This window comes from Ranitomeya variabilis, chromosome 1 (assembly GCF_051348905.1).
Source record: "Ranitomeya variabilis isolate aRanVar5 chromosome 1, aRanVar5.hap1, whole genome shotgun sequence".
In the NCBI taxonomy this organism is placed as follows: Eukaryota; Metazoa; Chordata; class Amphibia; order Anura; family Dendrobatidae; genus Ranitomeya; species Ranitomeya variabilis.
This window is the reverse complement of record NC_135232.1, coordinates 464951981-465024069: the sequence shown is the minus strand read 5'-3', so window position 1 is coordinate 465024069 and position 72089 is coordinate 464951981.

The following is a 72089-nucleotide window of genomic DNA, read 5'->3' as shown; positions in this document are numbered from 1 at the left end:
CCTTTGCCATTGTTATCTGATCTGTTTGCTCGCATTAGGGGGTCTAGTTGGTTCACCAAGATAGATCTTCGTGGTGCGTATAACCTTGTGCGTATTAAGCAGGGTGATGAATGGGAAACTGCATTTAATATGCCCGAAGGCCATTTCGAGTACTTGGTGATGCCTTTTGGACTTTCTAACGCTCCTTCTGTCTTTCAGTCCTTCATGCACGACATCTTCCGCGAGTATCTGGATAGATTTATGATAGTGTATCTGGATGATATTCTGGTTTTTTCTGATGATTGGGAGTCCCATGTTAAGCAGGTCAGGATGGTGTTTCAGGTCCTGCGTGCCAATGCTTTATTTGTGAAGGGCTCAAAATGTCTTTTTGGAGTCCAGAAGGTTTCTTTTTTGGGTTTCATTTTTTCCCCTTCTACCATTGAGATGGACCCAGTCAAGGTTCAGGCTATTCATGACTGGACTCAGCCTACATCTGTTAAGAGTCTTCAGAAGTTCTTGGGTTTTGCTAATTTTTACCGTCGCTTCATCGCTAATTTTTCTGGTGTTGTTAAGCCTTTGACGGATTTGACCAAGAAGGGTTCTGATGTTACTAATTGGTCTCCTGTGGCTGTGGAGGCCTTTCGGGAGCTGAAGCGCCGGTTTTCCTCGGCTCCGGTCTTATGTCAGCCAGATGTCTCTCTTCCTTTCCAGGTCGAGGTTGATGCTTCTGAGATTGGAGCGGGGGCTGTTTTGTCGCAGAGAAGCTCTGATGGCTCTGTGATGAAGCCATGTGCTTTCTTTTCAAGAAAGTTTTCGCCTGCCGAGCGGAATTATGATGTCGGCAATCGGGAGTTGTTGGCTATGAAGTGGGCATTTGAGGAGTGGCGACATTGGCTCGAGGGAGCTAAGCATCGTGTGGTGGTCTTGACTGATCACAAAAATCTGATTTATCTTGAGTCGGCCAAGCGGCTGAATCCTAGACAGGCTCGTTGGTCGTTGTTTTTCTCTCGTTTTGATTTCGTGGTCTCGTACCTGCCTGGTTCGAAGAATGTGAAGGCTGATGCTCTTTCTAGGAGTTTTGTGCCTGACTCTCCTGGAGATTCTGAGCCGGCTGGTATCCTCAGAGAAGGGGTGATTTTGTCTGCCATCTCCCCAGATTTGCGACGAGTGCTGCAGGAGTTTCAGGCGGATAGACCTGACCGTTGTCCACCGGAGAGACTGTCCCAGATAGATGGACCAACAGAGTTATTTCTGAGGTTCATTCTTCGGTGTTGGCAGGCCATCCTGGAATATTTGGTACCAGAGATTTGGTGGCCAGGTCCTTTTGGTGGCCTTCCTTGTCGCGGGATGTGCGTTCCTTTGTGCAGTCTTGTGGAATTTGTGCTCGGGCTAAGCCTTGCTGTTCTTGTGCCAGTGGTTTGCTGTTACCTTTGCCTGTCCCGAAGAGGCCTTGGACGCACATTTCCATGGATTTTATTTCAGATCTCCCTGTCTCTCAGAGAATGTCTGTCATCTGGGTGGTGTGTGATCATTTTTCTAAGATGGTCCATTTGGTGCCCTTGCCTAAGTTGCCTTCCTCCTCCGAGTTGGTTCCGCTGTTTTTTCAAAATGTGGTTCGTTTGCACGGGATCCCTGAGAATATTGTTTCCGACAGAGGATCCCAGTTTGTGTCTAGATTTTGGTGGACCTTTTGTGCTAAGATGGGCATTGATTTGTCTTTTTCGTCGGCCTTCCATCCTCAGACGAATGGCCAGACCGAGCGAACTAATCAGACCTTGGAAACCTATTTAAGATGTTTTGTTTCTGCTGATCAGGATGACTGGGTGGCTTTTTTGCCATTTTGCCGAATTTGCCCTTAATAATCGGGCTAGTACTTTGGTTTCGCCTTTTTTTTGTAATTCGGGGTTTCATCCTCGTTTTTCCTCGGGTCAGGTGGAGCCTTCGGACTGTCCTGGAGTGGATCTTGTGGTGGATAGGTTGCATCAGATTTGGGATCATGTGGTGGACAATTTTAAGCTGTCACAAGAGAAGGCTCAGCGCTTTGCCAACCGCCGTCGCTGTGTGGGTCCCCGACTTCGCGTTGGGGACTTGGTGTGGTTGTCTTCTCGCTTTGTTCCTATGAAGGTCTCCTCTCCCAAGTTCAAGCCTCGGTTTATCGGTCCTTATAAGATTTTGGAAGTCCTTAACCCTGTGTCATTTCGTTTGGACCTCCCAGCATCGTTTGCTATTCATAATGTGTTCCATCGGTCGTTGTTGCGGAGGTATGTGGTGCCTGTGGTTCCTTCGGTTGAGCCTCCTGCCCCTGTGCTGGTTGAGGGAGAATTGGAATACGTGGTGGAGAAGATCTTGGATTCTCATATTTCTAGACGGAGGCTTCAGTATTTGGTTCAGTGGAAGGGCTATGGTCAGGAGGATAATTCCTGGGTTGTCGCCTCTGATGTTCATGCGGCTGATTTGGTTCGTGCCTTCCATGTGGCTCACCCTGATCACCCTGGGGGTTTTTGATGAGGGTTCGGTGACCCCTCCTCAAGGGGGGGGTACTGTTGTGAACTCTGTTTTCGGGCTCCCTCTTGTGGTCACAGGTGGTATTGTGTGAGTTTTGTTTTTGGGCTCCCCCTGGTGGCTTTGTTTGTTATCCTGCGGATCTGTGGCTGAATCAGCTGCCTCGTTATGCACTAGGGAGTTTCCTATTTAGCTCTGCTTCACCTCCACTTGTTGCCGGCTGTCGATGTATTCAGTGCTATTCTGATCTCCCCTGATTATCTTCGTTTTCAGTCTCTTCTGGAGAAGCTAAGTTTCTGTTTGATTATTTTTTGCTCATCAGTCTGCAATATGATTTCAGTGTATGATGAGTTTAGTCCAGCTTGCTAATATGTGAGTTCTTGCAGCTGGTAAGCTCTGGGGTACGGAGTTGCTTCCCCTGCACCGTTAGTTGGTGCGGGGGCTCGAGCAATCTCTGCGTGGATATTTTGCTTAGGGTTTTCTATTGACCGCACAGCTCCCTTCCTATTTTCTGCTATCTAGTGTTATCGGGCCTCATTTGCTAAATCTATTTCATCTCTGCATTTGTGCTTTCCCCTTAACTCACCGTTAATATTTGTGGGGGGCTTTTCTATATCTTTGGGGTCATTTCTCTGAGGCAAGTAAGGACTTTACTTTCCCTCTAGGAATAGGTAGTTTCTCAGGCCGTGAAGAGACGTCTAGGATTTTCAGGTAACGTTCCACGGCTGCCTATAGTTGTTTGCGGATAGGATCAGGTTGCGGTAAATCCAGATACCACTTCCCCAGTGCTGGTCGTCGGTTTAGTTACTTAGCTAGTCAAACTTGCGATCCTTGCCACTAGGATCATAACAAGGGTCCCAGGGTCCCAGGTTCGCTGGAGGAGGCAAGAGTGGCATGTTGCTGCAGGCCGCAAGCTGTGATGAGGGGGTGTTTGGCGGTGCGACACTGTGGGTGTCCGCCAACATTTTGTGAAAGCCTGGGACCCCCCACACTTCCATGGTTTACATTGCGGCAGACTTCGGTAAAATAGCTGCCGGGGCAGGGCATGCACAGATGGAGATCTCGGCACCAAGATCTCGGGAGATGAGATCTCAGCACCAAGATCTCCATCTGCGCATGCGCCGCCATCAGTAGCCAATTTCCTGGAGTCCACCACAAAGTTATCCATGGAAGTACAGGGGCTCCAGGCCCCCACACCACTGAACACCCACAGTGTCGCACATCCGCACACCCCTTTCTCCCAGTCTGGGGTCCGCAGCATCACCTCACTCCTGCCTCAGCCAGCAGCGACCCTGGGACCCCGCTTCACCGTGGTCACCACCCCCGGTAAGCAATAAGACATATGACACATGGATTGCAAGAAGCACCACCATTTTATTAAAAATGTTTTTTTCCTATTTTTCTCCTCAAAATTTTGGGTGCATCTTATAATCGGGTGCATCTTATAAACCGCAAGATACTGTAAGTACCGATTTGCTCTAGCTAATTAGAAAGCCCAACCATTTCCCAAATGTTTTTATTATGTCCATTACTGGTCCTATAGAAGTGCCTAGTTCCCCCCATAAAGAAGCATATCATCTGCGTATAGAGAGATTTTCATCTTTATTGACCCACACCGAAAGCCAGAGATTGCAGGATTATTTCATATCACAGGCAAGTGGCTCTATGGCTATTGCAAAAAAACGGGTGACAGGGGACAACCCTGCCGTGTTCCCCTTCCCAGATCAAACGATTATGAAATATGACCATTAGTCAAGAGTTTTGCCATAAGAGAACTATTTAATAACTGAATCATTGAAATAAATTTATCCCCAAATCTCATGCCCTTTAACCCCTTCATGACCCTGCCTATTTTGACCTTAATGACCTGGCCATTTTTTGCAATTCTGACCAGTGTCCATTTATGAGGTAGTAACTCAGGAACGCTTCAACAGATCCTAGTGATTCTGAGAATGTTTTTTATAGACATATTGGGCTTCATGATAGTGGCAAATTTAGGTTGATAATTTTTGCGTTTATTTGTAAAAAAAATTGAAAATATGGTGAAAATTTAGAACATTTTGCAATTTTCAAATTTTGAATTTTCATTCTATTAAACCAGAGAGTTATGTGACACAAAATAGTTAATAAATAACATTTCCCGCATGTATACTTTACATCAGCACAATTTTGGAAACAATTTTTTTTTTGTTAGGAAGTTATAAGGGTTTAAATTTGACCAGCGATTTCTCATTTTTACAACAAAATTTACAAAACCATTTTTTTAGGGACCACTTCACATTTGAAGTCCGTTTGAGGGGTCTATATGGCTGAAAATACCCAAAAGTGACACCATTCTAAAAACTGCACCCCTCAAGGTGCTCAAAACCACATTCAAGAAGTTTATTAACCCTTCAGGTGTTTCACAGCAGCAGAAGCAGCATGGAAGGAAAAAATGAACATTTAACTTTTTAGTCACAAAAATGATCTTTTAGCAACAATTTTTTTTATTTTCTCAAGGGTAAAAGAAGATAGTGGACCCCAAAAGTTGTTGTACAATTTGTCCTGAGTACGCTGAAACCCCACATGTGGGGAGAACCGCTGTTTGGGCTTACGGCAGGGCTCGGAAGGGAAGGAGCGCCATTTGACTTTTTGAATGAAAAATTAGCTCCAATCGCTTGTGGACACCATGTCCTGTTTGGAGAGCCCATGTGTGCCTAAACATTGGAGCTCCCCCACAAGTGACCCCATTTTGGAAACTAGACTCCCTAAGGAACTTATATAGATGCATAGTGCGCACTTTGAACCCGCAGGTTCTTCACAAATTGATCCGTAAAAATGAAAAAGTACTTTTTTTCACAAAAATTTTCTTTTAGCCTCAATTTTTTTCATTTTCACATAGGCAACAGGATAAAATGGATCTTAACATTTGTTGAACAATTTCTTCCGAGTACACTGATACCTCAAATATGGTCATAATCCACTGTTTGTGTGCATGGCAGGGCTCAGAAGTGAAGGAGCGACATTTGACTTTTTGAATGAAATATTAGCTCCAATCGTTAGCGGACACCATGTTGCATTAGGAGAGCCCCTGTGTGCGTAAACATTGGAGTTCCCCCACAAGTGACCCTATTTTGGAAACTATACCCCCCAAGGAACTTATCTAGATCAATGGTGAGCACTTTTTACCCCCAAGTGCTTCATAGAAGTTTATAACGCAGAGCCGTGAAAATAAAAAATCATTTTTTTCACACAAAAATGATTTTTTAGCTTGCAATTTTTAATTTTCTCAAGGGTAACAGGAGAAATTGGGCCCCCAAAGTTGTTGTCCAGTTTGTCCTGAGTACGATGCTACCCCATATGTGGGGGGAACTACTGTTTGGGCACACGTCGGGGTTCTGAAGGGAAATAGTGATGTTTTGAAATTCAGACTTTGATGGAATGGTCTGCAGGCGTAATGTTACATTTGCAGAGCCCCTGATGTGCCTAAACAGTAGAGACCCCCACAAGTGACTCCATTTTGGAAACTAGACCCCTAAGGAACTTATCTAGATGTGTTGTGAGCACTTTTTACCCCAAGTGCTTCACATAAGTTCATAACGCAGAGCCATAAAAATAAAAATCATTTTTTTCCTTAAAAAATATTTTTTTTAGCCGCAATTTTTTATTTTCCCAAGGGTAACAGGAAAAATTAGACCCCAAAAGTTGTTGTCCAGTTTGTCCTGAGTACACTGGTACCCCATGTGTGGGGAAACCACTGTTTGGGCACACATCGGGGCTCGGAAGGGAAGTAGTGACGTTTTGGAATGCAGACTTTAATGGAATGGTCCAAGGGCGTCATGTTAAATTTGCAGAGCCCCTGATGTGCCTAAACAGTAGAATGCCCCCACAAGTGACCCCATATTGGAAACTAGACCCCTCAAGGATGGCCCGTTGAACCAGAAGACTCACTCCTCTTGAGTGCATTCTGTAGACCAAATAATATTCAAATGACATCCATGACCTATGCAATAGATGGGTCTTTTCCTTCATCATATGTTTCCATTAAGCATATTATTGCCAATTGGTAAGTATGGAACCACGAAAATATCGTGCATCTCTTGGATGGGTCACCCACTCCTCTGATATTACACGCTATAAAATTTACATTTTTGGAAATTTTGCACAAAAAGAAAAGTATCCAGCATATGATATCCTTGTTGTTTCCACTCGCAGAGAGAGAGCACACAGGCAGGTAGCTGGTCATGCATACAGTAGTTCCCTAATCCAACTACATATAAAAAATTAATAACTATATAAACAACTTAATAGACATACCTCTTATGATAAGAGGATTGAGGCTTTTTATGGTCCTGGAGTCATGTGATGAGCTGCCTCTATTGTTGTTATAAAGCACACCGTCCATTGGAATTCCAGCCACTCCACTTATCTAAACAAGTAAAGTCGCTACCTTCCATATAACAAACTGACATAAATTGAAAAATATTATATGCAGGGAAGGGGTAAAAAAGAATCCACAACCGTCCTCTTGTGTCAGGATCACACACCTCTCAGGGGCGCCTATTCCGTAGGTCTTTTTAGTTATTGTCCAGCCACACCAAAGTATTGTTTAGGCTCTCAAAGATATGTATCTCTCCTTTTGCAGCTACTTGGAGCTTAGCAGGATAAAGCATTGAGTAGGGCACTTGACTATCTCTCTTTTTTTTTTTTTTTTATATCAAACAATTTTGCTCGCCTTTTTTGTATTTCTGCAGAAAAGTCCGGGTAAATGGAAGTTTTTTTTATCCATTAATAGAGAGATCTTTAAGTTACCTGGTTTATTTTAGAATATCGTCTCTGTCACGGTAGTGCAGCATGCGGATAATGACTGGACGTGGGGAGCACCAGGCTGGAGGGGTCTGCTGGACACCATATTTTCTCGTTCAATTACAAAAACTGATGAGAGCACCTCCTTTTCTCCTTTTCTATGGTGTTATATAGCCACTTTAAAAAAAAAAACACATGATCCTTTTCTTCCACTCTTTAGGGACTCCCACAAGCCTCATATTATTTATGCTCATCCTGTTTTTTAAATTGTCTGTTTTATCCAACAGTAGGGAAATGCTGCACAGTTTTCTTAACATCTCTAATGTTTTGAGGCATTTTATCCTCAATACATCCAACCCTCTCATCCAGCTCCTTCACTCTTTCATTTACTGTATGAAGGTCATGTATAATACAGTGAATATCCTCCTTCATGCTGCCCATTTGTTACTAATTGTTACTAGTGTAGTATTAGACAAGAAGACTGCTGCAAATACATCTCTTATAGTTGGTTCAGGGACATCATCCTGTGAGGAAGCACATAACACAGACTTGCTCCCTTTGGTTTGCAAGGGTAGATCTTTCCTTACATGATGTGAGTGTCTGCATCATGTTCCTATCTTGTGACTCTTTTTCCATCCCCAGTTGCTACTCAGTGCTATTGTGATCATCGCCCAAACCTGATTGTGCCTCCAGCTGCAGGGGAATCACAGAGACTCTTGCAAAACATTCTTGTCTTGCAGCAGTATCCACTGCTCTGTCTCTGGCTGGAGTACCTTGTGTGGAACCATGTTTAAAGATTCATCTTCCCTCGGCCAGATCTCCTCTCCCACTTTCCTGCTGAGTGTCACGATTTATCTCCCCAGGGTTGTCCCTGGAGTACAGATTGCAGTTAGGGGAAACACACTGATCAGTTTTGGGCTGCAGGAGTGAGTCTAAAGCCAGATAACCAAGGATCTTTCAAGATGGAAAGCAGAATCAGTGTAAAACACTTCTTCACATGCTGTTCAATCCACACCCGTTCAACTGCAGACTTTTCATTTTAGACAGGACCCCTTTAAGAGTTCAAACAGGACTAAACTATTGATGACCTAAATATAGGATCCTACGCAGGTTATACTGACCAATCAGCTATCAGTTATCTACTCCACAACCACTTAGACAACCCAAGTTAGGATTCTCCATATCGGTCAATCCCCAACTAACCCATTGAGATGTCAGTCGTCCCATTTGGACCTACCACTAGGAAGTTATTTCCCATCATAGATATTAGGAATTATTGCAGCTAAGAGGCCAGCGGAGGAGATTTCAGTTCGGCCCAGAGGGGCGGTGGGAAATATGGGAGGGGGGAGCTAAGGGTTAAAAGCTAGCCACACATCTTCAGCCAGTGTTATTGTTCTGCCATAGAAGCTGCGTCACATCACACATGGATGCGGACCAAAAACTAAGAAAGTACTTTTGGCTAGAGAGCTTCCCTAGATCTACATGATATGGACCAGTGTCACGCCCACGCCCTGACTGGTAGGCGTGAGCTCGGAGGGTTTGTAGCCCCACTGTGCCACAAACCAGACTACCCTGGAAGGGGCATGACTATGACAGCTGCCTGGGTTTTCACTGGAGCCTCTGATGGTGAGGTCAGGCTTGCATAGCAGGCAGCTGCCAGGTGCTACTCCAGGGTGATGTCTGGCTGTGTCTGCTGATCCCACTTGGGAGACAGGAACACCAGGATTGGTGTGGGCATCAGGCAGGACTGGCAGAAGAGCATGGCTGAAACTCAGACTAGTAGGCTGGCACGGCTGAGACACAGGGCTGGCAGAGAACACAGGGCTGGTTGATGTGGTGTGTGAAGGAAAAGGTAGGGACCTGTGCACACTGGAGGTGCAGGTACGGATATGTAGTATGGAGGAACAGGTAGGGACCTGTTCACACAGGAGGTGCAGGAAGGGATATGAAGTATGGAGGAACAGGTAGGGACCTGTTCACACAGGAGGTGCAGGAAAGGAAACAAGCAGAAAGGAATGAGAAAGAAGGAACAGGTTGGGACCTGTTCAGACTGGAAGAGAACCACAAGGCTGCGGATAGGAGCAGTAAAGCTGCAAGAGATAGCGCAGCAATAAAAGCTAAGCAGAGCAGAGCCACAAGGAATGTGGAGAGGAGCAGCAGCAAGAGATTACAACAGCTACAGAAGCTAAGCAGAGCAGAACCGCAAGGAATGCGGAGAGGAGCTTCAGCAAGAGATTACTGCAGCAGCAGAAGATAAGCAGAGTAGAAAGGAGCAGAACCGCAGGAGTGCGGAGAGGAGCTGCAGCAAGAGATTACTGCAGCAGCAGAAGATAAGCAGAGTAGAAAGGAGCAGAACCGCAGAAGTGCGGAGCAGTGGTAAAGCCACAAAGGTTCAGGGCAGGCAGAGCCGCAAGAGTGCGGAGTGTAAGAAGACTGAGAACATGAGGAAAGACAGCAGGGAAGGAAGCCACAGACAAGGAGACCGAGATAAGCCTAAGTTCAGACAAGGAAATGGAACAAGACAAGAAACAAGGACAAAGACACAGGGACCAGGATATACTGCCTCCTGGAGGGCGAACAACAAGATCAAGGCAATAAGACAGTGAAAAGCCTCCAGAGAGGGAGTATCTCAGAGCAAGGCCTGGCAAACACAGAAGCAAAACACAAACTGAGCTATCACATTGCACAGGCCCAGTCCACTTGGTGGAGCTGCACTAAATACTGGAGGCCTCCTGGCAATTGGTCAGGAACAGATTAGACAGATGCACCTGATTCCTATAAGAACCAGAGAGTTCAGGCACCACCCCCTATGCACACAGCCAGGAAGCATGCAGAGAGCAGAGACACAGAATATGGAGCTGGCGAGCAACAGAAAACGCAACATGACCTGGAGCAGTGGGTAAGATAGTGTGAGAGATGAGAGGCCATGCCGTGATGCCAGCAGAGTTGTTACAACCAGTAAGGTGACAAATACAGCTAAATGCAATCACTTACCTGAACCCTAACTTTATATGTACTTATGGCTGTAATATCTGTATATTACTCTGTATATATTTGTATTTTCTAGTGCACCTTTTGGCAATTAAAATATCAATTTATTTTGGCCTGCTCTTTTACCTCCAATCCCAGTTTCCCGCATCCGTGAGTCTGACAACTACTTATATGCTACCTGGGGTTGGTTTCTGACCCTATATAAGCTTGTTAATGGACCGGGCTTATATCTAACGAGGAACTGAACTGATAGAAGCATAGCATTCTGGGCTTACTGGGGGATCCTGGCAGTGACGGACTCCAGGTTTATATATATATTCCTGGCCTGGGACTGGTGATATATATACCGCCCTCACTGCAGAGAGCATCGATAAAAGTATGTAACAGGGCAGCCTCTTTGCTTATCCTAGGTGCAGTTCCTTGACTGATTTGAGGGTAAGGGGAGCACCAGAGAGCTGCAACTACGTAAGCACTGTCACAGATTGGTGATTGTGGTGGGATATCTGTATCCACCTGTCTCTAGTTCACGACACCAGGCGTTTTGCCCACCTACTGGGGTGCTTGGCTGCTTTTCCATGCTGGTTGTGCTGAGGTTGGCAGTGTTCTTGCCTCTCTTTAGCTTGGTTTGGCAAATGATGCAAATTCCAGTTGTTTTTTCTGAAGGAATTTCAGAAAAAACTGCAATAAAGAGGAACAATGCACCCTTGACCTGTTATCTAACTGAGTGTGGGGAGCTCTGTGGAATGTAAGCTCGCAAGGGTAGGGTGCTCTCCCCTCTGTATCAGTCTGTCATTGTTAGTTTGTTATTGTAAGTGATATCTGTAATTTTTATGTAACCCCTTCTCATGTACAGCACCATGGAATCAATGGTGCTATATAAATAAATAATAATAATAATAACAGTTGGCAGAGTTCTCCCTCTGGTCAAACCACTACCTCTTCTTGCCTATTTTTGTGGTACAGACCAATCCCTGTTTGCAATGCTGTAGCTGCTAGGCGTGCCTCTATGCCAGGTTTGATCAGTGGCCTCATCATCGACCACGTCAACTTCCAATTCCTCAATCTGATCCTCCTTCTGAGTTGCGATTTTAGGCTGACTTGATGGCAACTGTGCATCATGATTATCCTCCGCCTCTTCAGACATGAATTGACCTTCCCCAATGTGGCTTTCTCCTGGCCATGGGTGCTCAAATGTATGGGAATCACTGCACTCCACCTCCTCATAATCATCTTTAATGGTGCACATTGAGAGGCCTGACAAATTGCAAGGGAACGTAAACTGTTCCTCAGAGTGGCCAGCATTGGGGTCACTTGTCTTCTCTGACTATTGACGATTGAAGGAAGGAGGACCAGGTTGAGTATTCAAAGGTCCAGCCTCTTGGCTACTGAGACTGGACCATGTGGAAGACTTTGTGGTGCTGCATGTCAACACACTGGAGCCTTTGCCATCCAATCCACAACATCTTGGCAATTGTCTGGGTTCATCAGTGGTGTACCGCGCTGACAACATTTTGACAGGAAGCGAGAACGAGATCCAGTCACCTTCTGATCTGTAACAAGGCATTGGCGGGCACCACCACATCCACATCCCTTAATATTACCCTTTTTCATATTGAATGCTTTATGCTTATAAAAAAAATCCTTCCTTTATTTTTGACAAGTATGTACATATTCAATATAGCTAGCAATGTGTGCCAATTTTTTTTTAATATATCAACTTTATTGCACACGGCAACAGCAGACGCACAAAAATTAGAGATTGTCATGTTTGTATATCTCTGCAGTCTTTACTTTAGTCGCACAACTGATAGATAAAGATACACTGTTTATTAATCCAATAGAAAAAACTTGTGCAGATTGGTCCATGGCACTCCTGTATCTTTCCATTCAGGAGGCTGCTTCCAAGTAAAATGAGGCTTGTACATGTTCATGACATGGGTTTCAGGCCTGACAGACTGAGCACGATACAGGCCTGCATACACTGTATTCAGAATTTAATTGTAATGCTTTTTTTGTCTGGTAGAATCCAATTTCCTGACATTGATCATGCAGCTCCCCCAACTCCTGTATTATATTCACCTTACAGCAGCTTCACCGGCTATGACAGTAGTTCCTTTGGAATCCGGTGGCAAAAATGATATGTGGACCTTACATAACACAGGTTTACAGCAACTGCTGGCCCTATGCTAATTGTCAGCTAGGGACACATAATGAAATGGAGGTGGACGTGAAAGTTCTCCCAAATGTATGATACAGAGCCACCTGAGTGTCCTTGCCAAACTCAGGATTCACAACACCTGCTGGCCCTCTGCTAATTGCCCTGATACTTCAGGAAGACATTACGGCACAATTATAAGTTTTAGCAATTTAAGAAAAAAAAATGCTTAAAAACGATAGATGCCATAGTTAAATCGGTTAGTAAAATAACTTAAGTGTATTAAAATAGAGGATTTAACCAGTGAAGAAGTGCAACTATATATCTATTTGCAAGCTCCACTATTTTACTGACATGTCTTAAACTGAGAATGCCTTTCTAGCTTAGTACAAAGCTAATGCTCAATTGAGCACAATAGAAGTTTTGCCTGAGATGGGTATTAGCTAGTCAAGCACCCTTTCAACTCTAATTCGACTACACTACCACTGAAGCATATAGTACTAATACTGGAGAATAGCTGAGATAGGAAAATAAATCTGATTTTTTGAGATTCTAGTAAAGGTAAATTGACCATAAACAATATATACTAATTAATCAACTTCCCATTTTCATTTATCTTTTGTTTATACATTTAGAAGGGAAAATTGCAAACAAATCTGAAGATTTTAAGTTTGCTTTATTTGGATGCATAACTCTCAAATTAAACTGAAACAATAATATACTTATTATACATTTATATATAAATTAACTTACTGTTTAAAACAATTTGAGCTGTTACTAAAATGTTGATGCAAAAAATTAATTACATTCATTACAGGAAACTATTAAAGATAGACTATATAATGTTTGCGCAAGGCATCACCCAAAGATTGAAAATGTTAAACAAAGGTGTAAATCATGCACATTAGATATTTAAATACTTTTCCTGGATGACTCTGTGTGAAATAATTCAGGTCACTATGCTATTGCATTAATTAAAAAAAGTGTTAAAATACAAACTGTACCTTGCTGACCTATGCCAAAATACAACTCTTTCTGCACCCATTGATTATATACTTAGGGCTTTATTGACCCAATGAAAAGTGATATTTTTTTTATACTTTACAATGCATATTAAAACACTATTTTTAAAAGATGTTTCAACAATGTGTCTTTACATGCATTTTGGTAGTGTCTTTTGTTTTGCGATATGGTGTACATGCATTTTATTTATTTTTCATGTTTTAAAGGAAAGCTAATAGAGGAAAACATGAGAACAAACCGTGTTATCTAGATCATGCCTCATTTTAATGTCGCTGACCACAAAAACACTGCAAAAAATGCTTTACTTGCATGTTATAAAGAAAAAAAGACTTTATTATAAACTTGAAAGTGGCATCTGCCAGGCTTTATTTAATAGAAATGAACTCTTCCCATACTTAATTAAATAAAACAAAAAAGGAAACAAAATCATTACTGAAACTATACTTAGAAAACTGAAAAATATGTGCAATGATTTGGCACTATGATATCCTGCCTAAAGCCTTGAATATTTATACTAAAGCATTAAGTTAATCATTGAGCTGTAGAATTTCACATTTACCTCCAGCTATGTATACTCGTTAATCTTACATTCATTAATTAAATCATTCATGCCACCTACTAAAATGCTATGCAAGAAAGGCAATGCATTTTATCTGCAAGACCAAAATGGTGCAGCATGTTAGCTCAATTTAGTTAAATATTTACTCTAAACTCTCTTATTATAGATTATTTCATACTCTTTATTTTATAATCCAACCCTTGAATACATTGATTTAAAGGGAATCTGTCACCCCAAAATTCGAGTATGAGCTGCAGCCACCAGCATCAGGGCTTATCTACAGCATTCTTTTTTATAGAATCATTCACTTTTCCCATCTTTTCCATCTGGCCCAGACCGACATGACAAATTCTCCAGCCAGATCTTGCCTGCAGAGATTAAAACAAAGACACATTTCTTGTCTCATATTTTCAGCACAGTCCCATCTATTCCCAACCTGCACAAACTCCTTATCCTGCTGATACCCAAATGCTGAGCCGCTGCTGTCATATGTGACCCTTTTACAGCACCTTCTGTGTGGTTCTCTGTGCCCTCAAAATTCTAAAGCAACCCTCTAAAATAAAGTAATGCCCTAGTAATGCCCTTTCCCCTAGAAAGTAATAATGCCCCCTGTGTGCTCCTTTGACAGGTACAGTAAGCTTAGTTCCCCTATAACATTAATCATCCACTTTACATTTAGTAATGTCCCAAGTCTCACCTCTATACAGCTCCCCTACACTCAGTATGACACTCTCTTATACACAGTATAATGCCCCCTCACTGTATATATACTGCCCTCTTAGTATCCTAAAACTGTGTGATAGCTCCAACAAGGTATGATGGCCCTGTCACTGTAATCTCCACACTGTGATGGCCCCCTAGATAGCCTCCATATAGTATAATGCACCAAATAGTCCTTAATATAGGATAATGCACTCTCCATATGCCTCCACATACTGTAATGCACTCCCCATAGGCCTCCATATTGTATAGGCCAGCTTTAGAGTATAATGGACTCCCCATAGGCAGACTCAATAGTACAGGGTGGGTCATTTATATGGAAAAACCTAAATAAAATGAGAATGGTTGGTGATATCCAGTTCCTGTTTGTGGCACATTAGTATATAAGAGAGGGCGGAAAGTTTTCAAGATGGGTGGTGATTATGGCGGCCATTTTAAAGTCAGCCATTTTGGATCCAACTTTATTTTTTCCAATGGGAAGAGGGTCATGTGACACATGAAACTTATTGAGAATTTCACAAGAAAAACAATGATGTGCTTGGTTTTAACATAACTTTATTCTTTCATGAGTTATTTACAAGTTCATGACCACTTATAAAATGTGTTCAAAGTGTAGCGCATTGTGTTGGATTGTCAATGCAACCCATTTAAATGGATACACCTGGGTGGGCCATTTATAAAGTTGCATTCAAAAATGCCAACTTCAAAATGGCCGCCATGGTCACCACCCATCTTGAAAAGTTTTCCCCCTCCCATATACTAATCTGCCACAAACAGGAAGTTGATATCTCCAACCATTCCCATTTTATTTAGGTATATCTATATACATGGCCCACCCAGGTGTATCCATTTAAATGGCCCACCCTGTATAATGCAGCCCCCATAGGCAGACTCTAATAAAATGCAGCCCCACATAGGCAGACTGTAATATAATGCAGCCCCCCATAGGCAAACTCTATAGTATCACAACCAAGAAGAAATTAACTGCACAAGAGAGAGACTTTCTCAACTAATTGTTCAAGAATGGTCCGCTATTTTAACTGAATGACTTTACAGCATGTTTAATAAATCTGTGGTGCACAGCAATAGAAAAGACATGTCCATTCAAATTAATTTAGATTAGATTTAGAGAAATATGCAGCACTCACCACATCGAAGTAAATCTTTTGGCTTACCTTTATGGTACAGGCATTGAAAGTGGATATGAAGGCTGGGGAGGAATGCAGGGAGTGCAGGAGTGGTCGACGGCGGCTTTGCTTACAGCTTCAACGGGTCCAAGTGAGTGAACAAGTGATCTCCTTTTTAAGGCATCAGTCAAAATATCACATGTGAAAAATAAAAACATGCAGAACAAATATTCACTAGTAACACCAAATCACAAACTGGCAACCAAATAATGTTATTTCACAAGAAGACAGATTAATCTATTCAATCATTTAACCCCAGTGGTCCCTAAGCATTTGTTTTAAGGAGCCACTGGGATCCATGCTTTAGCGGTATTTTATTATAATTACCTCCTTGTGCTGGATACTGCACAACTTCCAAACCAGCAAATTTTAATAATTCTGGATTTGCATTATGCTTCTCTCATATGTTGAATAAGTTGTAGTGAGCCTTTTCCTGATATGATGGATCGGTAATGCTCTCGAAATCTTATTGTAAGTGGTCTTATCATTTTACCTATGTAGAAAAATGAACATGGGCAATAAATGATATATGCTACATATTGGGTTTTACAAGATATAAAATCTGTAACATTATGTATGAATGGCCCAATCCAAAGTTGGTTAGAGACAATATGCAGATGGCAGCTAGCCCAATTTATGCGCTTGAAATTCCCTTTAGAAATGTTTCTTTTTAACCAATTTTGTTATCCATAGGTATTAAGCTGTTATGCATGAGGATGTCATCAATAGTATAATGCAGCCCCCCCATAGGCAGACTCTAATATAATGCATCCTCTTATAGGCAGACTCTAATATAATGCAGCCCCCATAGGCAGACTCTAATGTAATGCACCCCCTTAGGCCTCTATAGAATAATGCACATCAATAAAAAATAAATACAATACTCACCTTTCTTCCTCTTGATTCCTCCTCTGCTCCGAGCTCCCGCACATCTCCAGACAGCAGGGGCCAAGTAGTGATGTCATCGCGCCCGCTGTCAGTATCTGCGTCAGGGATGTCAGATGCTGAGATGTTGATGCGGTTAGCTGCATCAACAGCTAGCCAATACAGTTGAACCTGCGATGATTGATGGGGGGACCCACTGTTAGCATCGATACAGTTACAGTAAAGTAGCTCCGGGTGGGCTCCTTCACAGTGAGGGGCCTAGGGCGACCAACTCCTCTGCCCCCTCGGTAGCTACGCTACTGGCCTCACTTAATTTACAGTAAACAGTAGAGTTATGTGCTTTACCAAATAAACCTCTTTTTTTTCTCTCATTTGTCCACAAGACACCTGCTGGCCCTCTAACAATAGAAGGTCCTTATGGCCCTCTGCAAATAGAGATGGCTGGCTGAAAAAAAAAAAGAATTGTGACTTTCAATGTGTCTGATCACGTCTCACACACCTTGTGGCCACATAATGTAAAGTAGCACCTACCAATCTTCAAAAGCGCTATGGATTTTTTTTAATTTACCTTTTATTATTATGAATTAAAAAATCCTTCTTATGTGCATAAGCCATGTTTGGTTTTGCTTCAGTTTCAATACATTTGAATATGTGGCTGTCTCTTTTGTCTTTGGATTATTAAGAATCCAGCTTTCCACAGGTGGATGTAAAATGGTCAGGCCCAGGATCAGCTCTGCCATCTATTTTGATGCCTGCTGGCACATACTGAGGTGCATCACTAAAGTAGGGACCATCCAGATTGGGCACACCTTGTCACAGTTGAATGTCATATATGCTTTTTTCCTCCAAAAAGTGTTAAGTACCCTGTGTTTTTTACATGCATTACTACTATTTGTTTACTGTAAAAAAAAAAAGGGAAATCCACCGGCACGTCCAACAGGAGAATAAAATGTACTACTTACTAGAAAAAACTTTAAAACATGACAAAAAATGAAACCTCAGAAACCTGACACATTTCTGGTGTATGCAACACCCTTATTCATAGGACAACTGAGATAACGTAACAAAATAAATTTTATACTCAGCTTGCAGTGAATGAGCAAAAAACAATAGGTGGAGCTCAAATCAATGCTGCAGAGGAAGTTGTAAACAATACAGGTGTCAACCATAAGACAATGAATGTGGTGCAATAGTTAACACATAAACATGCAAAAAAAAAATTAAACTTTTTTCAAAAATGTTTTTTTTCTTCCTTTTCCTTCTCTTCTTAAATCTTTCCTTCAGAAACAATTCAAATAATACCACCATTTGACTACAACCAAATAATCCTTGAAACAAATAAAACTACAATGATACTTCACAAAGTACCAACCCCTGCACATATCACAATATTCTTTTTGAAACATAATTACTAATAGATGAAAAATAAATCATTTTTAAAATTCATACCTCGGGGATATTTGGTATCCAAGGTCAATATCCAGTGGGCTTCCCTTATAGCTAATTGTTTTTGCCAATTACCCCCCTGAATGGAATGGTCAACTTTTTCAATCCCAAAAAAAGACAAACAAGGCAAATCTCCTCTATGCAATGTGCTGAAATGTTTAGCTGCCCCAGAGTAACCAGAATTGTCACTGCTAATATTACCAATATGTTCAGCTATTCTTTTTCTGTGTTTACGTGTAGTATAACTTACATATTGTAGATTGCAGGTTTTGCAATATATGCAGTAAATCATGTGACTGGTCTCACAATTTATAATGTTTTAATGGGATATGACACGGCCTCAGAAGAACCGAAAGAGCATTTCTTATTATCCGCATACTGGCATATATTGCATCTGCCTAAAGCCTGTGACTGAAAGCCAAGATGAAGGAGATTCTGTGTTATGTATCAAACTAGGCAATAGCATATCGCCAAATGATCTACCTCTTTTAGCTACTACCTGGCAACCACCATCTAAAATCATACGAAGGCGATCATCTTGATTTACCACTGGTAGATATTTCTGAATAATGCCCTTCATGATATGAAACTGATTGCTAAAGGCAGTGGAAAAATAATATTAGAGGGAGAAAACTGACTTTGGTGTTTTCTCTATGCCATACAAAAAATTATCACGTGGAGTATTGTGCACTTTCTCAAATGCTCGGTTGAGCCTGGATCTATTATATCCTCTGTCTTTCAATCTATTTTTGATAACGTTACTTTCCCTGACAAAAAAATCCTCATTAGAACAAATCCTTCTGGCTCTGAAAAATTTCCCTTTGGGGATAGCATTAGTCACGTGTCTAGGGTGTGAACTAGAGGCAAGAAAGATAGTATTACCAGCAGTGTCTTTCCTATATAGGGATGACTCCACCCTATTGGTAATAGAGTTACCATTAGTGTTGAGCGATACCGTCCGATACTTGAAAGTATCGGTATCGGATAGTATCAGCCGATACCCGAAAAGTATCGGATATCGCCGATACCGATACCCGATACCAATACAAGTCAATGGGACACCAAGTATGGGAAGGTATCCTGATGGTTCCCAGGGTCTGAAGGAGAGGAAACTCTCCTTCAGGCCCTGGGATCCATATTACTGTGTAAAATAAAGAATTAAAATAAAAAATATTGATATACTCACCTCTCCGGAGGCCCCTGGACATCACCGCTGGTAACCGGCAGCCTTCTTTGCTTAAAATGAGCGCGTTTAGGGCCTTCCATGACGTCACGGCTTCTGATTGGTCGCGTGCCGCTCATGTGACCGCCACACGACCAATCACAAGCCGCGACGTTATTCTCAGGTCCTAAATTCCTAGAATGAGGAGTTTAGGGCCTGAGAATGACGTCACGGCTTGTGATTGGTCGCGTGGCGGTCACATGAGTGGCACACGACCAATCAGAAGCCGTGATGTCATGGAAGGCCCTAAACGCGCTCATTTTAAGCAAAGAAGGCTGCCGGTTACCAGCGGTGATATCCAGGGGCCTCCGGAGAGGTGAGTATATCAATATTTTTTATTTTAATTCTTTATTTTACACAGTAATATGGATCCGATACCGATTCCCGATACCACAAAAGTATCGGATCTCGGTATCGGAATTCCGATACCGCAAGTATCGGCCGATACCCGATACTTGCGGTATCGGAATGCTCAACACTAGTTACCATGTAACACAATGTCCAAAAAAGGAATATCAATAGTTAAATTGCTGCATGTGAACCGAACATTGCAATTGTTGGTATTCAAATACAAAACAAAATCCGAATATGTGGATGCACTCCCTTTCCAAACTAGGAGTACATCATCCACATATCTACCAAACCATACTAAATATGAAATAAACGGATTATCAGTAGAGAAAATATAAATTTCCTCCTACCAAGCCATAAAAAGGATAGCAAGTGATGGTGAGAATTTTGAACCCATTGGGGCTCCCAACTTCTGAAGGAAAAATTTGGACTGAAACATAAAAAAATTCTGTCGAAGTAAATAATCCAATGACAGTAAAATAAATTGTTTAAGAGATGATGAATAAGCACTGTACTGATCCAAATGATATTTCACAGCTACCATGGCTGTGGTGTGAGGAATAGAAGAGTACAAATGAATTACATCACATGCTGCAAAAAAATAATCTGAATGCCAAGTAAAAGTATCAAAAACCTTCAAAACCATGGAGGTGTCCTTCAAATAACCTGGGGTTCTAGCTATATGGGGCTGAAGGTAACCATCAATCCATTCACTGAGATTATCATTCAATGAACCTATAGCCGCTATTATGGGTCTCAAGGGAGGTGGAAAAACTTCTTTATGAATCTTGGGCAAAGCATGAAAAGTTGGAATAATAGGAAATTCAGGATACAAAAACTTATATAGCTTAGAATCGAGAACACCAAGCCTGGTGCCCTCGCTTAAAGACTCAGACAATGCAGATTTAAATGCAATCCTAGGATCAAACCTCAACCTCAAGTTAGCATTGGTATCATTCAGAATAGAAAAAAATTGTGCAATACAAATCCGTGTCAAGCACAACACATCCTCCTTTGTCAGATTGACTTATAGTCAAGTGTGGATTGCGTTGTAGGTTTTTGACAGACTCAGACTGAAATTTATCAAAATTGCTATAAACGGGGCTATCACATGTATCAGCATGTAACCTCCTAAGATCTCTCTCAACCAAAGATTGAAAAAGATCCAAGGAGGGAACCCTCGATTGTACAGGATAATATGATGGATTAGAAGAAGTAACACGAATATCTTCATCTACTGGTTTATCAGAAGGCTGCTCAATGTCCTGTAATGAAGACAAGGTTAATAAAGCAACTTGTTCAGAAACTGTAAAAGATGCATCATGAGTTTGTTCATGAACAGTATCAGTCTTACTAGAAGGTGAAAAATAATGTTGCTCATCAAAAAATTGTCTTCAAAAGCTCTATGGATTTTTTTTTAATTTACCTTTTATTATTACACTGGTCAACAGCATTTTTGGTGCCAAAGATATTTCATCAAATTTAGGGTATTTTTGGGGTGCTGATTCTGAATATGTCATCAGTTTTGCCAGATTGGCTCAAGTTTTTGAGATTTTTGGTATCTTATTTATAGCACTTGTTGGTAAATGCGACGCATCATCTCATTAATTTCTTTGGATTAGTACTTGAACTGAGCAGTTCTCAATAGGGTTGAGCGACTTTCATTTTTTTAAGATCGAGTAGGATTTTGGGAAACCCGATTTTGTCCAGAGTCGAGTCGAGTGCAGTCGGCCGATTATCGCTAAAAGTCGGGGATCGACCGAAACACGAAACCCAATGCAAGTCAATGGGGAAGCATAGTCGGCAGTGAGTGGAGGCCAGGAAAACACCTACAGTGCCCATTTTAATGCCAAAAACATCCATTCTTGTTTCTGAAGCTTGCCAATCTTAATTAACTGTATAATAATAGTTGGGCATAGGGAATTGGGGGAAAGTTGTGGGGGGAGTAGGGCTGGCTCAAGTTTTTCGTGGGCCCAGGAAATGCGGACTACGTCACGGCGGTGTTGCAGGGAAAGGTAAGTATTTAAAAGTTGCAAGTGCTGTGATCCTGAGCAAGCAGGGGGGGGGCCCACTCGTTCGCATTGCCACTGGCACAGGGCCCCTCAAAGTACGGCGGTGTGTTTGCATGGCGGGGGCGCCTCCCACCAGCAGCGACACTTTTGCGTACTCTGAGGGGCCCTGTGCCAGTGACGTCGCCAACGAGTATGCCCCCCCACCTGATGAAGGAACCTGCACTTTCATCTGCACCTTCCTCTTTGTCCCTGTGTAAGGTGGTATAACATGCGGGAAGGGGAACCTTACTTTCAGCAGGGACAGATTCTGGCTGTGTAGAGTACAAGGGGAATGTAGTGGTCTAGGTCAATGTACCAGCAGACTCATTTAGCAGTGGCTGGGCAATGGGCAGGATGAGGAGGAAACAGATATAGGGCCAAAGAATAAAGTAGGCTACATGCAGTTCAAAATTGGTAACAGGACTAAACAGGCGGCATTGCTTTGTTCAGTGGAGTAGCAAACCCAAGAGCAGCAGACACTGTTTCAAGGGCCTAACCACACTAGTAGGCCAAATGCAGTTTAATATCTGATAGTATAGGGCGAAAGCCAGAATGTGGAAGCTCAGCTTTGTTCAGTTGAGGACAACACCAGGGAGGGGCAGACACCTTTAGTAGGCCGGAAAAGCCTATTGCATTTTTTAAAATGGTAATTTGGAGCAGAAGGTTGAAGCTCAGCTTTATTTAGTTGAGGGCAACACCAGGCAGGGGCACACAGACAGACACCTTTAGTAGGCCGGAAAAGCCTATTGCATTTTTCAAAATGGTAATTTGGAGCAGAAGGTTGAAGCTCAGCTTTATTTAGTTGAGGGCAACACCAGGGAGGGGCAGAAGCCGTTAGTAGGCCCTAACCACCATTTTTTTTTTTAAAACCACTTAATGAGAGCCGGAAGGTTGAAGCTCAGCTTTATTTAGTTGAGGACAACACCAGGGAGGGGCAGAAGCCGTTAGTAGGCCCTAACCACCATTTTTTTTTTTAAAACCACTTAATGAGAGCCGGAAGGTTGAAGCTCAGCTTTATTTAGTTGAGGACAACACCAGGGAGGGGCAGAAGCCGTTAGTAGGCCCTAACCACCATTTTTTTTTTTTAAAACCACTTAATGAGAGCCGGAAGGTTGAAGCTCAGCTTTATTTAGTTGAGGACAACACCAGGGAGGGGCAGAAGCCGTTAGTAGGCCCTAACCACCATTTTTTTTTTTAAAACCACTTAATGAGAGCCGGAAGGTTGAAGCTCAGCTTTATTTAGTTGAGGACAACACCAGGCAGGGGCACACAGACAGACACCTTTAGTAGGCCTGAAAAGCCTATTGCATTTTTCAAAATGGTAATTTGGAGCAGAAGGTTGAAGCTCAGCTTTATTTAGTTGAGGGCAACACCAGGGAGGGGCAGAAGCCGTTAGTAGGCCCTAACCACCATTTTTTTTTTTAAAACCACTTAATGAGAGCCGGAAGGTTGAAGCTCAGCTTTATTTAGTTGAGGACAACACCAGGGAGGGGCAGAAGCTATTAGTAGGCCCTAACCACCATTTTTTTTTTTTAAAACCACTTAATGAGAGCCGGAAGGTTGAAGCTCAGCTTTATTTAGTTGAGGACAACACCAGGGAGGGGCAGAAGCCGTTAGTAGGCCCTAACCACCATTTTTTTTTTTAAAACCACTTAATGAGAGCCGGAAGGTTGAAGCTCAGCTTTATTTAGTTGAGGACAACACCAGGGAGGGGCAGAAGCCGTTAGTAGGCCCTAACCACCATTTTTTTTTTTAAAACCACATAATGAGAGCCGGAAGGTTGAAGCTCAGCTTTATTTAGTTGAGGACAACACCAGGGAGGGGCAGAAGCCGTTAGTAGGCCCTAACCACCATTTTTTTTTTTTAAAACCACTTAATGAGAGCCGGAAGGTTGAAGCTCAGCTTTATTTAGTTGAGGACAACACCAGGGAGGGGCAGAAGCCGTTAGTAGGCCCTAACCACCATTTTTTTTTTTAAAACCACATAATGAGAGCCGGAAGGTTGAAGCTCAGCTTTATTTAGTTGAGGACAACACCAGGGAGGGGCACACAGACAGACACCTTTAGTAGGCCGGAAAAGCCTATTGCATTTTTCAAAATGGTAATTTGGAGCAGAAGGTTGAAGCTCAGCTTTATTTAGTTGAGGGCAACACCAGGGAGGGGCAGAAGCCGTTAGTAGGCCCTAACCACCATTTTTTTTTTTTAAAACCACTTAATGAGAGCCGGAAGGTTGAAGCTCAGCTTTATTTAGTTGAGGACAACACCAGGCAGGGGCACACAGACAGACACCTTTAGTAGGCCGGAAAAGCCTATTGCATTTTTCAAAATGGTAATTTGGAGCAGAAGGTTGAAGCTCAGCTTTATTTAGTTGAGGGCAACACCAGGGAGGGGCAGAAGCCGTTAGTAGGCCCTAACCACCATTTTTTTTTTTTAAAACCACTTAATGAGAGCCGGAAGGTTGAAGCTCAGCTTTATTTAGTTGAGGACAACACCAGGCAGGGGCACACAGACAGACACCTTTAGTAGGCCGGAAAAGCCTATTGCATTTTTCAAAATGGTAATTTGGAGCAGAAGGTTGAAGCTCAGCTTTATTTAGTTGAGGGCAACACCAGGGAGGGGCAGAAGCCGTTAGTAGGCCCTAACCACCATTTTTTTTTTAAAAACCACTTAATGAGAGCCGGAAGGTTGAAGCTCAGCTTTATTTAGTTGAGGACAACACCAGGGAGGGGCAGAAGCCGTTAGTAGGCCCTAACCACCATTTTTTTTTTTAAAACCACTTAATGAGAGCCGGAAGGTTGAAGCTCAGCTTTATTTAGTTGAGGACAACACCAGGGAGGGGCAGAAGCCGTTAGTAGGCCCTAACCACCATTTTTTTTTTTTAAACCACTTAATGAGAGCCGGAAGGTTGAAGCTCAGCTTTATTTAGTTGAGGACAACACCAGGGAGGGGCAGAAGCCGTTAGTAGGCCCTAACCACCATTTTTTTTTTTAAAACCACATAATGAGAGCCGGAAGGTTGAAGCTCAGCTTTATTTAGTTGAGGACAACACCAGGGAGGGGCAGAAGCCGTTAGTAGGCCCTAACCACCATTTTTTTTTTTTAAACCACATAATGAGAGCCGGAAGGTTGAAGCTCAGCTTTATTTAGTTGAGGACAACACCAGGGAGGGGCACACAGACAGACACCTTTAGTAGGCCGGAAAAGCCTATTGCATTTTTCAAAATGGTAATTTGGAGCAGAAGGTTGAAGCTCAGCTTTATTTAGTTGAGGGCAACACCAGGGAGGGGCAGAAGCCGTTAGTAGGCCCTAACCACCATTTTTTTTTTTTAAAACCACTTAATGAGAGCCGGAAGGTTGAAGCTCAGCTTTATTTAGTTGAGGACAACACCAGGCAGGGGCACACAGACAGACACCTTTAGTAGGCCGGAAAAGCCTATTGCATTTTTCAAAATGGTAATTTGGAGCAGAAGGTTGAAGCTCAGCTTTATTTAGTTGAGGGCAACACCAGGGAGGGGCAGAAGCCGTTAGTAGGCCCTAACCACCATTTTTTTTTTTTAAAACCACTTAATGAGAGCCGGAAGGTTGAAGCTCAGCTTTATTTAGTTGAGGACAACACCAGGCAGGGGCACACAGACAGACACCTTTAGTAGGCCGGAAAAGCCTATTGCATTTTTCAAAATGGTAATTTGGAGCAGAAGGTTGAAGCTCAGCTTTATTTAGTTGAGGGCAACACCAGGGAGGGGCAGAAGCCGTTAGTAGGCCCTAACCACCATTTTTTTTTTAAAAACCACTTAATGAGAGCCGGAAGGTTGAAGCTCAGCTTTATTTAGTTGAGGACAACACCAGGGAGGGGCAGAAGCCGTTAGTAGGCCCTAACCACCATTTTTTTTTTTAAAACCACTTAATGAGAGCCGGAAGGTTGAAGCTCAGCTTTATTTAGTTGAGGACAACACCAGGGAGGGGCAGAAGCCGTTAGTAGGCCCTAACCACCATTTTTTTTTTTAAAACCACTTAATGAGAGCCGGAAGGTTGAAGCTCAGCTTTATTTAGTTGAGGACAACACCAGGGAGGGGCAGAAGCCGTTAGTAGGCCCTAACCACCATTTTTTTTTTTAAAACCACATAATGAGAGCCGGAAGGTTGAAGCTCAGCTTTATTTAGTTGAGGACAACACCAGGGAGGGGCACACAGACAGACACCTTTAGTAGGCCGGAAAAGCCTATTGCATTTTTCAAAATGGTAATTTGGAGCAGAAGGTTGAAGCTCAGCTTTATTTAGTTGAGGGCAACACCAGGGAGGGGCAGAAGCCGTTAGTAGGCCCTAACCACCATTTTTTTTTTTTAAAACCACTTAATGAGAGCCGGAAGGTTGAAGCTCAGCTTTATTTAGTTGAGGACAACACCAGGCAGGGGCACACAGACAGACACCTTTAGTAGGCCGGAAAAGCCTATTGCATTTTTCAAAATGGTAATTTGGAGCAGAAGGTTGAAGCTCAGCTTTATTTAGTTGAGGGCAACACCAGGGAGGGGCAGAAGCCGTTAGTAGGCCCTAACCACCATTTTTTTTTTTTAAAACCACTTAATGAGAGCCGGAAGGTTGAAGCTCAGCTTTATTTAGTTGAGGACAACACCAGGCAGGGGCACACAGACAGACACCTTTAGTAGGCCTGAAAAGCCTATTGCATTTTTCAAAATGGTAATTTGGAGCAGAAGGTTGAAGCTCAGCTTTATTTAGTTGAGGGCAACACCAGGGAGGGGCAGAAGCCGTTAGTAGGCCCTAACCAAAGTTGAAGGCCAAATGCAGTTTAATTTCTGATACTATAGGCCGAAAGCCAGAAGGTGGAAGTTCCGATTTAGACAGTGGAGGACAATTTGAATTAGGGACTGCAGACAGACTTAGTAGGCTGTCCCCTGTGGACCATGCATCCACCACATTAACCCATTGCGCCGTAATGGACACGTAATATTCCGTGGCCATGCCTACAGGTCCATGCGTCTGTTGTCAGGTGCACCTTTGTACTCACAGATTGCCAGAGTGCATGGACAATGCGGTCTTCTACATGCTGGTGGAGGGTTGGGATGGCTTTTCTCGCAAAAGAAGTGTCGACTGGTTAGCTTGTAGCGTGGTACAGCGTAGTCCATCATGGCCTTATTAATAGTAAATAAAATATATAACTAGGCTCTATGAACTTTTAAATAGGTTCCAGGGGTACACGGGCAGCATTGGTGTGGTCAGTGGAGGAGTATTGCAAGTAGGGGCTGCAGACAGGCTATCAAAGGCCTAAAATAACAAACAGTAGGCAGTCATGGCAGTTTTACATCGGTTACATGGATACACAGGCAGGCACTCCAGGCAGCATTGTGGTCAGTGGAGGAGTATTGCAAGTAGGGGCCGCAGACAGGCTATCAAAGGCCTAAAATAACAAACAATAGGCTCATGGCAGTTTTACAGCGGTTACATGGATACACGGGCAGGCAACTTGGTGGTGGTGAGTGGAGGAGTATTTAAAGTAGGGACCGCAGACAGGCTATCAAAGGCCTAAAATAACAAACAATAGGCTTATGGCAGTTTTACAGCGGTTACATGGATACACGGGCAGGCAGCTTGGTGGTCAGTGGAGGAGTATTTAAAGTAGGGACCGCAGACAGGCTATCAAAGGCCTAACATAACAAACAATAGGCTCATGGCAGTTTCACAGCGGTTACATGGATACACGGGCAGGCAGCTTGGTGGTGGTGAGTGGAGGAGTATTTAAAGTAGGGACCGCAGACAGGCTATCAAAGGCCTAACATAAGAAAATGGGCTGGCTGTAGGCACTTTATAATTGGTTCCAGGGGTACACGGGCAGCAGTGGTCTGGTCAGTGGAGGAGTATTTAAAGTAGGGACCGCAGACAGGCTATCAAAGGCCTAAAATAACAAACAATAGGCTCATGGCAGCTTTACAGCGGTTACATGGATACACAGGCAGCTTGGTGGTGAGTGGAGGAGTATTTAAAGTAGGGACCGCAGACAGGCTATCAAAGGCCTAAAATAACAAACAGTAGGCAGTCATGGCAGTTTTACATCGGTTACATGGATACACAGGCAGGCACTCCAGGCAGCATTGTGGTCAGTGGAGGAGTATTGCAAGTAGGGGCCGCAGACAGGCTATCAAAGGCCTAAAATAACAAACAATAGGCTCATGGCAGCTTTACAGCGGTTACATGGATACACAGGCAGCTTGGTGGTGAGTGGAGGAGTAGTGCAAGGAGTGTCTGTCCCAGTACTCCCAAAATATAAATAGATGTTAATGTCTCGCAAAACAACCAAAACAAAAAAAAAGGTGGCATACTTAGGTACAGGGGTGGGCTCATCTACTGAGTTTCTGACATAGTAATTTGGCAGTAACTATTTAATGGTGCCAATATAGGACACAGACACAGACTACTTTAAGTTGCATCATAGATGTCTACAAATTTGTATTGTCAGTGCCAGACATTGAATGATGTCAGCGAATAGACTAAAGATTGGTGGAGCTGTGCGACATAATTTTGCACGTGGTAGAGCACATTTTGAGCTGGGGTAGGGGGGAACTCTCTTGAGGCCGGCGGGACCGCCCCAGGGCCCCTCATGTTACAACGGTGTGTCTGACGTTGGGTGCGCACCACCACCGCCAGAGACACTACATTGTACTATGAGGGACCCAGTAGCAATGCCGTCAACCAAAAGCGAGCACACCCACCTCTTCAGACAAACAGCAGTCTCACGGGTGCTTGCACCAAGTCGCGATACCACGGCCCCGTGTGGGGAGTTTTGCCATTTAGGGAGGTGTAAACATGTCGTATGCTGTACAATCAGCTGCAGCAAATTAGACATTAGAAAAGTAATTCACAGGCAAGAGCTTTTCATAGGAAAGCTAGGTGTCGGCCGGGCAAGGTGGGGCAAAAGATTTCGAAATCCAGTTGTGGTTCATTTTAATGAATGTTAGATCGTCAACATTTTGGGTAGCCAGACGAGTCCTTTTTTCGGTTAATATTGAACCTGCAGCACTGAATACTCTTTCTGATAGGACACTTGCTGCCGGGCAAGCAAGCTCCTGCAATGCATATTCTGCCAATTCTGGCCAGGTGTCTAATTTGGAGGCCCAGTAATCAAATGGGAATGACGGTTGAGGGAGAACATCGATAAGGGATGAAAAATAGTTAGTAACCATACTGGACAAATGTTGTCTCCTGTCACTTTCAATTGATGCAGCAGTACCTGTCCTGTCTGCGGTCATAGCAAAATCACTCCACAACCTGGTCAGAAAACCCCTCTGTCCAACGCCACTTCTGATGTGTGCACCCCTAACACTCCTAGTCTGCTGCCCCCTGGAGCTCGTGTGAGAACGATCACGTGCGCTGTGTGCTGGGAATGCCTGAAGCAAACGGTCAACAAGAGTTGATTGTTTGGTTGCTAATATTAGTTCCAAGTTCTCATGTGGCATAATATTTTGCAATTTGCCTTTATAGCGTGGATCAAGGAGGCAGGCCAACCAGTAATCGTCATCGTTCATCATTTTCGTAATGCGTGTGTCCCTTTTTAGGATACGTAAGGCATAATCCGCCATGTGGGCCAAAGTTCCAGTTGTCAAATCTCCGGTTGTGATTGGTTGAGGGGCAGTTGCAGGCAAATCTACGTCACTTGTGTCCCTCAAAAAAGTGGTTGGAGTGGTTGGCAGACTGCGTTCTGTGGAAGAGCTGTAGCTTCTGCAGGAGGACGAGGAGGAGGAGGAGGAGGGGGTGCGAACGCCTACAGCCAACTGTTTCCTAGACCGTGGGCTAGGCACAACTGTCCCTAAATTGATGTCGCCTGTGGACCCTGCATCCACCACATTCACCCAGTGTGCCGTGATGGACACATAACGTCCCTGGCCATGCCTACTGGTCCATGCATCTGTAGTCAGGTGCACCTTTGTACTCACAGATTGCCTGAGTGCATGGACGATGCGCTGTTTAACATGCTGGTGCAGGGCTGGGATGGCTTTTCTGGAAAAAAAGTGTCGACTGGGTAGCTCGTATCGTGGTTCAGCGTACTCCATCAGGGCTTTGAAAGCTTCGCTTTCAACTAACCGGTAGGGCATCATCTCTAACGAGATTAGTCTAGCTATGTGGGCGTTAAAACCCTGTGTACGCGGATGCAAGGATAAGTACTTCCTTTTTCTAACCAGAGTCTCATGTAGGGTGAGCTGGACTGGAGAGCTGGAGATCGTGGAACTTTCGGGTGTGCCGGTGTACATGGCAGACTGAGAGACGGTTGGAGACGGTATTGTTTCCACCGGTGCCCTAGATGCAATATTTCCTCCTACAAAACTGGTGATTCCCTGACCCTGACTGCTTTTGGCTGGCAAAGAAACCTGCACAGATACTGCCGGTGGTGCGGAAAATGGTGGCCTTACAGTGACGGAAGGGATGTTGCGTTGCTGACTAGCTTCATTGGCCGAGGGTGCTACAACCTTGAGGGACGTTTGGTAGTTAGTCCAGGCTTGAAAATGCATGGTGGTTAAGTGTCTATGCATGCAACTAGTATTTAGACTTTTCAGATTCTGACCTCTGCTTAAGCTAGTTGAACATTTTTGACAGATGACTTTGCGCTGATCAGTTGGATGTTGTTTAAAAAAATGCCAGACTGCACTCTTCCTAGACTCGGATCCCTTTTCAGGGATTGCAGACTGAGCTTTAACCGGATGGCAACGCTGTGCTCCAACAGGTTTTGGCTTTGACACGCGTTTTGGGCCAGATACGGGCCTGGCAGATGGAACCTGTTGCGATGTTGATGCCTGCTGCGGCCCCTCCTCCACCTCCGCTTCTGAACTACTGCCGCCTGCACCCTGTTCCCCCAATGGCTGCCAGTCGGGGTCAATAACTGGGTCATCTATTACCTCCTCTTCGAGCTCGTGTGCAACTTCGTCTGTGTCACTGTGTCGGTCGGTGGTATAGCGTTCGTGGCGGGGCAACATAGTCTCATCAGGGTCTGATTGTGGATCTGTACCCTGAGAGGGCAATGTGGTGGTCTGAGTCAAAGGAGCAGCATAGTACTCTGGCTGTGGCTGTGCATCAGTGCACTCCATGTCAGAATATACTTGTAATGGGCATGGCCTGTTAAATGTTTCACTTTCTAAGCCAGGGACGGTATGTGTAAAGAGCTCCATGGAGTGACCCGTTGTGTCGCCTGCTGCATCCTTCTCTCTTGTTGTAGTTTTTGCTGAGGAGGACAAGGAAGCGACTTGTCCCTGACCGTGAACATCCACAAGCGACGCGCTGCTTTTACATTTACCAGTTTCGGAAGAGGAGGCAAAAGAGCTAGAGGCTGAGTCTGCAATGTAAGCCAAAACTTGCTGTTGCTGCTCCGCCTTTAAAAGCGGTTTTCCTACTCCCAGAAAAGAGAGCGTTCGAGGCCTTGTGTAGCCTGACGACGAAACTGGCTCCACAGCTCCAGACTTAGGTGGAATATTTTTATCCCCACGACCACCTGATGCTCCACTACCACTACCATCATTACCAGCTGACAATGAACGCCCACGACGACCTCTTGCACCAGACTTCCTCATTGTTTTAAAATCTTAACCAAAGTAACTTTATTTGTTGCTGTCAAACAACTTACACGGTGAGCTATAACTTCAGTATGATTTCAATATCCCTTAACAGGTTGGTGAGACCACAAGGAAAATCAGGCACAATGTTACACACTCTGTTTTCTGTGGCACAAAATCACAGAGATGACACACACGCAGGACTGTCACTCAAGCACTAATGTCAATATTAATCTCCCACCTAATTTATGTTTTTTTTTTTTTCAGGGAGACTTTAGAAACCAAATAATATTAAAAAAAAAAAAAAAAAAAAAAAAAAAAGGCTTTCTATGGCCCACAATTAGAGAGAGAGAGGTGGCACACCCAGGAGTCAAGACTGGCACACAAGCTGAAAGGGCAATATTACTCTCCCACTGTTTTTTTATGTATTTTTTGTTTTTTCAGGGAGACTTCAGAAACCCAATAATATTTAAAAAAATAAATAAATAGGCTTTCTATGGCCCACTGAATGAGAGGGAGAGAGGTGGCACACCCAGGAGTCAAGACTGGCACACAAGCTGAAAGGGCAATATTACTCTCCCACTGTTTTTTTAGGTTTTTTTTTTTTTTCAGGGAGACTTTAGAAACCAAATAATATTAAAAAAAAAAAAAAAAAATAGGCTTGCTATAGCCCACTGAATGAGAGATAGCACACACAGCAGTGGCACACAAGCCCTGACTGAGGCCAATATTTTTCTCCCACTGATTGATGTAGTGTTTTTGTGTTGAGGTAGAATTTAGAACACAAATCACGGAAAAAATAAATAGGCTTTCTATGGCCCACTGAATGAAAGGGAGAGAGGTGGCACACCCAGGAGTCAAGACTGGCACACAAGCTGAAAGGGCAATATTACTCTCCCACTGTTTTTTTATGTATTTTTTGTTTTTTCAGGGAGACTTTAGAAACCCAATAATATTTTTAAAAAAAAATAAATAGGCTTTCTATGGCCCACTGAATGAGAGGGAGAGAGGTGGCACACCCAGGAGTCAAGACTGGCACACAAGCTGAAAGGGCAATATTACTCTCCCACTGTTTTTTTAGTTTTTTTTTTTTTTTCAGGGAGACTTTAGAAACCAAATAATATTAAAAAAAAAAATAAAAAAATAGGCTTGCTATAGCCCACTGAATGAGAGATAGCACACACAGCAGTGGCACACAAGCCCTGACTGAGGCCAATATTTTTCTCCCACTGATTGATGTAGTGTTTTTGTGTTGAGGTAGATTTTAGAACACAAATCACGGAAAAAATAAATAGGCTTTCTATGGCCCACTCAGTGAGAGATGGCACACACAGGGATGGCACTGTAGCAGAAATGCCAATCTTAATCTCCCACAAAAAAAAACAAAAAAAAAAAAAAAACTGTCCTACAATTACTATCTCCCTGCAGTAATGTAAGCCAGGTATGGCAGGCAGCAATAGGAGTGGACTGATGCACAAATTAAATAAAAAGTGTGGACAAACAAAAAAGATAGCTGTGCAGAAAGGAAGGAACAAGAGGATATGTGCTTTGAAAAAAGCAGTTGGTTTCCACAGTGGCGTACACACAGCAATACAGCTATCACGGAGCCTTCTAGGGCAGCCCAATGAGCTACAGCGCTGAGGGGAAAAAAAAAAAAAAATAGCTTCCACAGTCCCTGCACACCGAAGGTGGTGTTGGACAGTGGAAATCGCTGCAGCACAAGCGGTTTGGTGGTTAGTGGACCCTGCCTAACGCTCTCCCTGCTTCTGACGAAGCGGCAGCAACCTGTCCCTAAGCTCAGATCAGCAGCAGTAAGATGGCGGTCGGCGGGAATGCCCCTTTATAGCCCCTGTGACGCCGCAGACAGCAAGCCAATCACTGCAATGCCCTTCTCTAAGATGGTGGGGACCAGGATCTATGTCATCACGCTGCCCACACTCTGCGTTCACCTTCATTGGCTGAGAAATGGCGCTTTTCGCGTCATTGAAACGCGACTTTGGCGCGAAAGTCGCGTACCGCATGGCCGACAAGCACAGGGGTCGGATCGGGTTTCATGAGACGCCGACTTAGCCAAAAGTCGGCGACTTTTGAAAATGATCGACCCGTTTCGCTCAACCCTAGTTCTCAATATAGTTTTGTGTTAATTAGTGTTCTAAAAGTTTGTTCATAGCTTGATTTTTGCACTAACTTTATGTTGTTGTCTGTTTTCCAGTGAAAAGCATGAACTCACCAAGAAGAAGTTGTCTTAACGATCCAGACTCATTCTGTTACATTTGTGGTGAATACACACTGCCAAAACATAGAAGAAACATAACAGACTTCGTAAAAAAAGTGTATTTTGCCTATTTTGGGGTTATGCTTGGGGACCAAGACAAGTTTTGGGCACCACACATAGTGTGCAAAGCATGTATCGAATTATTACGAAAATGGAGCAAAGGACAAAGAAAAAGCTTCAAATTTGGTGTTCCAATGGTGTGGAGAGAGCCAAAAAATCATCATGATGACTGTTATTTATGGTAAACACAGGTACAGGCACATCTTCACAATGAGGGACAGGCCTTCTTGCAGATTCCATGTTACTCCCATTTTCGTTTCTTATGCTTATTGAATCCTTGCACTTGCACTGCACAGAAATAACAGTCATCATGATGATTTTTAAAAGTTTAACCAATTTGATTTTCCTTTTTTTCTTTGACCTTATTACAGCCATGAGGGTTTCACTTTTTCAACTGTTCCTCAAAGTCTTTTACAAAAAATCACAGGCCTTTCACCCACAAAAAGGGCACCAACGGTCCTTCCAACAAAGCAAAGCCTTCCAACAAAGCTTCTTAAGACCCATCTGTCTTTAATTATAAAGTTTAATTGACATTGACAACCAGCCAAAGCAGAAAACAAAATAGGCTTTTGCCTCAAATGATGGGCTTATTCAAGGCTTCCAAGAGGGCTTTTTAATGGCCTTCATAAACTCTTCCCAGGTGATTGGGGAGGGTGTAATCTTCCACTTCTAGGTTGGTCTTAGTACTTTACAGGATGTGGATCCACTGGCTCTGGTGAAGACCCACCACATCTCATCTGTGGCAGGCCATAGCTGGTGACCATAAATCAGGGATGGGAATCTTTTTTTCTATTAAGGGCCATTTGGATATTTATACCATCCTTCGGGGGCCATACAAACTCCTTCTATAAAGTACATCCTGACACTGGCACTGGTGTCAGGGCATAATCTTTTAGTGCATGCCCTTCAGTGTTCAGTAGTGAACACTGTGTGTTTGTGTGCTAACAGAGCAAGAAGAAATTAATGAGTTGGTGGCAATCAAAATACAGCTCCCTGCCCAAGAATGTGGTCCCTGAGAATCTGCCCGGGGGCCTGATAAAAGGTCATCAAGCACCGTAAATGGCCCTGGGGCCTGAGGTTCCCCACCTCTGCCTTAAATTGACGTTGGACTGGGCCAGTTGGTGTCCCATTCTCCTCAGCTCATCTATCAGTCACAGTCTGTCTGGTTGCCCCTTGCATCCTTCCTTCACTACTGGTCCTTGCGTTGCCAGGATGGCTCCCTCTCGAGTGACTTCCTTTGACTTGAAACCCATCGGAGCTTGCTTAGCCTACTCTGCTATGCTTTTTTCTGGTAATTTCCTTGTCCCATCCCTCTAGTTCACTGGCAGTGAAGAGTCGGACCAGCGCTGCTGCATAGCAACCCTTGTGGCACTATCAATTATAAACTCTACCACTTTTTGGGATACAGCCTATGCAGCCATAGGGAAAGTTACTTTGTATTTACAGAGCTCCGATTGATGTACACCTGGTTCTTGATCCCTTCCTCTTCCAGGAACCAGAACCCACTCTTCATATCATACTCTAAGATACGTTCCTTTGTCTGTGCATCTTCCGTGGTTAAATGGCAATGTCGGAGCCTTACAGCCAGCCTCTTACATTAGCCCAATTTCTCTCTTCCACTACTTCATCCAACTTGGCTGGTCGCTTCTCCCACAGACTTCACGGAGGAAGACTAGAGAGACCATCCACGGGAGTTGAGTCAAAGCGTATCCTCCTCTAATTTTTCTTTCTACCTCCAGTGCTTTTGCTCCCTCCTTCACTATTCCAGGATCTCCCACCTCTTCCAGAACTGTTGCTTCCATGACAAGGCACTACTCCATTGCCACTAAGGGCTGTATGGTCTCTTCAAGAGCTGGCACTATGAGAGCAGTTGTCTAAGGGTATGTGCACACGTCAGGATTTCTTGCAGAAATTTCCTGAAGAAAACCGGAAATTTTCTGCAAGAAATCCGCATTTTTTTTTTGCGTTTTTTTCGTGTCTTTTTTAGCATTTTGCAAGCGTAATTATCTTGCAGAATGCTAAAGTTTTCCAAGCGATCTGTAGCATCGCTTGGAAAACTGACTGACAGGTTGGTCACACTTGTCAAACATAGTGTTTGACAAGTGTGACCAACTTTTTACTATAGATGCTGCCTATGCAGCATCTATAGTAAAAGATAGAATGTTTAAAAATAATAAAAAAATAAAAAAATGGTTATACTCACCCTCTGCAGACAGCCGATATCCTCAGCGGTGTCCGTTCCTATAGATGGTGTGGTTCAGGACCTTCGATGACGTCGCGGTCACGTGAGCGGTCACATGACCGGCCTCGCGACCAATCACAAGACAGCTACGTCATCACAGGTCCTGAACCACACCATCTATAGGAACCAAAGCAGCAGCATGCAGCGGTGAGAGGCGGGAACACTCCGGGGGCCATCGAAGGTGAGTATATGACTATTTTTTATTTTAATTCTTTTTTTTTACCAATTATATGGTGCCCAGTCCATGGAGGAGAGTCTCCTCTCCTCCACCCTGGGTACCAACCGCACATAATCTGCTTACTTCCCGCATGGTGTGCACAGCCCCGTGCGGGAAGTAAGCAGATCAATGCACTCCTAGGTGTGCGGAATCCCCGCAATTCCGCATTTTTAATTAACATGTTGCTTTTTTTTCCGCGATGCAATTTTTTCGCGGAAAAAAATGCGGAATACACTGTAAATAATAGGAGGCATATGTTAGCGTTTTTTTCGCATTTTTATCACATTTTTATAGCGAAAAAACGAGAAACTCCAGAATCACACCTGTAGCTCATGCAATAGGAGTCCTACCACAAGCAGCGGGATGGCCGACCATTGCATCCCCATTTGGGGTGGGGATGTCTGTTCATGAGCGGTATCGCTGAGCCATAGTTTCCCGTCGCAGCAGGACAATCTGTGGTATCTCCTTGGGATTATCCTAATCCCTGCTTACGTCCATCTGCCAAATAATTTTCATACTCTTTTCATGGCTCATCATCTTTGCTTGAGCTTTTTCTCTTAACTCCTCACACCTCATACCTCACATACTGCAGAAAAAAAGGCTCTGGTCTCTCACTTACTGCGCGCTTCCTGTTAGTCAGTTCTGCTTTTTCTGAGGCCAGTCTTCTACTGAATCCATTGCATCATTTGTTACTCTCCACGACTCCACCTTTTGAGAGCTTTAAATTGGAAAAATATAGAATGGGAAATATACGGAAAGAAAAAAGTGTGTAGCTAATGATTTCTGTTGAGATCCCTGCTATTAGAAGTGGAAATAAAGAACAAGGAAAACAAGTTCTGAATGAAAATAGAGAAGCGAGAAAAAGCAAAAACAAACTAAAATGTAACAATTATAGTGGAACACTCCGGAACCTCTTATCTTGAGACAAATGAACAACTGAGCAAGGGTACAGTGACAAGTCTGTATTACACAAATAAGCGTAGATGCAGCAAGTGAGCAACAGTCCTAGAACAATGCAGTACTGCTTCAAGTAAAGTCTATTGGAAGACACACAAACTGGGAATGTTTATAATAAGACACAGTTAACAACAGGGTAGGCAGTCTCTGAACAAGAGTCCTGAAAACAGTGCAGTTCTGAGAGTCTCTTAGAAAGTCCAGAACAGTCAAATCTACTGCCACTGCACACAATCAAAATTAGCTGAAGCAGTACGAGCTTTCGTGTCCTAGGCAGGCAGACTGAGGAGGATGCAGAGAAAACCCACCCAAACCTCTTGTTGCAGGTGCACCCCTGAGAGCTGGAGAGGTTTGCTGGAAGGGATGAACTGTGTTGTGAACTCTATTTCTGGGCTCCCTCTAGTGGTCACAAGCGGTACTGTGTAGTGTTGTTTTTCTGCAGGTTGGCTTCATCAGCTGGTTCGTTATCCTTGGTTGGTTTTCTATTTAGCTCACCTGGATACTCAGTTCCTTGCCTGCTAGCAATGTATTCAGTGCTCTTCAGATTCCGTGTGTCTACCTTGCTCCCAGTCTCTCCAAGACAAGCTAAGTTTTTGTTTGATCATTTTTTGATTATCAGTGTTCATTATGTTTTTAGTCCAGCTCGCTAAAATTTGATTTCTTCGCTTGCTGGTTGCTCTAGGGGACTGAGTTTCTCCCCCCACACCGTTAGTTGGTGTGGGGGTTCTTGAAATCTCAGAGTGGATATTTTGTAAGGGTTTTTTACTGACCGCATAGATTCCCTTTTCTATTTTCTGCTATCTAGTATTAGTGGGCCTCATTTGCTGAATCTGCTTTCACCCCTGTGTATGTGCCTTACTCTTACCTCACCGTTATTATTTGTTGGGGGCTTCTATATTTTTGGGGATTATTTCTCTGGAGGCAAAAGAGGTCTTTCTTTCTCTCTAGGGGTAGTTAGTTCCTTAGGCTGGCTCGAGACGTCTAGGAATTCAGGCACGTTCACCGGCTACTTCTAGTGTGTTTGGTTAGGTTCACATTTGCGGTCAGTCCAGCTTGCCACCTCCCTAGAGCTTGTCCTATGTTTGTTACTTAGCTGGAGTAATTTGTGATCCTCAACCACTAAGGATCATAACAGTATAGCAGGCCAGAAAAGTGTTTAATGCATCGCAGATGTGGGATAAAAAGAAGACCTGAATACATTTTTTTTTTTCCTCCTCCCGCTTTTCCTTTGCTGCAGTCTGTTTAGCTTCTTTCATCCCCTTGAACTCTGGGTGGTTTTGAGCTCAGCTGCAGACATGGATGTTCAGACTCTGACTTCTAGTGTGGATCATCTTGCTGCACGGGTGCAAAGTATTCAGGATTTTGTTAATCATAGCACTATGTCAGAACCAAAGATACCCATTCCTGAGTTGTTTTCTGGAGATAGATCTAGGTTTCAGAATTTTAAGAATAATTTTAAGTTATTTCTATCTCTGAGACCTCGTTCCTCTGGTGATTCCGCTCGGCAAGTAAAGATTGTTATCTCCTTGTTACGTGGCGACCCTCAGGATTGGGCCTTCTCTCTGGCGCCAGGAGATCCTGCATTGCTTAATGTGGATGCATTTTTTCTGGCTCTTGGACTGCTTTATGAGGAGCCTAATCTTGAGAATCAGGCAGAAAAAGCGTTGCTGGCCCTTTCTCAAGGGCAGGATGAAGCAGAGGTGTATTGTCAAAAATTTCGGAAATGGTCAGTGCTTACTCAATGGAATGAGTGTGCCCTGGCTGCAAATTTCAGAGAAGGTCTTTCTGAAGCCATTAAGGATGTTATGGTGGGGTTCCCCACCCCTACAAGTCTGAGTGATTCTATGGCTTTAGCCATTCAGGTTGATCGGCGTTTGCGGGAGCGCAGACCTGCTCATCCTTTGGCGGTATTTTCTGAACAGAGACCTGAGTCTATGCAATGTGATCGAACTTTGACCAGAATTAAGCGACAAAGTCATAGACGTCAAAATGGGTTGTGCTTTTACTGTGGTGATTCTGCTCATGTTATCTCAGCATGCTCTAAACGCTTACAAAAGGTCGCTAAACCTGTCACCATTGGTACTATACAGCCTAAGTTTATTTTGTCTGTTACTTTGATTTGTTCTTTGTCGTCCTACCCGGTTATGGCTTTTGTGGATTCCGGTGCTGCCCTGAACCTGATGGATTTGTCGTTTGCCAGGCGCTGTGGTTTTGTCCTGGAGCCTTTGGAATTTCCTATTCCTCTGAGGGGAATTGATGCTACGCCATTGGCTGAGAATAAACCTCAGTATTGGACGCCAATGACCATGTGCATGACTCCCGTTCATCAGGAGGTGATTCGCTTTCTTGTTCTGCATAATTTACATGATGTTGTCGTTTTGGGTCTGCCATGGTTGCAGGCTCATAATCCAGTTTTAGATTGGAAAGCTATGTCTGTGTCTAGTTGGGGTTGTCAGGGAATTCATGGCGATACTCCATTGGTGTCTATTGCTTCTTCCACTCCTTCTGAGGTCCCTGAGATTTTGTCTGACTACCAGGATGTATTTGATGAGCCCAGGTCCGGTGCCCTGCCCACTCATAGGGATTGTGACTGTGCTATAAATTTAATTCCTGGTAGTAAATTCCCTAAGGGACGACTTTTTAATTTGTCTATACCAGAGCATGCCGCGATGCGGAGTTATATAAAGGAGTCTTTGGAGAAGGGACATACTCGCCCATCCTCTTCCCCTCTTGGCGCAGGGTTCTTTTTTGTGGCCAAGAAGGACGGTTCTTTGAGACCGTGTATAGATTATCGCCTTCTGAATAAAATTACAGTCAAATTTCAGTATCCTTTGCCACTATTATCTGATTTGTTTGCTCGGATTAAGGGTGCCAGTTGGTTCACCAAGATAGATCTCCATGGTGCGTATAATCTTGTGCGCATTAAGCAGGGAGATGAATGGAAAACAGCATTTAATACGCCCGAAGGCCATTTTGAGTACTTGGTGATGCCTTTTGGACTCTCTAATGCTCCTTCTGTGTTTCAGTCCTTCATGCATGACATTTTCCGTGAATATCTGGATAAATTTATGATTGTTTATCTGGATGACATTTTGGTCTTTTCTGATGATTGGGAGTCCCATGTGAGGCAGGTCAGGATGGTGTTTCAGGTCCTGCGTGCCAATGCTTTATTTGTGAAGGGCTCAAAATGCCTCTTCGGAGTACAGAAGGTCTCCTTTTTGGGTTTTATTTTTTCTCCTTCTGCTGTGGAGATGGACCCAGTCAAGGTCCAGGCTATTCATGACTGGACTCAGCCCACGTCTGTTAAGAGTCTTCAGAAGTTCTTGGGTTTTGCTAATTTTTACCGTCGTTTCATCGCTAATTTTTCTAGCGTGGTTAAACCTTTGATGGATTTGACCAGGAAGGCCTCTGATGTGACTAATTGGTCTCCTGCGGCCGTGGAGGCCTTTCGGGAGCTTAAGCACCGGTTTTCTTCAGCTCCAGTCTTATGTCAGCCTGATGTCTCTCTCCCCTTTCAGGTCGAGGTTGATGCTTCCGAGATTGGAGCAGGGGCTGTTTTGTCACAGAGAAGTTCTGAGGGCTCTGTGATGAAGCCGTGTGCTTTCTTTTCAAGAAAGTTTTCGCCTGCCGAGCGAAATTATGATGTTGGTAATCGGGAGTTGTTGGCTATGAAGTGGGCATTTGAGGAGTGGCGTCATTGGCTCGAGGGAGCTAGACATCGTGTGGTGGTCCTGACTGATCACAAAAATCTGATTTACCTCGAGTCGGCCAAGCGCCTTAATCCTAGACAGGCTCGTTGGTCGTTGTTTTTCTCCCATTTCAACTTCGTGGTCTCATACCTGCCTGGTTCGAAGAACGTGAAAGCTGATGCACTTTCTAGGAGCTTTGTGCCTGACTCTCCGGGAGTTTCTGAGCCGGCTGGTATTCTTAGAGAGGGAGTGATTTTGTCTGCCATTTCACCAGATTTGCGACGAGTGCTGCAGAAATTTCAGGCGGATAGACCTGACCGTTGTCTACCAGAGAGACTGTTTGTCCCGGATAGATGGACCAGCAGAGTTATTTCCGAGGTTCATTCTTCGGTGTTGGCGGGTCATCCTGGAATTTTTGGTACCAGAGATTTGGTGGCTAGGTCCTTCTGGTGGCCTTCCTTGTCGCGGGATGTGCGTTCCTTTGTGCAGTCTTGTGGGATTTGTGCTCGGGCTAAGCCTTGCTGTTCTCGTGCCAGGGGGTTGCTTTTGCCTTTGCCTGTCCCGAAAAGGCCTTGGACGCACATCTCCATGGATTTTATCTCGGATCTGCCAGTATCTCAGAGAATGTCTGTCATCTGGGTGGTGTGTGATCGTTTTTCCAAGATGGTCCATTTGGTGCCCTTGCCTAAGCTGCCTTCCTCCTCCGATTTGGTTCCTCTATTTTTTCAGAATGTGGTTCGCTTGCACGGCATTCCTGAAAATATTGTGTCTGATAGAGGATCCCAGTTTGTGTCCAGGTTTTGGCGAACTTTTTGTGCTAAGATGGGCATTGATTTGTCTTTTTCGTCGGCCTTCCATCCTCAGACTAATGGCCAAACCGAGCGAACTAATCAGACGTTGGAGACTTATTTGAGATGTTTTGTTTCTGCTGATCAGGATGATTGGGTGACTTTTTTGCCATTGGCCGAGTTTGCCCTTAATAATCGGGCTAGTTCTGCTACCTTGGTTTTGCCTTTTTTCTGCAATTCTGGTTTCCATCCTCATTTTTCCTCGGGTCAGGTTGAGTCTTCTGACTGTCCTGGGGTGGATTCTGTGGTGGATAGGTTGCAGCAGATTTGGAGCCATGTGGTGGACAATCTGAAATTGTCACAGGAGAGGGCTCAGCGCTTTGCCAACCGCCGCCACGGTGTGGGTCCCCGACTTCGTGTTGGGGATTTGGTGTGGCTCTTTTCGGTATGTTCCTATGAAGGTCTCGTCTCCTAAGTTTAAGCCTCGCTTCATCGGTCCTTATAAGATCTTGGAAATCCTTAACCCGGTGTCTTTTCGTTTGGATCTCCCGGCATCGTTTGCCATCCATAATGTGTTCCATAGGTCTTTGTTGCGGAGGTATGTGGTACCTGTGGTTCCTTCTGTTGAGCCTCCTGCTCCGGTGCTGGTTGAGGGCGAATTGGAGTACGTGGTGGAGAAGATTTTGGATTCTCGTATCTCTAGACGGAGACTTCAGTATCTGGTTAAGTGGAAGGGCTATGGTCAGGAGGATAATTCCTGGGTTGTCGCCTCTGATGTTCATGCGGCCGATTTGGTTCGCGCCTTCCACGCAGCTCGTCCTGATCGCCCTGGGAGTCTTGATGAGGGTTCGGTGACCCCTCCTCAAGGGGGGGGTACTGTTGTGAACTCTATTTCTGGGCTTCCTCTAGTGGTCACAAGCGGTACTGTGTAGTGTTGTTTTTCTGCAGGTTGGCTTCATCAGCTGGTTCGTTATCCTTGGTTGGTTTTCTATTTAGCCCACCTGGATACTCAATTCCTTGCCTGCTAGCAATGTATTCAGTGCTCTTCAGATTCCATGTGTCTACCTTGCTCCCAGTCTCTCCAAGACAAGCTAAGTTTTTGTTTGATCATTTTTTGATTATCAGTGTTCATTATGTTTTTAGTCCAGCTCGCTAAAATGTGATTTCTTCGCTTGCTGGTTGCTCTAGGGGACTGAGTTTCTCCCCCCACACTGTTAGTTGGTGTGGGGGTTCTTGAAATCTCAGAGTGGATATTTTGTAAGGGTTTTTTACTGACCGCATAGATTCCCTTTTCTATTTTCTGCTATCTAGTATTAGTGGGCCTCATTTGCTGAATCTGCTTTCACCCCTGTGTATGTGCCTTCCTCTTACCTCACCATTATTATTTGTTGGGGGCTTCTATATCTTTGGGGATTATTTCTCTGGAGGCAAGAGAGGTCTTTCTTTCTCTCTAGGGGTAGTTAGTTCCTTAGGCTGGCTCGAGACGTCTAGGAATTCAGGCACGTTCACCGGCTACTTCTAGTGTGTTTGGTTAGGTTCACATTTGCGGTCAGTCCAGCTTGCCACCTCCCTAGAGCTTGTCCTATGTTTGTTACTTAGCTGGAGTAATTTGTGATCCTCAACCACTAAGGATCATAACAGAACTGGATCATCAGGATCAGTCTCTTGCAGCACAGAGACAGGAAATCAAGCAGAATACACAAGCAATGACTGGAAGACAAACTAGGGTTTTAAGACAGGGAAGGCAGATCACATGAGCAGGAAGTAAGCAGCAGACACCATCTTTAAAAAAGGCTATAAGCACAAAAGATGAACAGGAAATCCAGAGTTCTGACATTACTCCCTCCTTAACAGCAGCCTCAGGATGATCGTGGACCTGGAATCTCAGGGTACCTTTGATGGAACTGAGTAATCTTCTGCAGGACACAGATGTTAGACACGGGTTCCTAAGAGTCTTCCTCAGGTGGATACCCCTGCCATCTCACAAGATACTGAAGTTAATTTATGCGGATCCTGGAATCAAGATTTCATCCACCAAGAATTGCTCCTGTCCATCCAACAGTATGGGTTGTGGAGAGGGCACAACACATCCCTGGAAGCTATTAGGAAAGACAGGCTTCAATAGAGAGACATGAAATACTGGTTGTACCTTCATAGTCCTCAGTAGCTTTAGACGGCAGGCAGCAGAACTCACTATACTGCTGATCTTGAAAGGAACAATAAACTTCTGTCACAGTTTCTGTGAAGGAACGTTCAATCTTAGATTCTTATTGGACAACCAAACTGAACATGGGTGCTGGATTCTGGAATCTATCAGCTGATCTCTCGTAACATTCCTGAGCTGATGTTAATGATTCTCTAAGGACTTCTAGATTCTCTTTCAAAGCAAGCAACCTCTCCTCCACTGCCAGAACCGGAACATCTATCGGAGATCTAAGAAAGATGCTCAGATGATAACCTAGATTGGCAAAAAAAGGCGTTACCATGGTGGAGTCATTATGAGAATTATTGTAGGAGAATTCCGCTAGAGGAAGTAGCTCCAAACAATCATCCTGAAGATGGCAGACATAGCATCGTAGATATTGCTCCAAGGTCTGATTGGTTCACTCGGTCTGACCATTCGTCTGAGGGTGATGTCATGGTTCCCAATGGCAAGGGAACGTCAGAGAACTTAAACTACAGACTAGCTCCTGGGTGATGGAATCTCGAGCTGACCGTGAGCTAAACCTACCACACAACTAACAGTGGCCGGGTGGCGTACCTACGTTTTATCCCTAGACGCCTAGCGCCAGCCGGAGGACTAACTAACCCTAATAGAGGAAAAGACAGACCTGGCTTACCTCTAGGGAAATTCCCCCAAAAAGGAGACAGAAGCCCCCCACATATATTGACGGTGAGTTCAGAGGAAAAGACATACGTAGTATGAAGGTAGGTTCAGCAAAGCGAGGTCCGCTTACTAGATAGCAAGAAGATACAATAGGGAACTTCACGGTCAGCTGAAAACCCTATTAAAATACCATCCCGAAATTACTTTAAGACTCATGTGTCAACTCATGACACCGGAGTGGCAATTTCGGCCCACAAGAGCTTCCAGCTACAGAAAAATAACATAACTGTGAACTGGAACAAAAATGCAAAACAAACTTAGGACTAAGAGTCCAACTTAGCTGATAGTAGTCTAGAAGCAGGAACATGCAACAGAAAGGCTCTGGTTACATTGATGGCCGGCACTAGAATAACTGAGCAGCAAGGCTAAATAGGATACACCCATATCCTGATGGAAACAGGTGAACAGAGAAAGTGAAGCACACAAGTCCAGTACCACCAGTGACCACCGGGGGAGCCCAAAAACCAAATTCACAACAGGGTGATATGCGGAAGAAAGACAAACATTAATATTTAATGCCTATCAAAACCCCTTCCAAAATGTTGAGGTGAACTGTACTCCACTGTCAGAGATAACTTCATCTGGGACCCCATGCATCTGAAAAATATTCTGTATCATTAAGTTCATGTCTCCTTATCTGAGGGGAGGCCGGCACATAGAACAAAATGAGCAGCCTTAGTCAGATGGTCAACCACCACCAGGATTATATTCATGCCACTAGATGTAGGAATATCCACAATGAAGTCCACAGAGATTGATCACCATGGATGAGATGGAACCTGCAGTGGTTGAAGTAGACCCGTAGGAGAAGCACGAGGAGTCTTATAATGAGCAGATACCTTGCAAGAGAGAACATAGCCCTTGGTATCCTTGAGGCAAGTTGGCCATCAGAAAAATCAGCTCAAGAATTCTTGTGTCTTCTGTATGACCAGCCAACTTGGAGTCATGTACTAACTTGAGGATCTGCAGACATATGGCCTCCCTTAAGGACAAGATTGATATTCACAGGCGATTTAGCAAGAAATACATCATCGTCATTGGCCTCCTTAATCCCTGTCCACAGGACCAGATCATGGATTACTCCGATGAAGTTAGCATCCATTAAAATGGTCTTGGGCGGGGACCCAGGTATGGAATCCACATGGATTCGGGACAAAGCATCAACCTTCCCATTAAGAGAACCTGGCCAGTACGAAATAACAAAATTAAATTGGTATAAAAATAAGTTCCACTGATCCTGATGTGGAGACAGACATTTAGCAGATCTGAGGAATTCTAAATTGTGATGATCAGTCAGCACTACAATCTGTTGTGTGGCCCCTTGCAGATGGTGCCTTTCCTTGAAGGCCACAATAATCGCCATAAGTTCCTTGTCTCCCACGTCATAGTTCTTTGAAGAGGTAAGTCTATGGGAAAAGAAAGCACGAGGATGTAACAGAGCCTTCTCTCCAGTTCTTTGAGAGAGAATGGCTAACAACGCCCAATTAGAAGCATCCACCTCCAAGATGAAAGGATGTGCTGGGTGCAGGTGAATAAAAGTGGAGCTGAAGTGAAACCTGAATTAAGCCAATCAAAAGCTTCCTGAGCCTGCGAAGATCACTTAAAGGATCTCTCCTTCTTAGTCAGAGAAGTGATGGAATGGACAATCTCTAAAAATTTTCGAATGAAAGACCTGGGTGTATGGGTGGATGACAAACTCACATTTAGCGGCCAGTGTCAGGCAGCTGCTACAAAGCTGCTACAAAGGCAAATAAAATTATGGGATGCATTAAAAGAGGCATAGATGCTCATGAGGCGAGCATAATTTTACCTCTATACAAGTCACTAGTTTGACCACACTTAGAATACTGTGTACAGTTCTGGTCTCCGGTGTATAAGAAAGACATAGCTGAACTAGAGCGGGTGCAGAGAAGAGCGATCAAGGTTATTAGAGGACTGGGGGGTCTGCAATACCAAGATAGGTTATTACACTTGGGGCTATTTAGTTTGGAAAAACGAAGGCTAAGGGGTGATCTTATTTTAATGTATAAGTATATGAGGAGACAGTACAAAGACCTTTCTGATGATCTTTTTAATCATAGACCTGAGACAGGGACAAGGGGGCATCCTCTATGTCTGGAGGAAGAAAGTTTAAGCATAATAACAGACGCGGATTCTTTACTGTAAGAGCAGTGAGACTATGGAACTCTCTGCCGTATGATGTTGTAATGAGTGATTCATTACTTAAATTTAAGTGGGGACTGGATGCCTTTCTTGAAAAGTATAATGTTACAAATTATATATATTAGATTCCTTGATAGGGCGCTGATCCAGGGAACTAGTCTGATTGCCATATGTGGAGTCGGGAAGAATTTTTTTTCCCCAATGTGGAGCTTACTTTTTGCCACAGGGTTTTTTTTGCCTTCCTCTTGATCAACATGTTAGGGCATGTTAGGTTAGGCTATGGGTTGAACTAGATGGACTTAAAGTCTTCCTTCAACCTTAATAATTATGTTACTATGTTACTATGTTATAAAAGTTTGCAAAGCCAACAAAACGCTGATCTTCTTTAACATTCTTAGGCACCGGCCAATCAAGGATTGCTTGAATCTCACTGGATTCCATGTTTATCACTGGGGAGAGATGACATAACCTAAGAACTGTATCTCAGAACAATGAAACTCATACTTTTCTGGCTTGATATAAAGATGGTTCTCTTGCAAATGCTTCAAAACTAGTGTTGAGCGATACCTTCCAATATTTGAAAGTATCGGTATCGGATTGTATCGGCCGATATCCGAAAAATATCGGATATCGCCGATACCGATACCCGATACCAATACAAGTCAATGGGACACAAATATCGGAAGTGATCCTGGATGGTTCCCAGGGTCTGAAGGAGAAGAAACTCTCCTTCAGGCCCTGGGATCCATATTCATGTGTAAAATAAAGAATAAAAATAAAAAATAGTGATATACTCACCCTCGGACGCGCCCTGGTTGTAACCGCTGCAACCGGCAGCCTCCGTTCCTAAGAATGAGCGAGTGAAGGACCTTCGATGACGTCGCGGTCACGTGAGCGGTCACGTGAGTGGTTACGTGACCAATCACAAGATCGCTACGTCATCGCAGGTCCTTCACTCGCTCATTCTTAGGAACGGAGGCTGCCGGTTGCAGCGGTTACAACCAGGGCGCGTCTGAGGGTGAGTATATCCCTATCTTTTATTTTTATTCTTTATTTTACACATGAATATGCATCCCGATCCCGATTCCCGATATCGCAAAAATATCGGAACTCGGTATCGGAATTCCGATACCACAAATATCGGCCGATACCCGATACTTGCGGTATCGGAATGCTCAACACTATTCAAAACCAATTTAACGTGTTCTTTCTGCTCATGTAAAGAGTCATAAAAAATTAGAATGTCGTAAAAATAGAACAAACATCCAGTAAATCTCTAAAAATATCATTGGCAAAGTGTTGAAAGTTGCAGGGGCATGGCACAGCCCAAAAGGCATCACCAAATATTCAAAATGACCATACCGGCATCTGAATGCTGTTTAGAGAATATCTTGAAATGACAGATTCTTTCCAATAATTTTTAAATCAAAGGCACGGGATAACAATTCAGGATAGTCACCTAATTGAGTTCCTGATAACACAGGTCAACAAAAAAAAATTTGGTGTCCAAAATATTTTAATTAATTTGGGGTATTTTTGGGGTGCTGATTCTGAATATGCTATCAGTTTTGCCAGATTGGCTCAAGTTTTTGACATTTTTGGTATCTTATTTATAGCACTTGTTGGTAAATGCGACGCATCATCTCATTAATTTCTTTGGATTAGTACTTGAACTGAGCAGTTCTCAATATAGTTTTGTGTTAATTAGTGTTCTAAAAGTTTGTCCATAGCTTGATTTTTGCACTAACTTTATGTTGTTGTCTGTTTTCCAGTGAAAAGCATGAACTCATCAAGAAGAAGTTGTCTTAACGATCCAGACTCATTCTGTTACATTTGTGGTGAATACACACTGCCAAAACATAGAAGAAACATAACAGACTTCGTAAAAAAAGTGTATTTTGCCTATTTTGGGGTTATGCTTGGGGACCAAGACAAGTTTTGGGCACCACACATAGTGTGCAAAGCATGTATCGAATTATTACGAAAATGGAGCAAAGGACAAAGAAAAAGCTTCAAATTTGGTGTTCCAATGGTGTGGAGAGAGCCAAAAAATCATCATGATGACTGTTATTTCTGTGCAGTGCAAGTGCAAGGATTCAATAAGCATAAGAAATGAAAATGGGAGTAACATGGAATCTGCAAGAAGGCCTGTCCCTCATTGTGAAGATGTGCCTGTACCTGTGTTTACCATAAATAACAGTCATCATGATGATTTTTTGGCTCTCTCCACACCATTGGAACACCAAATTTGAAGCTTTTTCTTTGTCCTTTGCTCCATTTTCGTAATAATTCGATACATGCTTTGCACACTATGTGTGGTGCCCAAAACTTGTCTTGGTCCCCAAGCATAACCCCAAAATAGGCAAAATACACTTTTTTTACGAAGTCTGTTATGTTTCTTCTATGTTTTGGCAGTGTGTATTCACCACAAATGTAACAGAATGAGTCTGGATCGTTAAGACAACTTCTTCTTGATGAGTTCATGCTTTTCACTGGAAAACAGACAACAACATAAAGTTAGTGCAAAAATCAAGCTATGAACAAACTTTTAGAACACTAACACAAAACTATATTGAGAACTGCTCAGTTCAAGTACTAATCCAAAGAAATTAATGAGATGATGCGTCGCATTTACCAACAAGTGCTATAAATAAGATACCAAAAATCTCAAAAACTTGAGCCAATCTGGCAAAACTGATGACATATTCAGAATCAGCACCCCAAAAATACCCTAAATTCGATGAAATATCTTTGGCACCAAAAATGCTGTTGACCAGTGTAATCAATACAGGGTCTTAGGGTCCCATCCATCTTCTTTACAGAAAAGATAGGTGCCCTTGCTGGTGAGGAAGAAGGACGTATAAAGCCCTTGGCCAAATTTTCATCAATATACTCCTTCAAGGCATGAAGCTCGGGAGCCACCAATGGATATACATTACTAAAAAGAATAACTACCCCTGGCAGCAATTCAATAGGACAATCATAATGTGGAGGAAGCTGATCTGCTTTCTTCTGGTCACAAATTTCAGAGAATTCCTTATACACAGAAGGTAAAGTAAATATTGATTCAGGAGGTTTTGAATTCAAGGACTTCGAAACAGTTTCCATTAATGCTGAATCACTCCTTTTTGGAAATTTGACTTCTTTGGTCTCCCAGTTGATAGTTGTATTTTGTGAATACAGCAGGTAGATGCCTAGAATCACAGGAACATGAGGAGAAGACATTATTAAAAAGAAAGCTGTTCCTGATGGTCTGGCTCCAACAAAATGGCAAGAGGTATGGTCTCCTGATCAACAGGTCCAGAAATTAAAGGTGACCCATCCACCATGTCCATGGCAATTGGAGAGGCTCTATGCTGAATCTTTATTCCTTTCTCCTTGGCAAATACAATATCCATAAACTTACCCCCTGTACCAGAGTCGATCAAGGCTGCACTAGAGATCCACTGTCAAGAACACAGGATCTTAATAGGGAGTGAACAGTGAGAATTCCTTTCCTTCTGCTCCCTGGGAGGAGAAGTCATAGAGAGAGATTGGAATACAGCATACAACAGTAGGCTAAATTCAGAGGCATCTGATTCATCACCCCAGTTACCATATGCCCCAACCACTGCTAATACTTTGTTAGGCCACTTGGGACAGTGGCTTGGGATCTCAAAATAATACCTTATTTTCATAAATTTCATTGATTAACCCCTTAACGACCGCCGATACGTCTTTTAATGGTGGCCGCTAAGGGTACTTAAACCACAGCGCCATTAATTAACGGCGCTGTGGAAAAAGTGAATAGCGCCCCCAGAGTCAGATTTTCTCTGGGGTCTCGGTTGCCAGGGGTAGCCGAGACCCCAGAGAACATGATTTGGGTTTTTTTTACCGACCTCCGAGTTGCAATCGCCGGTAATTAACCGTTTACCAGCGATCGCAAAAAAACCCCAAACCACGATCTTTTAATTTCTCTGTCCTCCGATGTGATCGCACATCAGAAGACAGAGAAATGGGGTCCCCGATAGCCCCCGATACTCACCTGTCTCCCCCGGTGCTCCTCGTGGCTCCCGATGGGCACCGCCATCTTCTTCCGGCAAAAAAATGGCGGGCGCATGCGCAGTGCGCCCGCCGGCCAGTAACTGGAGGATCTTTGGGGTCTCGGCTGCCGGGGGTAGCCGAGACCCCAAAGAACATGATCGGGGTCAGTTTTTACCAACCCCTGTTTTGCGATCGCCGGTAATTAACTGTTTACCGGCGGTCGCAAAAAAAAAAGAAAAAGCGATCGGTAATTCTCTGTCCTCTGATGTGATCGCACATCAGAGGACAGAGAAATAGGGGGATTTGGGGACCCTGCTATACTTACCGGTGTCCCTGGGTCCTCCTGCGTCCCCTCCTGCCCGCCAGCTTCTTCCTATGGAAAGAAAATGGCGGGCGCATGCGCAATGCGCCCACTCTCTGCTGCCATCTGCTGGCCAGCAGGAGAGAGGAGTTTGGGCTAAAATTAGGGTTAGGGTTAGGGGTAGGATTAGGGTTAGGGTTGGGGCTAATTTAGGGTTAGGGCTGGGGCTAAATTTAGGGTTAGGGTTAGGGTTAGAGCTAGGGTTAGGGCTAGGGTTAGGCTTCTTTCACACTTGCGTCGGTACAGGGCCGTTGCAATGCATCGGCCCGACGTACCGACGCACGTTGTGAAAATTGTCTATGTCCTGGGGAGGAAGGGGCAGAGTTACGGCCATGCATGAGCGGAAATGGCGGACGCGACGTACAAAAAAAAGGTTACATTGAACATTTTTTTTGTGACGACGGTCCGCCAGAACACAACGGATCCAGTGCACGACGGACATGACGTGTGGCCATCCGTCGGCAATACACGTCTATGGGCAAAAAAGGCATCCTGCGGGCACATTTGCAGGATCCGTTTCTTGTCCAAAACGACAGATTGCGACGGATACCACACGACGCAAGTTGGGGTTGGGTTGGGGGCTAAAATTAGGGTTAGGGCTAGGGTTAGGGTTGGGGCTAAAGTTAGGGCTAGGGTTAGGGTTAAATTTAGGGTTAGGGCTGGGGCTAAATTTAGGGTTAGGGCTAAAGTTAGGGTTAGGTCCTCTTGTTACCCTTGTGAAAATAAAAACTTAGGGGCTAAAAAATCTTTTTTGTGGAAAAAAAAATATTTTTTATTTATACGACTGCATTATAAACTTCTGTGAAGCACTTGGGCATTCAAAGTTCTCACCACATGTCTAGATAAGTTCCTTGGGGGGTCTAGTTTGCAAAATGGGGTCACTTGTGGGGGTTTCTACTGTTTAGGCACATCAGGGGCTCTGCAAACACAACATAATGCCCGCAGACCATTCTATCAAAGTCTGCATTCCAAAATGGCGCTCCTTCCCTTCCGAGCTCTGCCGTGCGCCCAAACAGTGGTTTACCCCAACATGTGGGGTACCAGCATACTCAGGACAAATTGGACAACAACTTTTGTGGTCCAATTTCTCTTGTTACCCTTGTGAAAATAAAAAATTGGGGGCTAAAAAATCTTTTTTGTGGAAAAAAAAAAATTATTTTCACGACTCTGCATTATAAACTTCTGTGAAGCTCTTGGGCATTCAAAGTTCTCACCACACATCTAGATAAGTTCCTGGGGGCTCTAGTTTCCAAAATGGGGTCACTTGTGGGGGGTTTCTACTGTTTAGGTACATAAGGGGCTCTGCAAACGCAACATAACGCCCACAGACCATTCTATCAAAGTCTCAAAGTCTGCATTCCAAAACAGAGCTTTTTCCTTTCTGAGCTCTGCCGTGCACCCAAACAGTGGTTTACCCCCACATAAGGGGTGCCAGCATACTCAGGACAAATTGGACAACAATGATTGGGGTCCGATTTCTCTTTTTACCCTTGTGAAAATAAAAACTTGGGGGCTAAAAAATCTTTTTTGTGGAAAAAAAATATTTTTTATTTTTACGACTCTGCATTATAAACTTCTGTGAAGCACTTGGGCATTCAAAGTTCTCACCACATATCTAGATAAGTTCCTTGGGGGGTCTAGTTTGCAAAATGGGCTCATTTGTGGGGGTTTCTACTGTTTAGGTACATCAGGGGCTCTGCAAACGCAACATAATGCCCGCAGACCATTCTATCAAAGTCTGCATTCCAAAATGGCACTCCTTCCCTTCCGAGCTCTGCCGTGTGCCCAAACAGTAGTTTACCCCAACATATGGGGTACCAGCATACTCAGGACAAATTGGACAACAACTTTTGTGGTCAAATTTCTCTTGTTACCCTTGCGAAAATAAAAAATTGGGGGCTAAAAAATCTTTTTTGTGGAAAAAAAAATATTTTTTATTTTCTCGACTCTGCATTATAAACTTCTGTGAAGCACTTGGGCATTCAAAGTTCTCACCACATATCTAGATAAGTTCCTTGGGGGTTCTAGTTTCCAAAATGGGGTCATTTGTTGGGGGTTTCTATTGTTTAGGCACATCAGGGGCTCTCCAAACGCGACATGGTGTCCAATCTCAATTCCAGCCAATTCTACATTGAAAAAGTAAAACGGCACTCCTTCTCTTCCAAGCTCTGTGGTGCGCCCAAACAATAGTTTACCCCCACATATGGGGTATTGACGTACTCAGGAGAAATTGGACAACAACTTTTGTGGTCTAATTTCTCCTGTTACCTTTGTGAAAATAAAAATTTGGGGGCAAAAATATAATTTTTGTCGAAAAAATGCTATTTTTTATTTTCATGGCTCTACGTTATAAACTTCTGTGAAACACCTGGGAGTTTAAAGTGCTCACCACACATCTCGATAAGTTCCATAAGGGGTCTAGTTTCCAAAATGGTGTCACACATGGGGGGTTTCCACTGTTTAGGCACATCAGGGGCTCTCCAAACGCGACATGATGTCCGATCTCAATTCCAGCCAATTCTACATTGAAAAGAAAAACGGCACTCCTTATCTTCCAAGCTCTGTGGTGCGCCCAAACAGTGGTTTACCCCTAGATATGGGGTATCTACATACTCAGGACAAATTGGAAAATAACCTTTTTGGTCTAATTTCTCCTGTTACCCTTGTGAAAATAAGAATTTGTGGGCGAAAAGATCATTTTTGTGTAAACAAATGAGATTTTTTATTTTCACGGCTCTACGTTATAAACTTCTGTGAAGCACTTGGGAGTTCAAAGTGCTCACCACACATCTAGATAAGTTCCCTAAGGGGTCTAGTTTCCAAAATGTTGTAATTTATGGGGGGTTTCCACTGTTTAGGCACATCAGGGGCTCTCTAAACGTGACATGGCATCCAATCTCAATTCCAGCCAATTCTGCATTGAAAAAGTCAAACGGCGCTCCTTCACTTCCAAGCTCTGCGGTGCACCCAAACAGTGGTTTACCCCCACATATGGGGTATCGGCGTATTCAGGAGAAATTGCACAACAAAATATATGGTTACATTTTTGTTTTTACACTTGTGAAAATAAAAAAAAATGGTTCTGAATTAAAATGTTTGCAAAAAAAAAGTTAAATGTTCATTTTTTCCTTCCACATTGTTTCAGTTCCTGTGAAGCACGTAAAGGGTTAATTAACTTCTTGAATGTGGTTTTGAGCACCTTGAGGGGTGCAGTTTTTAGAATGGTGTCACACTTGGTTATTTTCTATCATATAGACCCCTCAAAATGACTTCAAATGTGATGTGGTCCCTAAAAAAAAATGGTGTTGTAAAAATGAGAAATTGCTGGTCAACTTTTAACCCTTATAACTCCCTAACAAAAAAAAATTGTTTCCAAAATTGTGCTGATGTAAAGTAGACTTGTGGGAAATGTTATTTATTAACTATTTTTTGTGACATATCTCTGTGATTTAAGGGCATAAAAATACAAATTTTGAAAATTGCAAAATTTTAAATTTTTTTGCCATATTTCCGTTTTTTCATAAATAATCACAAGTAAGATCGAAGAAATGTTACCACTAACATGAAGTACAATATGTCACAAAAAAAAATCTCAGAATCAGCGGGATCCGTTAAAGCGTTCCAGAGTTATAACCTCATAAAGTGACAGTGGTCAGAATTGTAAAAATTGGCTCGGTCATTAAATACCAAATTGGCTCTGTCACTAAGGGGTTAAAAGAACCTACACATGGTTCTTACCACTAATTGACTAAATACAAACAAAAAAATGCGCTCTTACAAAACCACTTAAAAATTGGGGTGTGCTAGGCATCTCTGGTGTGTTCTCTGAACTCACACCTACCTAGCTGCAGAGGTTGGCACCCTAGGGGGGGGGCATTATGGCGCCCCCGCTCCACGATGGCTATCCCTGGGGACCCTGGTACACCCTACTGCCACTAGGGGATCCCTCTACCCACAATCTAGAGGACCCGCTAATGATAAACATTGATGTTTTCTTTGCTAAAGGAACCCTAGCCCCCAACAGATTAAAAGCAATGTATATAGATCACATCAGGCAAAAATCATGGCACTATGGTGAAGCAGTCAATCCACAAATAACCTTTAAAATACACAACACCTGATGTTAGCCAACTGATCACACCAACACCAGGTTATCTATTGCAAAGGTTAAAATTGCTAGCCATCCAGAATCCTCTTATCTGAGACAACCGTAACACAATTATTAATGTACCAGGATAGATAGAAGGGCAACTAGATTCACACACCCCTCGGCTGTATATATTAATCCAGCCTTTCCAGTTTTATTTTCTCAGAGAGCAGGACTCACAAATAGCGCACCAAAAGATATTCCATGAGTACCCCAAATAAACAAATACTCATCTAATTTCATTCATCATCTGCCAAATGGATTTTTTAGCGCCTCAATGCGTTTCGCCCCACTAGGCTCATGAGGAGGCTTGATTCTTTAGATATCATGTGTCCCACTGTGGTGTACATTGGCCTTGTAGCTATGATCCAGCAGGGTAGTTACAAAGCAATCTGCACTGGTAACAATATGTGTAACTCAGCAGTTGTTTTGCAGGCACAGCAGCATGTATTGGCTCAAATATGCCAGGATGCCCAGAGGCAACGGCAAGCTGTCCTCTGTGGGGGTGTATCGTCTGGTTTCTCTGTATCCCACCTGCCATGCTCCAGTGATGCCAGTGAGCTGCTCTGAGTGCCAACTTCCTGTAAGCATGGTTTTTCCTCCTCTTTATCATCCTCCTCTCAAACTGTCCCCTGGCTGTACAGTTGGTTATGGGTGTACATGTTATGGGTGTACTGTTTTAAACACAAATACTTGCCAATATGCAAGAGCCACCAATCTCTAATGTAAATCTAGAGCTTTATGTAAATGGGTCACAGTTAAAAAGTGAAGCTTTACCTTCTAGGATGTCTGCTCGGGAAGCTGAATTGAAAGCACTTGCTGAAGCATGTATAATGGCAGAGCATTTACTGATAGTGCCACACATTCGGCATTTTCCATGATTGCGGTCCCATATGGAAGAGCAGAAAGTTTATTGGTTCTTCTGGTAAACCCGTTAAAAATGTAGACTAGGTTGCTCAGCTCCTCAGGGCACTGGAACTGCCAAAGAAAGGTGCAATAATCAAGGTGCAGGCTCATACTAGAGAGCGCACTAGGGAAGCTGAAGACAACGGCAAAAGCTGCTGCGCTGTTACCTCTCCCCGCAGAAATATACACAGTGCAGGTGTTCGGGGGGGATGGACTTACAACTACTTCAGGGCCTGAAAGATCAGGCCTCTGCACTGGAAAAAGAAGATTGGCAAAGGCACTCCTGTGTGAAGGAAGAAGATCGTTTGTGGAAAATGGATAGTAAGTACTGCCTTCCTAGGACACTGTTCCCCATGATGTGCGCTCTCTCTCATGGACTATTCCATCAGTCCAAAGAAGCAATGGTAAGTCAGGTAAAAGCTAATCGGGTGACCCCAGAATTCCATTGTGCTGCTGCTATATTCCTATAGGGATGCGTAGTCTGTGTATGCCTAAATGTGGGAAAAGTGCACCCCCTGACCATTGTACCTGCTCCTGCTACCTCAAATTAATTTCATACAGCTTCTGGAGGTAGGCATCTATGAATATGTGTTGGTATGCCTCCAAATTGCTGGAGCAACACATCCATCTTGAACTGTCCTCTCACCTCTCCTCCTGCTCCCTCTTTGATCGATTACAATCTGGCTTCCGTTCCCATCACTCAACTGAAACTGCCCTAACTAAAGTCACCAATGACCTACTAACTGCCAGGAAGAAGCGACACTACTCTGTCCTCCTTCTCCTGGACCTGTCTTCTGCCTTTGACACTGTGGACCACTCCCTTCTGCTACAAATCCTCTCATCTCTTGACATCACAGACTTGGCCCTTTCCTGGATCTCATCATATTTGACAGATCGGACATTCAGTGTCTCCCTCCGCCACACCACCTCCTCACCTCGCCCCTTGTCAGTCGGTGTTCCTCAAGGCTCTGTTCTAGGACCCCTACTCTTCTCCATCTACACCTTCGGTCTGGGACAGCTCATAGAATCCCACGGTATGCAGTACCATCTCTATGCTGATGACACGCAGATCTACCTATCCGGACCTGACCTCACCTCCTTACTTACCAAAATCCCGCACTGTCTGCTATTTCAGCCTTCTTTTCTGCTCGCTTTCTACAGCTGAACATGGACAAAACAGAATTCATCATCTTTCCCCCATTTCACTCTACCCCTCCACCAGACCTATCCATCAATGTTAATGGCTGCTCACTTTCACCAGTCCCACACGCCCGGTGCCTCGGGGTGATCCTCGACTCTACCCTCTCTTTCAAGCCACATATCCAAGCCCTTGCCTCCTCCTGCCGCCTCAAACTCAAAAACATTTCCCGGATCCGCGCATTCCTTGACCGTGACACCACAAAAACACTAGTGCATGCCCTTATCATCTCCCGCCTCGACTACTGCAACCTCCTACTCTCTGGACTCCCCTCTAGCACTCTGGCACCACTCTAATCCATCCTACACTCTGCTGCTCGACTAATCTACCTGTCTCCCCGCTATTCCCCAGCCTCTCCCCTATGCCAAGCCCTTCACTGGCTTCCTATCGCCCAGAGACTCCAGTTCAAAACCCTCACAATGACCTACAAAGCCATCCACAACCTATCTCCTCCATACATCTGTGACATGATCTCCCGGTACCTACAAACATGCAACCTCCGATCCTCTCAAGACCTCCTTCTCTACTCCCCTCTCATCTCTTCTTCCCACAACCGCATCCAAGACTTCTCCCGTGCTTCCCCCATACTCTGGAACTCTCTACCCCAGCACATCAGACTCTCGCCTACCATAGAAACTTTCAAAACGAACCTGAAGAGTCACCTCTTCCGACAAGCCTACAGCCTGCAGTGATCCTGAACCTACTGAACCGCCGCACAACCAGCTCTTCCCTCTCCTAGTGTATCATCACCCATCCCCTGCAGACTGTGAGCCCTCGCGGGCAGGGTCCTCCCTCCTTATGTACCCGTGTGCCTTGTTTGTGCTCATGTTTAATGTATTTGTCTATATTTGCCCCGTATTTCACATGTAAAGCGCCATGGAATAAATGGCGCTATAAAAATGAATAATAATAATAATAATAATAATAATTATAGTATGTATCGACTAGGTGACATTTTTGATAGTATAACTGATTATTTATTTGATGCTCTAAATGTTAAATCAGCCTACATGAAACAGCTTATAGTTATCATTAATCATCATTCTATAGTACATAATTATCTCACAGCCTCTGAAAGAATCTTCTGTCAGGTGGTAGGACCTGCCTGCTGTCGCTATATAGATACTTCCGGACTAATGAGAGTTACTCCTGATATAGAATAACTTGAAATAATAAAGGGAAGGGGTGGGAAAAGCTAATTCACTGGATGATTTACCCCTCCCTGAATGTCTCTTATGGTTAAACCCCGTGAACCTGTTCAAAGGAATAGGTGGATGGATATCGGGTGTAATTCATGTCCTAATTCAAGCACTTTAGTGATACTAATCATTGAAGTGATGATAAATTTATTTGTTATGCAATAAAGAAAATTCCCAGTTCTAATTGTAAATGTTTTCCAGGTAAACGTAAAGCTAAAATCGATACTGACTCTGTGATAAGGCAAACTCAAGTGATCACTACCATAATAATAAAGCAAACCCAAGTGATGACTACCTCAATAACTGCACTCCAACCTGAATGCATATTCTGCAACAAGCAAACTACAGTAGACTTGGGGATTGTATTTCAGAAGACCAAAGGTCTGATAAAAGACAAAGAACCCACAGAGAACTTATAAAGACTCATTGACAATATGGACTCTATGAATTATACTAACAAACAAGAACTATATTCTATTTTCTAACATATATTTTAATATATTAATATAAATGTCTGTACTTCTATGTCATAAAAATGTATCTATATCATCCCCTTATAATAATTCCTTGATAAAAATAGGGTTAGAAGGTACAGAAGGTCTGACCCACAAGTATAATTTGAATGGATACACAGCATGTCGGTATCCCATGATATACACTGGATAAGCCATGTATTTCATGAAGTAGGGTTATCTTGCAGACCTGAGTAACAGGAAGGGATCAGTTAGGGCAAGGTAGATCAGATGATTAAAAGAGGGGAATTGTTAAAGAAATGGTTAATCTTCATCTTCATTTATATCAGAAAAATAGCTAAAAAAACAAAGTATTGCACAAGGTCATCATCTGAGTCTCATTTCCCGGATATCTTAAATAACAGTGGTAAAGAATTCCCAGAAAATGTCAAGGACATCTCGTTGTTAGGTTGTTATTGCCCAGATTATGTTTTTCTGTCCGAAAAACATTTAGAAATGTCAATGTCCAGCCAACATCTCAAAACCACAGGCATGTGCAACTTCTCCATACATTCTTGTCTAATCTATCTTGGATACCAGGATGTGTATGACAACTCATTGTATAATATATCTCCTTGCCAATTTATTAAGTAACTCTACATTTACTTTTGATCTTGGGCCTTTAACCTTTGTATGGTGTTAGCTTTCTGTTACTTTTTCTTATGTTAACGGGTCGGTTTTGACCCGTGTCTTAAGTTTTGGGACTTATTATTGTTTTTTTTACTCTTATATTAGACCTGGGTCGAAATTGACCCCAAAAACACAAATGCTATAATTTTAATAAGAGCATTTTACAATTTAGTAAAATAATTTTATTTTATTGTATTTTGTTTAAAAATAAGTTCCTGAAAAAGTCAAAAAGTCTTGATGCAATAAACAAATGTATGTAGAATTTGTATGCATTTAAAACCTAAAACAGGTCGGTCACGACCCTAACACTAGATGAAGGTTTTAAAAGCCCAGCCCTAAAAATAAAGACCAGAGACTATTTGGACAGACAACAAGCGTGTGTCTGATTATTGCTTCATTGCGTAGGTACCTAAAAGACAGAATACCTGAGTAGGTTGGAAATCCCTTCCCTGACACCTTGTCCTTTTCATTCTGTGCCACCACCTCATCCATCATGCCCTGAATTGTTTTTTCAGCAGGCAAATAAGTGGTATAGTAACACTGATGATGGCATCATCAAGTTCAGCACATCCGCCTGGCCAACGATGTGCATCAAACCGACTACGCCCAGAGGTGCTGCAAGATTTTGCCCATTATCTCACACCACCAGGCCAAATAGCACCTTCGCTGTGTCAGATTTCTCCCCCAGAAGACATCCCGCTTAAGAACATCCTGCAGTCTTTTTCCCTTAGCTGTGCTGAGGAGGCAGTGGAGGAGGCAGAGTAGTAGGAGGACACAACCTGGACAGAAAAACGTGCACCAGTCCTCGGTGTTGGTAGGATATTGGCAAGAATGCCTCCCACCTCCATCACAGAATATACTACATTTACCCAGTTGGCAGTTGGAAAGATTTAACGTCGCTGGCCATGCTTACTGGTCAACATATCGGTGGTTATGTGGACATTGCCACTGTTGACGTTGCGCAGTGCACGCCTTATTTTGTCTGAAAAATGTGTGTGCAGAACAGGGATGGCATGCCTGGAAGAGTAGTGGCGGCTGGAAAGAATGTACTGTGGGACAGCCACCACTATCAGTTTTTTAAAGCTATCCGTCTCCACAAGCCGGATTGGCAGCATTTCAAAGGCCAGTAATCTCCTCTTTCTCTCAAGGGTTACAGTCAGAATATTACACATTACTTGCAAAATAAACGCTGCAGAGCAGAATAAGTTTTTGCATACACTTCTTGCCAAATATACGCTGCAGAATAGAATTTTTTCAGGACACACTACTTGAAAAAAAAACCACTGCAAAGTACAATTATGCTTTAGACATACTACTCGCCAAAAAACTGCAGAGTAAAATTATTTTTTGACACACTACTCGCCAAAACAGCACTGTATAGCCCACAAAACCACAGAGTGGAGGAGAACTAGGCAACATGGACAGAGAAACATACAACAATCTTTGGTGGTGGTAGGACATGCGCCAAAATGCTTTCCGCCTCCGGCCCAGTCTCTACTTTTTACTCAGTTTAAAGTTAGGGAGATATATTCAATGTAACACATGTTCTGTCCTCACCATTCGTGTAGAATTATTTTTTAGGCATACTGCTCGTATAGACACAGAGGTACAGTAAAATTATTTGTTTGGATTAAAAAAGGCAAAGAGACGGCTGCAGACTAGAATTATTTTGCAGCCAGGCTACACCTATAGACACAGCGGTACAGTAAAATTATTTGTTGACCTACAAATGGCAAAGAGACAATTGCAGACTAGAATTATTTTGTAGTCAGACTACTCGAATAGACACAGTGGTACAGTAAAATTATTTGTTTGGCCTACAAATGGCAAAGACATGACAGTTGTGTGAGCACGGCCAAAAGTCCATTGTCTGACCATTATGTTTTGTTTTCTCAACAGTGGCCAGAGTCGAAACACGTTGGTGTTCGATGAAGGACCGCTTCAACAAGGACCTGCGTCAAGAGAGCCGTGTTCCCAGTGGTTCAGGAGCAAGGATCATAAAGTACAAATACCATCGCGTTCTGGCATTTTTAAGACCGGTCCTTGCCCACAGAACGTAAGTATTTCTCCCGTGCATTAGGTTGTGTTGTATTGCCATAATCTGTAGGTTTCTATTCCACAGGAGTTGGCATCTGGTTAATTTTTGGTATTATTTTTTTTTCCTTTTTTCACAGCACATGGAGCAGCACTGTTGGCCCAGGTTCTGGAGCAGTCCTTCATCGGACAGCCACGGACCTGTCCCAGACACCCAACAGCGCTGCAGCAAGTGGGCCTGTCACAGAAACTGGAGACCAGGAAGCTGGTCCATCAGGTCTTCCCCTTTCCCAGTCCTCTGCCACTGCCCCTTTTTGGGGGGGCTCCTCCAGGCAGTGGCAGAGGGCATCGGACAGGTCCCTCATGCCCGAGTTTTTGCACTTGAGCTTGGTTTTTCACGAAGGACTCAAGGCTTTGGGTGACCGAATGGATATTTCCCTTAGCCACATGAATACACGTATCCAGGAGGTCACCAAAAGCCTTGACCAAGTAAAAGCTGACCTCCAGAGGCCAGCACATCATTTTTTTAACCAAATTGAGCAGGGCATGTCGGAACACCTTACTCCTGATCTCCAGTTTAGTGTCATGCAGGCCTGCAATGCTGCTTACGTGCAGGCTATGCAACAGAGTCGGTATTTTCAGCAGACAGTGGCGGCATATCCACCTGTGCCTTCACTGTCACAATTAACCTCAATGCCGACCTCTGCTGCATACCATTGCATGGCCACCTCTATTCCTAGCACTGCCGGACACCAGTACAGCACCACCACCATACCGAGTGCTGTTGGACAGCCCACCGCCACCACCATGACAACTGCTGCTCCTGCTTGGACCTCCTCCACTGACACCATGATGCAGCAGGACCCAGGCATGGCCTTCCATACCACCACCACCATGTTGCAGCAGGACCCAGGCATGGACTTCCGTATCGCCACCACCACGATGCAGCAGCACCCTGGCATGGCCTTCCGCTCTACAAGCGCTATGGACTCTGGCATGGCCTTCCGCTCTACGAGCACTATGGACTCTGTTATGACTGCACGCTCTACAAGCACTATGGACTCTGGCATGGCTGCACGCTCTATGAGCACTATGGACTCTGGCATGGCTGCATGCTCTACGAGCACTATGGACTCTGGCATGACTGCATGCTCTACGAGCACTATGGACTCTGGCATGGCTGCACGCTCTATGAGCACTATGGACTCTGGCACAATGCAGCCGGACCATGACAGGTCACCCACCACAACCATGCCACGACATATGAGCCCACTGAGGCTTCCCAGAACCTGGCAATCCCAGAAAGAAAAAAAAAACAGCAGACTCTTAGTATTCCTCCCCCTTCACCTCCCAGTGTGTCTGTAATGTCAGGTTTGTCTCACCCTTCCAGTGCGTCTCAAGCCTCTCATGTGTCAAGCCCTATCCCTGAACTACCAGACCCCACAAGTTTCATTGCCCCTTCTCCTGGCACCTCTGCATCATCCACAGTTAGCCAGGTCTCACAGCTTCACACCCTCCGTTTACATCACTCTACCCCAAGCAGGCGCAGTAATTAAAAATTTTGTGTATAACAAAATAAATATTTTTTTTGCCCCCAATTATGTGTAGTTTACTTGTGTATTTTGCCGCCGTCAACACACACTGTGTGCCGAACACTTAATTTTTTGGCCACATCATAGCTACAGTAGTTAGCAAATAGAAGACTGCAGCCTTGTGTGTCTTTAGTATAGAGATATGAGGTGGGCCAAAAAATTAATACTTGCATTATCTCCATAATCTCTTCCTTCTGCTTAGTCTGTGACTAGTGTTGCAGAGTGAAGAGAAAATGGCGGAAATAAAATGCAGAACTATACTCAACAGGTCAGGTGTCCACAAACTCATTAGTTAGGACTCCTGACCTGGTGAGTAGAGAACTGCCTTGTATAAACTCCATTTTCTCTTCTGTGTACATAATCTATTTCACACAAAGTGAAGGGACGACGGCGGTCATACATGGCATATCTATGTTCACCTGTACATGTGTCAGAAATAGTGAATTCAAGAGGCTGTTATATGTGCATCATGAATTCATTATTTCTGACACCTGACTTGATGAGTATATATCTGTTTTGTATGACAGTCATTGTCTCTTCAGTGTGTCCAATGGATACTGCAGAACAGAATCCGGACGCAATGACATCAACAACCTTTAAAACAACATGGCTGCCGTCACATTAACATTATGTGGTCAGTATTTTATATCAGTATGTGTAAGTCAAATCAAGGTTTGGAACAATTAGAGGAAAATTATAATAATAACATATCTAGCACCTCAGCTATTATCACCCACTCCTGGTTTTAGATTACAAATACTGATATGAAATACAGACCAAATACAGCTAGTGTGAGGACAGCTTTGGTTTGTAGAGGACATAGGAGACACGGTCAAGACACCAAAAAATAAAGTTTATTAACAAGAAATATTAGTAACATTTTAGAAAATAACTGGTACAGATAAAATCCCAACAGGATATTTACACAACATTGTCCTGCCATGACACACACCCAATATCCGAATCAAAAAAGGAAGCAAATTGATCCCGCATGTGGCCAACTTCAGCTGTTGACCGCAGCGGGTGATGTTGGTAATCGGGCAGTGGGTTTGCAACTGGTTCATCCAGTTCGATGTTGGGCCACTCCTTGGCCATTATGTAATTGTGCAGAACCACACAGGCTTTGACCACCTCGTCGACTGTCTCCATTTTTATATTAATGGCTGATGCAAGAATGCGCCATTTTGAGACTAGAATCCCAAAGGTACACTCTACTGTTCTTTGTGCCCTGGTCAGTCTGTAGTTAAAAATCCTTTTAGTCTGGTTCAAGTCCCGACTGGAATATGGCTTCAGTTTTCACACATCTGAAAGGCCTCATTACCAACCATAACAAATGGCATTGGTGGACCTTGAGTGTTGGGGAGCGGTCGTGGCCGTGGAAAATTAAAATAATTGCCATACACATGGCGGCCCATATCAGAGTTCTTAAAGTTCTGGGAATTGTTGCCACGGCCAAAAGCTCCAATGTCCATGGCGATGAAGCGACAGTCCTCATCAGCTATTGCCATGAGCACAACAGAAAAATATTTTTTATAATTGAAGTACTCCGATCCTGTTCTGGCTGGTTTGATAATGCGGGTGTGCTTTCCATCCACCGCTCCCAAACAGTTGAGGAAATCACACACACTCCAGAATTTTTCCGCAATTTCAATCCACATGTCCAAGGTGGGTAGGGGTATAAACTCATCCCGGAGTACATTCCACAAAGCCCGGCAGGTGTCCGCAATTATTCCGGACAGGGTGGATATTCCAAGCCGGTATTGGTGGTGGAGGGATGATAAACTCTCTCCGGTTGCCAGAAATCTGGAAGAAAATAATACAAAAAAAAATTACAATCTAGTCTATTTATGGTGTTGTTATGCTAAAGACAGAAAGGAAAATACCAAAAAAATACATGTCAGAACACCCAAAATTTGCACTGCCATTGGTTTAGATTTGTTACGTACCTTAATGTCACCAGCAGACGTTCCTCTGGTGGAATCGCTCTACGGAGCTGGGTGTCCTGTCTCCGTATGGCTCCTTGCACATAAGCAAGAAAATCCCAGAAAGAGTCTTACGACATCCTTGTATATTCCGGGAATTTATCTGGGTTGGCATTAAGCTCGCCATACAGCGTGTGATAGGCTCCACAGCTCTCACGTAGTTCAATAATGGGGTGTCTCTAAAAATGCCTACACCGTCTCCTTCTCCATCTTTTGTGATTTCTGTCTTGCTCCCAAGCAAATGCACAGGCAAGAAACAGCTTGATGCTTAAATCCAGGTTGAAATAAAAGCTCTCCATGCGAAGATCCATTATGACACAGGATACAGGAGCAAAATCTGAAGATTTCAGCTGTTCAAGGGTCTATATAAAGATATCCCATAATACACGCCCTCTGTAGTTTCATTGGTGGTGTCTGGTCATCTAGATTTTCCTCCTGTAAAATTTGTCACCATGCGCACCAAAAACACAAACGCAAAAAAAAAAAAAAACACCGCGTTTGGATGTGTTTCTATGCGTTTTTTCCTACACTTGCAGATGCAGATTAAACGCTGCGGATTATAACGCAAATGTGAAACTAGCCTTAGAGATTCTGTAACGGATACTAGGTGTCTGGTATGAACCCTGAACTATATTTTTAGGATCCGCTCATCACTAATTTTAAATCATGTTCCAATAAAATTATATTTTTAACATTATCAAAATTTTTCTCACTCATTTTAGCCTGAGGTAGCACTAAGTTCTTGTTGATCATATTGTATTTTATTCTTTCTGACTAATAGGGAATGAAAAAGACAACACATTTATAGCACCACTCCAGCATTTTTGTTAGTGCTGGAGTGGTGTCACTAATCCAAATTCCCTGACCCAAGCATAATACTTAAAAACAACTGTCTTCATCTGTTCCAGTAACCGCTCTGGTCCAATATTGTCATCTTGTGACTGCAACTTCTGATTTACTGGAAGTCAGATATAATAGTTACAAGCTCTCAATGTTAGTATCTGAGAGACTTTTTTAGTCTCAGTCTGGCTCTCATAGATTTACATTGCATAGTGACTTCCAAACAATGGAGCGATTAAGCAATTCACAACTTGCAAAAGACTACAGGAGTGGTGCTGATTAGTGATGAGCAAATTTTTTCGGAAAACAATCGCCAAACATAAATTCAGCACAAATATGGCACATTCAGATTCGTGATCAGAAATCCAAGCAAAATTTTATAGAATTGGTAAAAATCGGTAAAATCGGTGACAAAAATATTTTCAGCATTTTAGCAGTGATAATGGTGGTGTATCATGAGTGTCTGGCACGTGTTTAATGAGGGGAGGTGGTTTGCAGAGCTCAGAGGTGTGGTGTTCTTGTGAGCGCAGCACAGCAGTTTTTTTTTTTTCCTAACTCTATGTGTGCACATTGTGGCTAGCCAATCAGGGCACAGTAAACACCCATAATGTCCAGACACAATGGCTTTTGTCATTGGCAGCTGAAATCACAGGTCCCTCGCCATATATTGACACTGTAACAGTGCAGAAGCTGCTCCTGACACTGCCACTGTTAACACCACAAATCTAGCTAGTTATGCAGTTGTATATCAGTCAGATAGTGTAGCTAGATAGAGTCCAGTGTGGCTGTAAAATTTACCTTCCAGAATTTTTTTTTTGGAGGGGGGGCATTACTGAGGTTCACAGACAGATCCAGCAGGGCACGTCTTACAAGAGGGTTGTGCGCTGCATCTATTGTGCTCCATGCACAAGTATAGCATTCTAATTAATATTTTTTCACTGGCTAAATGTGAAAAAACCTGCTGTATCCCACATTTTAGCTAGGTAGATAGGCGGTTGCATATCAGTCAGATAATATAGCTAGATAGTGTCCATTGTGACTGTAAAATCTACCTTCCGGAATTCTATTTTTTTGGAGGGCCATTACTGAGGTTCACAGACAAAGCCAGCAAAGCACATGTCCTACAAGTGTGTTGTGCACTGCATCTATTGTGCTCCATGCACAAGTATAGCATTCTAATTAATATTTTTTCACTGGCTAAATGTGAAAAAACCTGCTGTATCCCACATTTTTGCTAGTTAGCTAGGTGATTGTATATCAGTCAGTCTTTTTTTTATTTTGTGGCCATACTGATGTTCACAAAGAAAGCTAGCAGGGCACGTGTTGTGCACTGCTTCTATTGTAAACTATGCACAAGTATAACATTCTAATTCAAATGTAAAAAATAGTAAACAACTTGCTGTATTCCACATTGCCATTTAGTGCTGTGGTGATATAAAACTGTCTGCAGACCTAAGGCACATTAACCCCTTTACCCCCAAGGGTGGTTTGCACGTTAATGACCGGGCCAATTTTTTCAATTCTGACCACTGTCCCTTTATGAGGTTATAACTCTGGAACGCTTCAACGGATCCCGGTGATTCTGACACTGTTTTCTCAAGACATATTGGGCTTCATGATAGTCATAAACTTTCTTTGATATTACCTGCGTTTATTTGTGAAAAAAATGGAAATATGGCAAACATTTTGAAAATTTCGCAACTTAGAAATTTTATGCCCCTAAATCACAGAGATATGTCACACAAAATACTTAATAAGTATCATTGCCCACATGTCTCATTTACATCAGCACAATTTTGGAATCAAATTTTTTTTGTTAGGGTGTTATAAGGGTTAAAAGTTGACCAGCAACTTCTCATTTTTACAACACCATTTTTTTTAGGGAACAGAACCCCTCAAGGTGCTCAAAACCGCATTCAAGAAGTTTATTAACCCTTCAGGTGTTTCACAGGAATTTTTGAAATGTTTAAAAAAAAAATTAACATTTAACTTTTTTTCACAAAAAATTTACTTCTGATCCAATTTGTTTTATTTTACCAAGGGTAACAGGAGAAAATGGACCCCAAAAGTTGTTGTACAATTTGACCTGAGTACGCTGATACCCCATATGTGGTGGTAAACCACTGTTTGGGCGCATGGCAGAGCTCGGAAAGGAAGGAGCGCCATTTGACTTTTCAATGCAAAATTGACCGGAATTGAGATGGGACACCATGTTGCGTTTGGAGAGCCCCTGATGTGACTAAACATTGAAACCCCCCACAAGTGACAACATTTTGGAAAATAGACCCCCTAAGGAACTTATCTAGATGTGTGGTGAGCACTTTGACCAACCAAGTGCTTCACAGAAGTTTATATTGCAGAGCCGTAAAAATAAAAAATCATATTTTTTCTCAAAAATTATCTTTTCGCCCCCAATTTTTTATTTTCCCAAGGGTAAGAGAAGAAATTGGACCCCAAAAGTTGTTGTAAAATTTGTTCTGAGTACGCTGATACCCCATATGTGGGGGTAAACCACTGTTTGGGCGCAAGGGAGAGCTCGGAAGGGAAGGGGCAGCGTTTGACTTTTCAATGCAAAATTGACAGGAATTGAGATGGGACGCCATGTTGCGTTTGGAGAGCCACTGATGTGCCTAAACATTGAAACCCTCCACAATTGACACCATTTTGGAAAGTAGACCCCCTAAGTAACTTATCTAGATGTGTGGTGAGCACTTTGACCCACCAAGTGCTTCACAGAAGTTTATAATGTAGAGCCGTAAAAATAAAAAATTCCCACAAAAATTATTTTTTAGCCCCCAGTTTTGTATTTTCCAGCAGAAACTGGACCCAAAAAGTTGTTGTCCAATTTGTCCTGAGTACGCTGATACCCCATGTGTGGGGGGAACCACCGTTTGGGCAGAGCTCGGAAGGGAAGGAGCACCGTTTGGAATGCAGACTTAGATGGATTGGTCTGCAGGCGTCAGGTTGCATTTGCAGAGCCCCTGATGTAACTAAACAATAGAACCCCCCACAAGTGACCCCCATATTGGAAACTATACCCCCCAAGGAACTTATCTAGATGTGTTGTGAGAACTTTGAACCCCCAGGTGTTTCACTACAGTTTATAACGCAGAGCCATGAAAATAAATATATATATATTTTTTCCCTCAAAAATTATTTTTTAGCCCCCAGTTTTGTATTTTCCCAATGGTAACAGGAGAAATTGGACCCCAAATGTTGTTGTCCAATGTGTCGTGAGTATGCTGATACCCCATATGTTGGGGTAAACCCCTGTTTGGGCACACGGGAAAGCTCAGAAGGCAAGGAGCACTGCTTTACTTTTTCAACGCAGAATTGGCTGGAATTGAGATTGGATGCCATGTTGCGTTTGGAGAGCCCCTGATGTGCCTAAACAGTGGAAACCCCCCAATTATAACTGAAACCCTAATCCAAACACACCCCTAACCCTAATCTCAATGATAACCCTAACCACACCCCTAACCCTGACACACCTCTAACCCTAATCCCAACCCTATCCCAACCGTGTAAATGTAATCCAAACCCTATCCCTAACTTTAGCTCCAACCCTAACTGTAGCCCTAACCCTAACCCTAGCCCTAACCCTAGCCCTAACCATAACCCTAGCCCTAACCCTAACCCTAACCCTAGCCCTAACCCTAGCCCTAACGCTAATGCTAACCCTAACCCTAGCCTTAACACTAACCGTAGCCCTAACCCTAATGGAAAAATGGAAATACATTTTTTAATTTTTCCCTTACTAAGGGGGTGATGAAGGGGGGTTTGATTTACTTTTATAGTGGGTTTTTTAGCGGATTTTTATGATTGGCCGCCGTCACACACTAAAAGACACTTTTTATTGCAAAAAATATTTTTTGCGTTACCACATTTTGAGAGCTATAATTTTTACATATTTTGGTCCACAGAGTCATGTGAGGTCTTGTTTTTTTCGGGCCAAGTTCCCGCTTTTATTAGTAACATTTTCGGGCACGTGACTTTTTTTATCGCTTTTTATTTGGATTTTTGTGAGGCAGAATGACCAAAAACCAGCTATTTATGAATGTCATTTTGGGGGGGGGGGCGTTTATACCGTTCCGCGTTTGGTAAAATGGATAAAGCAGTTTTATTCTTCGGGTCAGTACGATTACAGCGATACCTCATTTATCTAATTTTTTTATGTTTTGGCGCTTTTATACAATAAAAACTATTTTGTAGAAAAAATTATTATTTTTGCATCACTTTATTCTGAGGACTATAACTTTTTTATTTTTTTGCTGATGATGCTGTAAGGCAGCTTGTTTTTTGCAGGACAAGATGATGTTTTCAGCGGTACCATGGCTATTTATATCCGTCTTTTTGATCGCGTGTTATTCCATTTTTTGTTTGGCTGTATGATAATAAAGCGTTGTTTTCTTGCCTTTTTTTTTTAACGGTGTTCACTGAAGGGGTTAACTAGTGGGACGGTTTTATAGGTCGGGTCGCTATGGACGCGGCAATACTAAATATGTGTACTTTTATTGTTTTTTTATTTAGATAAAGGAATGTATTTATTGGAACAATATATATTTTTTTTACTATATATTTAGGATTTTTTTTTTTCACACATGTAATTTTTTTTTTTTTAACTTTTTTACTTTGCCCCAGGGGGGGACATCACAGGAAAGTGATAGATCACTGATCTGACACTTTGTTGTGCACTGTATCAGATCAGCGATCTGACGTGCACAGCAGGGAGGCTTCTTGGCTCCTGCTCTGAGCAGGCGCTGTGAAGCCACCTCCCTGCAGGACCCGGATGCAGCCCCTCTGCCATTTTGGATCCGGGCCTGCAGGGAGAGGAGGTAAGAGACCCTCGCAGCAACGCGATCACATCGCCACAAAAAATATTCTGTTATTAATGTCATACGGTAAAGGACCTGAGTTTAAAATTATTTGTGGCATAACTTCTTTGTCATACAGGCCTTATCCACACTCAAACAATTATTTTTTCCTGTGGCTAACACAATACAGCATCAGCATACCATATCTCAACTTTGAATTTACTGTCCCTGAAATGCATCTGTTTGCAAACATGGTGCAGAGTTTAAAATCTAGTTTTTGGTTGCTAATACTGTGCCACAATATCTGAGCAACATGACCAGGAAATAGCGAGTAGTGGGGAATTAGGCTTGGTGTTCAAGCTATATGTGTAGGTGTAATGTTTGTGAAAGCACTAGTGAAGCAATGTCACGTCCTATGAAAAAGACAACTGACAACTTATGTTGCTGGACAGGCTACACCAGTACCTTTCTTTAGCAGATGCACAACGGTACGCCTTGTCGATGATGCCCAGAAAGAGCAAGTACTCGAGTAGATGGTAGTTTAGCAGTTAGAGTAAAACACACTCCCTATAACCAGCATATAATCGTCACAGAACCAGTAGGTGAATGAAAAATAACACCAAAGAGTAGCTCATAATATCCACAAGCACACAAAAACATAAACGGGCTCATAAATATTGCACATTAACTTATTAGAAAATTGTCTAAAGTGCAGGTAGGCCCATGTTTTTGTAAACAACAGAAATGTGGTATGGAGTCATACTCATATGCAGGATGAATATATATAAATAATTGGAGCCCTCTCACCCATAAGTAGTTTTGACGTGCTTTCACTGAAGAAACACCCTGTGTTACCAGCCCATCAGGACCTGCACTACAGGAGGTGAGAGGATTCACGGACCTCCTTAAATAGACCACATGTTTTGCTTGAAGAATCCCCTATGTCAGGTGGTGGTCTTTGGCTGTAATATATTTCCTTCTGTGGCCCTTGAGAATGGTCATTCGTAGGAGACATGAGGTGATCTCCAGGTCCTAATGAGCTGGTAACCGGGTGTTTCTTCAGCGACAGGACATCAAAACTACTTATGGGTGAGAGTGTTCCAATTCTTTATATATATTCACCCTGTATACGAGTATGACTCCATACCACATTTCTGATGTTTACAAATACA